The sequence below is a fragment of the Pinus tabuliformis genome, chromosome 2_2 (genome assembly GCF_031772625.1).
Source record: "Pinus tabuliformis cultivar Carrire ecotype Pingquan chromosome 2_2, CPIR1, whole genome shotgun sequence".
NCBI classification, from domain to species: Eukaryota; Viridiplantae; Streptophyta; class Pinopsida; order Pinales; family Pinaceae; genus Pinus; species Pinus tabuliformis.
Window position 1 is genome coordinate 855241717 of NC_142300.1, and position 72089 is coordinate 855313805.

The window sequence follows — 72089 nt, forward strand, 5'->3', positions numbered from 1 at the left end:
TTCATATAGACACTGCTTGCCTCATCTCAAAGGTTGAAGAAGCTCATTCATATAATTTTATAAAAATAATATTTCTTTTTCTTGATGAGTACAATGATCAAAATTACATTGACAAATAGAGAACCTAGTTACACTTTTCTTCAACATATAGTGCCTAGAAAACCCCTACACAGGCAATAGAGACGAATTAAGTCCTCCATATAGGAGTGTTCTTAACCCAGAAAATCTCCAAGCGAAACTCATCCTCCACTAGGAAAATTATCTCTAAATTCTTCATCTCGAAATCCACCAATTGCTTGCTCTCCTAATCTCACGAATTTCTCTTTTGAATCCTCTTGGAACTCACACCAATTGAATGAACACTATGAATTGGCCCTCCAAATGTCTAAATTCAACTCTCAAATCCTCTCCTAGGACACTTGAAATTCACTAAAGAAGAGAGTTGAAGGATCACTATGAATTGGCACTCCAAATGTCTACATTTAGCTCTCAAATCCTCTCTTAGGACACTCGAAATTCACTAAAGAAGAGTGTTGAATGATCACTATGAATTGGCCCTCCAAATGTCTAAATTCAGCTTTCAAATCCTCTCCTCAGACACTCGAAATTCACCGAAGAAGAGATGGAATTCCCACTTGGAAAATCCTTGTGCTAAACAACACTAGTTGACTTGGCTAAGCAGCTCAAGCAAACTCACTAGTTTTGAAATGAAATGCCAAAAGACGCAGAAAAAAAAGCTCTTCTCCCCCTTTTATAATTGTTGCTCCCCTCTTCCTTGTGGGCTCCACTAATTCGACCCTCATTCTCATCTCTTTCCTTGTGGTTCGATTTCTCCTAAGGGGGTTCGTTTTTCCCCTTTTGAGTGGTCCCCACAACCATTACCAATTTAATTTATCTTTTCTCCAAAGTTTAGCCTTCTTTTCTCTCCAAAAATTAAATTGTGCTTCCACAACCCACTTTTCCTAAGTTTACATACCAAAATATCTATTGATTCCCAAAACTGAGAATTCTCTTTAGCAAAATTATTTATTGCCACTGGGGACATGACTGGTAGAAATATGTGTACTGTATGTGATTGTTTTTCTCGTTTTCCATTGCATGCAAAAGTTAATATTACCAACAAAGTAACTAAATGTGATTTGTTTGCGTACATAGTTGGTTTTAGGATATTTTAACATGGTATCAGAGCTCCAACTCAAAGAGAAAAGTAGATCTACAATTTTGAGGTTACTTCAGCGATAAAGCTCAGGACAACCACATTAGTAACCAGTATGAAAGTTGAGGATCAACTTGATGGGGTTTTGAATTTCTTACGATGGAAGGCAAGAATCTTAATGATCTTGCGAGAGCAAGAATTGTGGAAAGTTTTGTCCAACCTTCTTTCAGCTCCAATGCAAGCCTGTAACGACCCATCTATAAAAATAAAGAACGCAAGAATAATAGCAGGCATACGGTACATACATATGATAGCTACATATGCATGTGTTGCATACATCGCACTAGTATTATATACTAAATTAACTGTAAGTGCTAAATACCATGACACTTCTTTGAATAGAGGTTCTACTCATTCATCAATATTGCTTAATGTATGGGTAAATCTTAAAAGAGTACGATATAAATTATATATTCCAGATTATTGATAAAAATTATATTAATAAATTAATAAAATAAATTTTTAAAAAATATATAAGAAATTAATTAAAAGGGGCTCTAAGTATAAAGTTATAATGTTATATTAAAAATATATATATATATAATAAAACAATGTGATATATTAAATCATAATGTTTATAATGTTTAATGTGATATATTAAATCATAATGTGATATATACGATATAGTGTTTATATTAAAAGAATATTTTAATAAAAATATAATATGATTTCAAAACATAAAACATATACATTCACGACCTTAAAAGAGATAAGGGAGGAATACGTAAGGGAGGAGCGTGTCACCAACAGGCTGAGCGGTGGGTTGCAGATGGAAGAGCGGCCACCGCCAAACAACAAGATAAAACCACGGGACAGTGATTTGGGAAGGGGGAGAAAATAGAGGGAAGAAATGGGAAGGAGGAGGAACATCATGTACGGAAATCATCCACAGGAAGAGCTTGAGTTGTTCTGAGGTTCTGGGCACAAGGGAACAGTCGGCTTCTGTTAAGAAGCTTACTGGATTGAGCAGCCAGGTTCTGCTCAGTTTGGCTGGGTGGATTCGGTCTTTTGGTAACTGTAGCAGCAGGGACACAGGTAGGTACCTCAGCAGTTTTGTTAATTGATTTTGTAAGATTTCAGGAAATTGTTTACAGGTTCATGATATAAATCCCTTACTGTTTTTGCATCTGTTTACGGTCTTTACAAGGCCTTAAGGAGCACATAGACACCGACAGTAATAAACCTTGTTGTGCAGGCAATGTGGGATAAGGACATAAAATCACAAAGTATGATCCTTGAAGCTATTAAGGATCATCTAATTCAGCATGTTGAAGAAAAGACTAGATCTTAGTAGATGTTTGATACCTTAGTATCGCTTTTTCAAAGTGATAACATGAGTTGGAAAATGATTCTTAAAACTAAGCTCAGAGAGTGTAGCATGAAACCCTCCGACAATGTAACCAGCTACATTATGAGGATTACACAAATTTGTGACCAATTTGCAACTATCGAAGAAGTTGTATTGGATGCAGAGCTAGCGGATGTTGCTTTGAATGGGTTCACCAAGGCATAGGAACCATTCATCATGGACATTTGCGCTTGAGAACATCTTCCCAATTGGGAGAGAATTTGGGATGAGTGCATCCAAGAGGAGACTCATAAATAGTCCAAGACTAGCAAGCAGGAAGGAGGAGTAGTAAATAAAAAGTTGGCCCAGGTCAGCAAAAGGAAGAAGATCAAAGGCAAAGTTTCCATCAAAAAGGGTGATAGTCAAGGACAGGGACAACAATCCAAGTAGAAGAGAGATATGACCAAAGATAAAATGCTATATCTTCCATAAGAATGGCCACTTTGCTTCTTAGTGTCCACAAAGGAATAAGCGCAAGCGGAAGTCACAAACAATTGCAGAGACATAGTTGAGCGAGCTTGCTTCCAAGTTCGAGAGTGACTTTTCACTCGTCTTGCCTTTCTCCCAACACCATTGCTAGAACCACCTAAATTTTGGACAATGGCGCCTCCCATCACATGATAGAGGCGAGGGAGCTATTATGTAGTTTTGCAGAGGATGACTCAAGGATCCATATTGAGCTTGGAGATGATGTCAATCATGTAGTGAAGGGACAGGGGACAATTCTATTCCAACTTGATTCAAGAGGGTTCTTTGATGTACAAGAGGTACTCTCTGTGCCTGGTACTCTGTGATTTTTTTCAAACTATAAAAATGTTAATGCCAAGAAATTGTTGGAAACTGTAACTAGTTTCGATCTTCATAATTGTCAATGTACTCAAATCATTATGTATATCTTATGTTACAAGAAAAAGAAGCAAGAAAAATATTATTTTAAGCATGGGTTTCATGCTCTATTTTGATGGTCATCTAGGTCAAGCATGTTCTCCATGCTTCTAGGGGTTGTCACGTCAAAAGTGTTGAAATGTTATCTTGATTGTCATTAACGGCCAAAGATAAAGGTGTCCTCTACCATTAGTTATACTCCAAGTAGGGTTTATTATTGAAGGTTTGTTGCTACACTACTTCTAAAAATATAGGAAAGTAAAATACCAATAAGGAAGAGTGTACAAAGTTGTTGAGAGCAGAAATTCTATAGAATGCTTTTCAAGGTTGTTCGTTGGTCAAAATAATTTTGCAAAAAGGATTTAATTTTGCCACCCATGTAAGGAAGAGAAGTTGGAAGAGGTCAAAGCACTCTTCAATAAACTAAAGAACTTGCACAATCTTACTGAAGTAAATCTTAAGTCTAAAAATTAAATTGAAATGTCTTATGGTCGGCTCCATATAAAATGTGTCATGTTGGCTCCCTATTGAAAGACACACCACTTCAAAGTGTCATGCCAGCTCCCTTATAAGACCGTTCAACCAGTATAAATCTCTAAAATTTCAGCCAAACAAGTGAAGAATATTTGCAGATCCAAGAGGAAAACAGAGCTCGGTGTAACAACAAAAAAGGGAACTCGGATTTGAGGTGATAAAGAAGTAGAACAAATAAATTTTTGGAGGCTATCTTCTGTGAAATGTCGAGCTTAGGTTCTAGCTATAGTTTTGTAATTTTTGTGGCATTTGAAACAGAACCTTTCCACAATCTTTGAGCAAACCTTTTACGACTTCACAACAAGAACATATTCAAGCTACTACATGCCTGTTCAAGTGCAAATTTCAGCCCTGTTCTAGGCATATTTGTGTGGAAATTTCAGTGAATTTGACTATGTAATTACTTGTAAAATATCAGACCAGTGACAGAAGTAAAACCTCAAACCTATGCTCACTTGAGGACATAACTTAGAGTTGTGGACATAAATCTTTAGGCTTGTGCTTAGACCTGTGGACAAACACCTTTAGACCTATGTGCTTGGATCTGTGGATAGAAAATTTTGAACCTGTTCTTGTGAAGCAAACCTCTAGTTGTTCTAACCTAGAGGATCATTGAAACATCATTGGATCCAAACTTCGTTTGAGCAAACTATTTGGGATTTGCTTTGAGTTAGTTTGTGACACTTTTGAAGCAAGAGCAGTCTTGGTGAAAGAACAGATATCGTTGCAAGAAATTTTGGCTGTCAATTTTGACATCTTTTGAAAACAAGTTTGATGACCTTTCAACTCTAACGATACCTTACCTTGGATCTGGCCAGAAAAGGAGACCTCAGACCTATATGTGACAAGACTTGTGTATTTGTGGCATATCTCATAGTGAGGCATAAGCACAGGAGCTCAGACCTGTGGGAGAGGATCTCTGAACTATGATAAATTTAGTCTTGAGTAAGAAGACAAACCAGTGGATGGACAACAATTCAAACCCGAGTATTTTTGGAGAAACACAAGGCTTGTTCTTAGGAAACCTTGTAATCTTGTAAAACTTGGAACAAAATTTTGAAAGAAGGGTGAAGGACAACAGAGTTTTGAAGAGCACCCTGAAGACTAGATGTGGATATCTTGTTGAGGACACTTGAGGACATTCTTGGTACAAGGTAAAACACTTGAAGAAATATCTGCAGCAGCCTGTTGTGAAGACCAGCAATTTTGAAGAGCACTTGAAGAAGCTTGAAGAGCAGTCTTGTGAAGAAGCCTTTTGAGCAGTTTGAAGAGCACCATTGTGAAGTAGTGTTGAAGAGGTCATTGAAGACCATCTAACAGATAGTTTGCTAGCAGATGATAAGGCAGGTTAGGAGACACTTTCATAGAACTAGAATAAAAGGGTCTTGAGGAGAACATATTGAAGGCATCTTGTAAAACCTTTGAAGCTAATTGTAGACATCCTGGAGACACTTTGAAGTTGATATTGTAGACCTTTTTGAAGATACCTTTGGAGCATTGCTGAAGAATATTTTTCAGGACTTGATGAAGAGGATATTGGAAGTCTTGAGGCACTAAACCATTTTGAAGAAACTAAACCAGAAGGTTGGAGCCATAGAGGATTGGAGTCCTCAAGAAGGCAAGTTGGAGCCTAAACCATTTAAGAGGGTTGGAGCCCTAGAAAATTGGAGTCCTCAAGAAGACCAAGTTGGTGCTTGTTGAAGTACAAGTTGGAACCTAGTGGAATTAAAGATTGGAGTCTTCATCTAGGGTTGGAGCCTGGAGGAATCATAGGTGTGATTGTACAAATTGGAAGTTGATTTGTTGTAATAGAGGATTAGAGTCCTCACCATTTGTTATTAATAAAATTATTTATTTCATTATTGTTCATTTTGTGTTCTAAGTGATCTTAACTAGCATAAAAGTAACAATTGTAAAAGAAATGTTGATTCACCCCCCTTCCCCCTAGTATTTCTAACAAAAGAATATTTTTCTTGAGTCAAGAGAATCCTTGCCAATTGTATAAGACCCTATTAGGCAAGTTGTAATATGTAAAAGATATTGACTTTGAGTCCACAAAGTTCTATGAACCTCCCAGCACAAGTTGGCCTTGGCAATGACAAGTCAGCCTAAACAAGGGTATTCGACCTCATGGAAAGCCTATAAATAGAAGTAGATTTGACCTTAGTTAGCACGATCTCTAAGAAAACAAGTTCAATCTAGAGTAAGGAAGATCAAGGAAGATGGAGTGAAGATCAAGGAAGTAAGAGGAAGTCTAGAAGAACAAGAAAAATATGTTTTTGGGCCATATTCTCTCACACGTGCAAGGGTTAGGGTTTCTGTGGGCTGAGAATTGCAGGTCCGAGTTGCAGGAGGCCGAGAATTTCAGAGTCAAGTTGCCGAAAGGCCAAATATTTCAAAGTTGAGTTGCAGGAAGGCCAAAATAGTGTCTTGGTTTCACTTTGACTCTCGTTGACTTTGGCGACATTATCTTGCGTGAGGAAGAAGTGTTGAAAATTGTGTAACTAGGTTTGGTCTTCATAAGTACGAAACGTATTCTTGTAAATATAAAATGAAAAAGAAATTATTATTATTATTGGAATATGGGTTTCATGCTCAAGTTCTTTATTTTATAGGTCAAGAACCCATTTAGTGCTTCTAGGATTTGTCCTAGGTATAAGAGTCATTATCATATATGGAACACCCTATGGGCACATTGTAAATTTTAAAGAAAAATTTATTTTGTCTTGAAAGTATCAAAATACCTCCAAGATCAAGTTGGCCTAAGGAGCTGTCAAGTCAGTCTACATGAAGAGCCACGTCCACTCTTGAGGAAGCCCATATATAAGAGGAACTCGTCCTCCATTTGGATCACTCACTCACTCATCTCTTATGCGAAGAAGCAGAACTCGAAGAAGGAAATGCGAAGAAGAATAAGTCGAAGAAGTCAAAGTATTTATGGGCCTTATCTATCTCTCTTGGAAAGATCGAAGTTAGGGTTTCTAGGCTGGAATCTCTTGTGGTTCGATTTTGGAAGCAGAAGAGAGGGGAAGGCAAGTGAAGGTCTCTTGGGGCATCTTAGTAACCCTAAGACCTAAGACAAGGCAAGCGAAGTCAAGAGGAAGGCTATTAGAGGGAGATCGAAGTCTCCTAGAGAAGCAGCAACAATTGCTGGGGAGCAGAATTTCGGATTTATTGGGAGGTCGAAGATATTGCAGCAAGAGGTCGTGGTAAACTTGACCTTGAAGGGTATTTATTTGAGTCTAGGTCATGGTATTCGTCAATTGAAAGATCTGAAAGATAAGAAGAGATTTACGAGTTTTCTCCTCAAGAGGAGGGGTTTTGGCCCTAGCTTGCAGCCTATATACTGTGTCACTGTTCTTATTGTTTTGGTAGTTGTTTGATGTATTGCACATTGGAATAATAACGAACAAAGCTAATAAGTAAAAGGTAACACAAACAGTTATCAAGTTAAGAGAATTAACATGTTCATTACCCTATTGAATTCTCAACAAGAAGCTCTTGGAAGATTGCCACGTGCCAAAAAGAAGTGTTGTAGTTAGACCGAAGTACCAGACTTGAAGCTAGGGGTCGAAGTTGAACCTGGTAGTTGATTAAAGAAGAAGTAACCCTTGTTGACTTGGTTGATCTCTGACCTAATTGGAAGGGTTTCTTGGAGGGTTGACTTGGTGCTTGGAGGACTTGGTCTAGGGTTTTGGGTCTTATTTTTCTCATTTGAAGCAGATTCTATAAGAAGAGAAGATATTCTTCACGGGTTTTCCTCTTGGAGGCGTTTTGTCGTGGCTTGGAGCCTAATTTCCATGTCCATTGTCTTTACTGTTTTTTCCCTTGATAATTGTTTGATGAAAAAATCTAATAAATAAACACAAGAAGATAACTAAAGTTCACAAGCAATTATTAAGGAAAAGGAGAATTTGAATTAATAGTTGCCTTACTGCATTCTCCAACAAGAGCAATGGTCATGGGTACAAGAGGACAAATAAATGTGGTCACTCAAACTCAAACCAACATAATCAAGAAAGGAAAATGACCTTGCACCCTCATGTATGATAGTTATGAATCCTTTTTTTTAAATGGTGTATTGGTGATCCAAAATGGATCTAACATGGACTTCTAAGTCTAAAAATATTCCTCACAGAGGAAAATGAAATTCAAAGGATGCTCTTGGAAATAGTCTCATTGCATAGATCTCTTCATTCTGAATCTAACACAACTTGACTGGGCTAAAATGGATTTCGGATGAAGAATTTATTGTAAAAAGAAATTTGCCCAATGTCCTTAGAAAAGGAGGCAATTTCTCATTAAATGGGACTTAAGGGAAATACATGTTCCTTAGAGGAATTCGCATCGGAGGAAAAGCAAAGGAGCGGACTTACCGCAAGCCGAAGGACACAGAGATATGCGATTGCGATTTGTCGCATCGCACATAACCCAAGGGGAAGGACCCGTAGCATTATGAAGGGCTGATATGTGATGCGCCGATATCGGCGATCGGGTAGAGCAATACAAAGGGTCGTTGACATGCGACAATGCGATGTGCGATCAGCGATAGCGATATGCCGATGCGATCGGCGATCGGAACAAAAGCCCTTATGCCAATGCGACTTGCGATATGCGTGGACCCGACAGGTTTATAGATGCGGCAGCATAAAATTTGAGTTCCGATATAAGGCGTTTTGTTAGGATTTCTATGTATTCCTTTGTATTTCCATTACGAACGAAATATGCTTTATTTCGCAAATTTTGTTTTGGAAAAAGGCCACCGGTTCATTTCCATTGGAAACAGTCTCTCGCACCTGTGCCACGCTGTAAGCGGGCATTTTGTAACAGGAATGTGTTATAGAAGACGCAGAGCCACAGAGCTAGTGAGCCAGAGGGCCAAGCGCAGAGCCATAGAGCCAGTGAGTCAGAAGGCCAGACGAAGAGACACAAAGCCGCAGAAAGGAATGATTCCTCATGATTGGGGACAGAGGAACGGATGGAAGCTGCAGAGTCAGAGGATTCTTCAAAGGCCAGAGAGCTAAGTGGAGAAGCTAGTCTCCCTTTAGAAGTCTCCCTTCAGGGAGCTCACAGCTAGGCAAAGAGCCACAAAGCCGAGAGCCACAGAGCCGTAGAGCTGCAGTTCTAGAGAAAGCCAGAGAAGCCACCAGAGGTTGGGGGCAATGGCAAAGGGGTGATTCCTCAGAGAGTTGAGCGCAGTAGAGTTGCAGAGCCAGAGAGCTTGAGCACAACAGAGTTGCAAAGCTAGAGAGTCGTAGAGCCGAGGATTCGCAGAGAGCCACCAGAGGTTGGAGGCTTGATAGAGGCAGAGCCACCAGAGGTTGGAGGCAGAGCCGCAGAGCCAGAGAGCTCAAAACAGACTTCTAAGAGCCATGATGTTGTAATGAAGTTTCAGAGCAACAAAGAGATCAAATGATCAAGCTGTTGCTGGTGTCTGATGTGTGCTGAAGACAGAAGAAGGAATTCCAGAGACAGTAAAAGAATTCTGAGGGAGTTGGTGCAAGCCAGGAGCTCAAGATAGCCCGGAGCGCTGATTGAAGGAATCTAGTCCAGAGAAGCCTAGATCTGTCTGTAGAGTATGGACAACCAGCGGGATAAGATGGTATTCTAAACCCATAGGTTCAGTTGTAAACCAATGGAGTTGAGTGTGGAACTTGTAAAAGAAGTTTACCATAATCCCAAAGAGCCTAGTTGAGTTGACTAGAGCTCATGGAGACGTAGCCCAAGATATCAAGGTGAACTCCTAATTAAACTTGTTGTCTTTATGGTTTGTTTATTTGCTGCATTTACTGTTATGTGTGTTTATATATCAGTTTAAGCAAATAAACTTAAGGCAATTAAGCAGTTAAAGGCAAACACAAGCATACACCTATTTCAAGTTCTTTTAATTCCGCAAATTATCAATCATAAGCATAGATCTTGGAAATTGTTTAAGCTTTGGAGTGGGAGAGGTTCTTGTAAGCTGACAAGAAGCCTTTAGTGCCCCATTTCAGATTAGGTGGTATCAAAGCATCAGGTTGATTAACCCCACCTTCAAAGAAGGTGGTATCGGAGCTGGTTATATCAGAGTAAGTTATACCAGAGCAGGTTGTATCATGAAGCAGGTTGTATCATGACGCAAGTGGTATCAGATCAGAATGCTTGATTGACAAAGCAATCTATTTGCTTGCTTAAGTTGTAAAGTGTTTAAACAGTCGAAGATTGATTGTTTGTAAATTGACTATTGTTTGAGTTTGCAGAGGTGAAAGCTATTGATAGCTAAGTCCAAGAGAGGACAGGAAGGAAGAAGGGCTGAAGGCATTCTTCTTATCCCAAAGGACCTCAAAGCAATTCTTGAAGCACAAGAGGTTTGTTGCAAAAGGTTGCTTGAATAAGCTCTTTGTTAATCTTGTTTGAAGTTCTTTTGTTCATTTTGATAATGACTACTTCTACAAGTGAGTCCTCAAATTCTTCCTTCATCAAAAGATTATGTGATAAAGACATGAAGCAAGACTTGTTCATCATGATGGATATGGTGAGAGAAATGTATGAGGATGGAAGGAAGAGCATCATACTTCGAGAGCAGTTGAATTTGATGAAGGAAGAGAATCAATTGCTTTCTGACAAATTGCAGGAAATGAAGAGACAACTTCATATTGCAAATATGAACCTAGAAAGGATGCATGAGCTAGAGATACAACTCCTTGTTGCGAAAGAAGCCTTAGTCAAGTATCAGCTTGAAGAAGAGGTAAATAATTCCAGTTTGTCTTCAATTTCCTCTAAGAATGTTCACATTGGTTCTTTTGAAAAACACACCAGAGGCATATGTTCCAAGTTAATGTCCAAGATGGGCTATGAAGGAAAAGGCTTGGGCAAACATGCGCAGGGTATTGTTGAGCCAATAATGGTTGAGGAAAGGCCTACATATTTGGGTCTTGACTATGGACAATCTTATGGAGAAAGTTCCAAAACTGCCATGAAGACAATTGAAACAGTTCCTAGGAGTTTCATGTCAGGTCTTCTATCTCAGAAGTGTAAAGATTGTATTCTTGGGGAATGCAATAGCTTGAAACATCATTTTCAGGAAGAACGTGTTCATAAGCATACACTTGAACCAGAGAGTTGTGGAAACTCTGAAACCATTGAAGAGGTTGATGGTGTTCCAAAGGGAGCTACTTCTTCATTCAATTCACCTCCTCGTGAAGGCAATAAAGGTGAAAGAGAAAGGTATAAATCTGGTTCTAATCATATTCCTCTTGATTATGTAAAGCATGATAAATTTCCATATAAGCATGGGAAAAGAATTGCATGTTCCTTTTGTGGTTTGGATAACCATAATGTTTCTAGATGTTGGAAGAGAATGGCCACATACAAAAATCTTTTGAAGGAAAGGAAGCAAAAAGCTAAAGGTCCATTGGACAAGGCAAATCATGTTGTCAAGAAGATGCACATGCATTGCACTTACTGCCATAAGCAAGGACATTGCTGAAAAGTGTTGGGCTTTGAATCCAACAATGCTTCCACGAAACTTGAAGAAGGCGGAAAGAAAGAATGGCAGGAATGGAAAGGAAGCTTCCATAAATGATGTGTTTCAAGATGATTCACATGTTGATGTTGATGTGTAGACAAAGGAAGGACCTTTGAAATGGATTGGTAAGAAATGGTTAGAGTTCTTATCCAATTAAGGTTGCATGTCCTTTGATTTGATGCATTTCTTTGTTAATGGAATGCAAGTTGCAGGGTTAGAATGGTAGGAATGGAAAGGAAGCTTCCATAAATGATGTGTTTCAAGATGATTCACATGTTGATGTTGATGTGTAGACAAAGGAAGGACCTTTGAAATGGATTGGTAAGAAATGGTTAGAGTTCTTATCCAATTAAGGTTGCATGTCATTTGATTTGATGCATTTCTTTGTTAATGGAATGCAAGTTGCAGGGTTTTACCAAGAAGGTGAATGGAAAAGTTGAGTAGGAGACTCACTTTATCGCTGCAACATTATATTCATTTCAGTTTCGAAAGTACAGTGTACTTAAGCGAAAGTTAAAAGGTGAAATGCATGCATAAGCATGATATGAATGAACACAGGGATGTTGATGATTTCTTTGTATACATGCATGTGTGATTAACTTGAAGGGTTGATTACTTTGTTGTAAGCATGCGTGTAATGTAATGTTGACTTGGAAAAAGTTGATTTGGTCTCCAAGATGGAGATAATGATGAAGTGTTTCATCTTTGAAAAAGAATCCTAAAATGATTTCATCATAGATCACATGCATTTTACACCAAAAGAAAACTCACCTTTGCCTCTACCTCTTCACTATAATACGATGCTCATAGATATTTCAATAGTTACATTAGTTATCCTCCATGTTACTTTTCTTGCATTTTGTTCCACTCAAAATTTAAATAAATGACAAATAATGTAGGATGCCACATATTTAAACAAACACAAATAGAATTATACATACCACTTTAAACTTTGCCTTTAACCACTAGCCTTGCAGAATTTGCACCATCCCCATATCCACAACATGGATTGTTAGGACCTACCTTAGTTTCCTTGTTGAAAAAGAAAAACCACACAAACCAAATCATAAATATTAAATAAAGAACATAAAACTTTATGAAAGTCTATAAAAGACACCAAAAACATTATGACAAATATTATATAAATATTGAAATATGCTAAGAGAAATCTAAAACGGTGACCAAAAATATTATGTAGAATTAATTATATCATATGCAAAGACAAAATATTGCAAACGTCAAATAGCTAAGAAGAGAGGAGCCTCATTATAATAGAAATGAGCATTTCATAATAAAGCATACATGTGCTTTAAACAAAAGAGAACTCACCATATGCCCATGCTTCTAAATCTTAAATAGCTAAGAAGAGAGGAGCCTCATTATAATAGAAATGAGCATTTCATAATAAAGCATACATGTGCTTTAAACAAAAGAGAACTCACCATATGCCCATGCTTCTATCGGACCGGTCTATGCCTCTCTCACACAAACATTTCGACAACTTCATCAACAATGCTCTACCATCATTACCTACACAACATTGTCTTGAAATTTAAACCCATGATATAATGATATACAACAATTGAGTTAAGTTTATATATCTCCTACTTCATAGCCTTCTCCTTGACCATCACACCATGGAACCACTATTATTCATAGAGGTAGAACTCACACTTTGCCTCTACCATTGCACATGATACGTTGCCCCATGTCTCCTTCAATGTATATTTCAACAACATAATTAGCACTCCACCATCCTTTTTCTACCTTTTCTTGTGCTCAATTTTAAAAACTGACAAATAATTTAATATGCCTCTAATTTAAATGAACACAAATGAAACCCTACATACACCTCAAACTCTTTAGCTTTTTCCCTCACCCATTACATTGTAGAATCCACATCATCCCTAAACGCACAATATGGATTGTTAGACCCCACCTTAATTTCTCCACCTACCAAGTGAAACACAAATTGGACCAAAAAAGATTCAATAAACATGAAAAAATATTTTCGTAAAAAGAACATCAAAAATATTAAACAAATAATGAAATATAATATGAGAAATATTTAACAAATAGTAAAAATATTATGACAAATATTTTACAAATAGAAAAAAAAAAATATGAAACAGATTTCACTATTTGAAGTCATAAACAAAGACAAATCTTATCAATAATATTATGTAGGAAGAAAACTCACCCTCTAACACCTTAAACAAACATACATGATATGATTATGAAGTAATAAATTACTTAAATCAAAACAAGTTGGAACCATATTGTGTGCAGCGAAAAAGTAAATTCCTCAATAAATACCTCCATTGCCTTTGCCCACTACACATTTGGAACTAAACACCCTCACACAAAGAAAATATTATGAGAAATATTTAACAAATAGAAGAAAAAAATATGAAACAGATTTCACAATATGAAGTCAGCCCACTACACATTTGGAACTAAACACCCTCACACAAAGAAAATATTATGAGAAATATTTAACAAATAGAAGAAAAAAATATGAAACAGATTTCACTATTTGAAGTCATAAACAAAGACAAATCTTATCAATAATCTTATGTAAGAAGAAAACTCACCCTCTAACACCTTAAACAAACATACATGATATGATTATGAAGTAATAAATGACTTAAATCAAAACAAGTTGGAACCATATAATTATGTTGCAGCGAAAAATTATATTCCTCAATAAATACCTCCATTGCCTTTGCCCGCTACATATTTGGAACCAAACCCCCTCACACAAAGACCTTCAGTGGTTTCATTAATGCTCCTCTATTTTGCTTATGCTCCTCTATTTTGCTTATCCTACATTGCATTTAAATTTAATCAAACACACATGATGTGATTATGATGCAACAAATGACTTGAATTAAAACAAGTTGGAACCATATAATTATGTTGGTTGCAATGAAAAAGTAAATTCCTCAATGCATACCATCAAACCATCATCCAAGAGGCCATCTACATCATAGCCAGTGCCAAGTATCATAGCAAGTTCCAAGTAACTAATGGGTTGAGAATGAAGAGAATGCCATGGCTTCCATCTTCTAATCTACCTGTTTCTCGCAATGCTTGTTTTCATCTTTGTTTCTATCTAGTTGGAGACCCTATTCGGTTTTAGCTAGTCTCAAGATGGAATGGAAAGAAGATGCATGTAGGAAGAGGTTTGAGGCTTGGCCTCAAGACATGTTAGTGTGCAAATGAAGGGCCAACCTCTTTCATCTTTGTTTCTATCTAGTTGGAGACCCTATTTAGTTTTAGCTAGTCTCAAGATGGAATGGCAAGAAGATGTATGTAGGAAGAGGTTTGAGGCTTGGCCTCAAGACATGCATTTAAATTTAATCACACACAGATGATGTGATTATGATGCAACAAATGACTTGAATCAAAACAAGATGGAACCATATAATTATGTTGCAATGAAAAAGTAAATTCCTCAATGCATTTAATCATACACAGATGATGTGATTATGATGCAACAAATGACTTGAATTAAAACATGTTGGAACCATATAATTATGTTGCAATGAAAAAAGTAAATTCCTCAATGCATACAATCAAACCATCATCCAAGAGGCCATCTACATCATAACCAGTGCCAAGTATCATAGCAAGTTCCAAGTAACTAACCGGTTGAGAATGAAGAGAACGCCATGGCTTCCATCTTCTAATGTACTTGTTTCTCGCAATGCTTGTTTTCATCTTTGTTTCTATCTAGTTGGAGACCCTATTTGGTTTTAGCTAGTCTCAAGATGGAATGGCAAGAAGATGCATGTAGGAAGAGGTTTGAGGCTTGGCCTCAAGACATGTTAGTGTGCAAATGAAGGGGCAACCTCTTTCATCTTTGTTTCTATCTAGTTGGAGACCCTATTTGGTTTTAGCTAGTCTCAAGATGGAATGGCAAGAAGATGCATGTAGGAAGAGGTTTGGGGCTTGACCTCAAGACATGTTAGTGTGCAAGTTAAGGGCCAACCTAGAGCTGATTGAAGAATGCAAGAAGATGTATGTAGGATGAGGTCTGAAGGGAGTTGCTAGAGTGAGGTTGAAATCCAACCGCCTCTCCAAACCCTACACACACCAAATTTGGATGCACTCTTTCCAAGCCTCTACATAAGCCAAGTTTTTCCTACTCATTATATTGTTGTACCATAGTAAGTTTGTGTCAAACATCCATTCTTCTATGATAGATTAATGGAAGGAGTCCATGATGCTTTTGGCTCATTCATCCAAGATGGAGAGGTGAAGTTTGAAACAAAGACATTATATTGTTGTACCATAGTAAGTTTGTGTCGAAAATCCATTCTTCTATGATAGACTAATGGAAGGAGTCCATGATGCTCTTGGCTCATTCATTCAAGATGGAGAGGTGAAGTTTAAAACAAAGAAGTGCATTTGACAGCTAGACAAGGATCTAGGTAACAAGAAGCAATCTTACAAAAATTTGTAGATATTGTGGCGCTGCAAGGAAAAATGTTTTCTTTTAATGAAATTATTGAGATTGAAATACAAAAGTGAGAATGGCACAAAAGTGCCCGATCGCCCTCCCAGTGCAAGGACAAATGTTTTCTTTTGATGAAATTATTGAGATTGAAATACAAAAGTGAGAACGGCACAAAAGTGCCCAATCCCCCTCCCAAATGCAAATGAAAATTAATATGGTCACAAGTAGGCTGGAAAATTTCGTTTTGTTTCATCCATATATATAAATTCTATTCAATTAGAAGAAAGTTCCATTAATTTTGTTTTGTCTCATCCATATCCACAAATTCTATTCAATTAGAGACAAGTTCAGTTATCCCCAACTTGGATGTTGGGGTATATGGTTGGCCCGGAATCGGGTTACTTTTCAGGACAAATATATTCCACCAGATATCACTGCTACGAGATCACTTGCTCTCTTGGCATCTCTTCCCAAACAATCTATCACCTGTTGATTTCTAGTAGCATCAGATGTGCTCTAAGTCTCAAATTTTGCAGGGAGGCTTAGGCACATGTATTCCAAAGAACCCAAAAAGCGTTTTGGGAAATTCCACCCAAAAACAGTTTTATTAAAATAATTAATTATTTTTATGGGACCCTAAGTCTAAACTTAGGAAAATAAAATAATTAAAGGGTATTAATATAAATTGTGGGTGTAACTTCTAGAAGAAGACAAGGATCAAGAAGAAATGATCTTAGTCGTTGATTAGTTTCTAATCTAGGTCATTGAATGTCAACAAGGAGATTATTTAAGGAGGCTTAAGGGTCACTTGGAAAGACACACAAAGTGAGTTCAGAAGTTCGATTTTCTGAAGCAAAGCAACTGCTGGGAGAATATCGATAGTGAACTTGTGAAGAGGGGCAGAGAAATTTTGGCTGGAGGATCTTTTCTAGAGCCAAGAATACTCAGCAGAGAGAAAAGGCAACGCAAAGGGCAGAGAGGGTGACGCAGAGCCAGGAAGGGCTCACACAGGCCCCACGCAAAGCAGCGCAGAGGTATGAATTTGCTGAAGGAGTTGGCGTTTCTAAGTCAGGAGGGCAAGAAAAGGCTTCTAAAGGCAGATCGATTCTCATTTGAGATGACGCAGTGATTTAGAGGTTGAGGCGAGGCCTACACAGGGGCAGCACAGAAGTAGCCGGGGAACTCGCAATTCAGCTACCGGAACAGCCGAGACTTGAAGTGTAGAGTGAGGTAATCACACTAGTTTCTTCTACTAAGTGATTTTCTTTGTAATTGGATTGTCGGGAGGGCATCTAGAGATTGTATTCAGAAGTACTTCAGCTTAATAATAAAACCCTCAAATTTGTTGCACCGGTTTTCCCACATTAGGTGTTTCCGAGGACATTTGTCCAAAATTTACTATCATGTTTGTGTATCTTTCTCTATTGTTTTGTTCTTGTTTTGGGCATATTATTTAATTGGTGTAGGCTACAGTGTATTAGCATCGATATTTGTTGTAGGAAGCAGCAAATAATTTGCTTCAAAAATTAACAAACAGGAGAAGTTTAATTAGTTGTTGCAGTAGGGATTCCGGTTTGCGGAATCTTCACAAGGTATCGGAGCGAGTGCAAGTGAAGCAAGAAGAATAGTGTCAAAGAACCCAGCGCTGAGCAGAAGAGGAAGATCGAAATAGCTGCAAGAGGCAGCAGTTCGAAACCCCAAAGGGTTTGCGCAGTCCTAGCCGGAGGGCTGATTTTCGAGGCAATCTCTCTCTGAGTGAGTCAACAGAGAGAAGTGCTTCCAGATCGAAATCTTGTCATGGCAGAGGGACCAGCACTAAAGCCTCAGCGTGAGAACAAGCTGGTGGGACGCAGTTTTTCTGCAGGTTGTTTTGCTGGGCAGAAAAATGTCATAAGAGAAGAGAAGCAACGTGAGGGAACTTTTCCTCAGAAAGACTTCCCGCTAAGAAGCTCGTTTTTTATTGGCTGAGCAGTAGCAGTAAGAACCAGAGAGGAGATTTTCGTCATCTTTTCAGTGGCAGAGATGGAAACTAGAGGCTTGAGGGATCCAAATAGATTGGACGTAGCATCTGACTATGTCATCTATAAGGCAAGGATGTCATTCCTTCTAGATGATCATGCCCTCAAGACATATGTCGACAGCGTGGTGGTTGTGACTGTAGATGCAAATCCGTTGAAGAAATACAAGGCAAAAATGGCAAAGACAAAGCATATGATCCTCGATGGAGTGAAGGATCATGTGGTCTATCACATCGCTGGCAATGGAACTACTAAGGAGATGTGGGATGTGTTGTCTATGTTGTATCAAGGATCTTTCAAGCAACGGAAGATGTACCTTGAGCAAAAACTGATATCTACTTAGATGCAGAAGGGGGAGTGTGTGGATCCATTCCTCACGAAGCTTCAGGAGACCCGAGATGAGTTATCAGTTGTGGGATCTACACCTCAAGATTTCGAGTTGGTTAGACTGGCCCTCAATTCTGTCTCAGATGAGTGGCAAGTCTTTATCCAGAGTATGCTGGGCAAGGCGACTTTGCTGAATTGGGATGAGATATGGGCATCTTCAAGCAAGAGGAGTTGAGGAGATAATTGGTCAGGGGAGTGTGTGGATCCATTCCTCACGAAGCTTCAGGAGACCCGAGATGAGTTATCAGTTGTGGGATCTACACCTCAAGATTTCGAGTTGGTTAGACTGGCCCTCAATTCTGTCTCAGATGAGTGGCAAGTCTTTATCCAGAGTATGCTGGGCAAGGCGACTTTGCTGAATTGGGATGAGATATGGGCATCTTCAAGCAAGAGGAGTTGAGGAGATAATTGGTCACAGAAGCAGCAGCAGTAGATCGAAGCCCAAGGAGGAGGATGAGAATGCAGCCCTTGCATCGAAGGGGCAGCAGGAGCAAAAGAGGCTGAAGAAGGACGTCTTAAAGATCAAATGCTTTAGGTGTGGTGAAATGCCTCACTACACAACACAATGTCCTCTCAAGAAGAGGGACAAAGATGAGAAGCACAATCTAAAGGCTACACCCACAAAGATCGAGGAGAAGGAGTTTGCCATGACAGCTGAGATACCTTTACGAGGGAGGTGGGATGATTTGGAGTTGTAGTTTGAAGGAGCTACAAATGGACAGGATCCTTGAGGAGCCCACCTCTCAAATTAATTCCTTGCTACGGGAGCCCAGATCAAAAGTAGCAAGATGGACTAGTGTCGGATGGTGTCGAGGAGTGTTAGAAAGACAGTTGCAGTGGCTAGGAGCACCAGAGACTGAACAGTGCAGAGCAAAGTTGGCAACAGTGCAGAGGGCACAGAGCAGAGGCCAAGAACAGTGCAGTAGATTAAGAGGGTTAGCCCAGAGACTAGCAACAGTCAGGCTCCGGCATTCACGTGGTATCATACTGAACACAGCTAGTTCAGTAATTTGGGATGTCTTTCCGTTGTTGATGTAGTAGCAGCAGTAGTTTGCAGTGTAGAGGCAAATGACAGTGGCAGTTCCAATAGTAACACAGATGCAGAAATTCAAAGGGAGTTGTAGTATAGATGCAGTGTTGACAGTGGCAGGGTCAACACAGTACAAAAGCAGCATTTGCACAGTGGTTGGTGGACAGCATGTCAAACATCAGCAACGCAGAGGGAGATGTTACAAAACAGAGTGATGCTTCAACAGGTTGATTGCTAGAGCACATTCTTCGCTAAGAGGCAGTGTTGATTTTTGGTAGCATCGGATGCCCTCTAAGTCTCAAATTTTGCTGGGAGGCTTAGGTACATGTATTGTAAAGAAACCAAAAAGCATTTTGGGAAATTCCACCCAGAAACAATTTTATTAAAATAATTAATTATTTTTAATCAGACCCTAAGTCTAAACTTAGGAAAATAAAATAATTAAAAGGTATTAATATAAACTGTGGGTGTAACTTCTAGAAGAAGACGAGGATCAAGCAGAAATGATCTTAGTTGTTGATTAGTTTCTAATATGGGTCGTTGAATGTCAACAAGGAGATTATTTGAGGAGGCGTGAGGGTCACTTGGAAAGATACACAAAGTGAGTTCAGAAGTTTGATTTTCTCAAGTAGAGCAGTTGTCGGGAGAATATCGATAGTGAGCTTGTGTAGAGAGGGGCAGAGAAAGTTTGGCTGGAGGATCTTCTCCAAAGCCAAGAATACTTAGCAGAGAGGCAGAAAGACACACAGAGGAGGCAACGCAGAGGGCATAGAGGGTGACACAGAGCCAAGAAGGGCTCACGCATAGCAATGCAATAGCTTCCAGCACAGAGGTTTGAATTTGTTGAAAGAGTTGGTGTTTCTGAGCCAAGAGGGCAAGAAAAGGTTTCTGAAGGCAAATCAATTCTCAGTGAAGCTGACGTAGTAATTTAGAGGTTGACGAAGGGCCTATGCAGGGGCAGCGGAGAAGTAGCCAGAAAAATCGCAGTTCAGCTACTGGATCAACCGAGACTTACAGTGTAGAGCGAGGTAATCTCACCAATTTCTTCTGCTAAGTGATTTTCTCTGTAAATGGATTGTCGGGAGGGCATCCAAAGATTGTATTCATAAATACTTCAGCTTAATAACAAAACCCTCAAATCTGCTGCACCAGTTTTCCCACATTGGGTTTTTTCGGGGACATTTGTCCAAAAATAACTGTGTCAAGTGTGTCTATCTTTCTCTATTGTTTTGTTCTTGTTTTGGGCATATTATTTAATTATAGGCTGCAATGTATTAGCTTCAATATTTGATGTAGGAAGCAGTAAATAATTTGTTTCAAAAATTAACAAATAGGATAAGTTTAATCAGTTGTTGCAATAGGGATTCCGGTTTGCGGAATCTTCACCACCCACAGGCACAGGATTATAAGAGAGTTAAATATAGATAAAAGTTTACCCTGAGCTTTCTTCGATGGTGCATCATAAGGTGAAGCATGGAACTGTGGTGGAGGGGTGGCTCTATATCTAAATGATCTCCACTACTACAAGATTACGATGAATCTGGGTCAAGGATCAAATAATTTTTCAGAATTGTTGGCCCTTAAAATACTTACCATTCTCATTATCAACCTTGGACTGGCCTCCATCAACATTTTTGGGGATTCACTCCTTACCATATATTGGATGAATGGGACACAGCGATGCCACAGCCCCTAGTTACGGCACCTTATCAATGAGATACACAGGTTGACATCGACTATTGCTCATACATCTTTTACACATGTTATTGCTCATATATCTTTTACACATGTTCATATGGAAAACAATCTTATGGCGGACTTACTCTCCAAGGAGGGGCTCCGACTGGATAGGGGCAGATTAGTGATTTAGGAGTAACAAAACTGGAACTTTTTTGGCTTTTATCACTGGCCTTTTATGGAGGCACAGATGATAATATAGAGAGAGTTTGACCTCTACTCTATTTACTATTTTTTTGCATACTTTATTTTTGATACAACAGCAAATTTTAACTACGCTATGCACAGATTATCTTAGAATATATTTTATATGCTTATGAAAGAATATCAAATCAACATTGAATATGCATGTGATGATGATGTAAGGCTACATTGCATTTAAATTACATGAACCTACATGATACAAGAAGCAACAAAAGAGTTCCATTACCTACATGATACAAGAAGCAACAAAAGAGTTCCATTACCTACATGATACAAGAAGCAACAAAAGAGTTCCATTAAAGAGTTCCATTAAAGTAACAAAACTGGAACTTTTTTGGCTTTTATCACTGGCCTTTTATGGAGGCACAGATGATAATATAGAGAGAGTTTGACCTCTACTCTATTTACTATTTTTTTGCATACTTTATTTTTGATACAACAGCAAATTTTAACTACGCTATGCACAGATTATCTTAGAATATATTTTATATGCTTATGAAAGAATATCAAATCAACATTGAATATGCATGTGATGATGATGTAAGGCTACATTGCATTTAAATTACATGAACCTACATGATACAAGAAGCAACAAAAGAGTTCCATTAAAATAACATGGAACAATAAAATTATGTAGCAGCAAATGAGTAAATTCCCTCATACGTACCTCCATCTATGATAATTGCATCCATGGAATCATCATCAACACTAAACCCACAATGTGATGTGAAGGATTGCCTTAATTTCCCAACAATTGAACCCAAAACAAAAACCATGAACAAAGGTAAGAAAAACACAAAAAGAACGATGAACAAAGGTAAGAAAAGGAAAAAGAAAAAAAAACAAACATATATATAAAATAAAAGAAAAAAATAAAACACCAAATCTCAAAATAGCATGGCCATGCTGTTGAATATAGTAAAAAAAATCCATAAAGATGAAAAAGCAAAAGCACAAGCAGAAATAGCAAAACATAAAAAACAACAATAGGCAAAAAAATTGTTTAAAGAAAAAACATTAATAACCATAGACTCTCCTCTACAAGCCTAGAGAGGATCCATGACCAATCAAGGACATACTGCACACCAAAAATTAGAGAAGTATTAAATAGAGAATAAACTCTTATGAGAAATATGAAATAGAGACCAACATCAAAATGATTTCATCATAGATCACATGCATTTTACACCAAAACTAAACTCACCTCTGCCTCTACCTCTTCACTATAATATGATGCTCATAGATATTTCTACCTCTTCACTATAATATGATGCTCATAGATATTTCAATAGTTACATTAGTTATTGTCCATGTTACTTTTCTTGCATTATGCTTCACTCAAAATTTAAATAAATGACAAATAATGTAAGATGCCACATATTTAAACAAATACAAATAGAATTATACATACCACTTTAACCTTTACCTTTACCCACTAGCCTTGCAGAATGTGCACCATCCCCATATCCACAACATGGATTGTTAGGACCTGCCTTAGTTTCCTTGTTGAAAAACAAGAACCCCACAAACCAAATCATAAATATTAAATAAAGAACATAAAACTTTAAGAAAGTCTATAGAAGACACAAAAAACATTATGAGAATTATTATAAAAATATTGAAATATGCTATGAGAAATCTTAAACGGTGACCAAAATCTTATGTAGAACTAATTATATCATATGCACAAACAAAATATTTCCCATATCCACAACAAAGATTGTTAGGACCTGCCTTAGTTTCCTTGTTGAAAAATAAAAACCCCACAAACCAAATCATAAATGTTAAATAAAGAACATAAAACTTTAAGAAAGTCTATAAAAGACACCAAAAACATTATGAGAAATATTATATAAATATTGAAATATGCTATGAGAAATCTTAAACGGTGACCAAAATCTTATGTAGAGCTAATTATATCATATTCAAAAACAAAAGATTGCAAACCTTAACTAGCTAAAAAGACAAGAGCCTCATTATAATAGAAATGCGCATTTCATAATAAAGCCTACATGTTCTTTAAACAAAAGAGAACTCACCATATGCTCGAGCCTCATTATAATATAAATGAGCATTTCATAATAAAGCCTACATGTGCTTTAAACAAAAGAGAACTCACCATATGCCCGTGCTTCTATCGGACTGGTCTATGCCTCTCTCACACAAACATTTCAACAACTTCATCAACCATGCTCCACCATCATTTACCTACACAACATTACCTTGAAATTTAAACCCATGATATAATGATATACAACAATTGAGTTAAGTTTATATATATCCTACTTCATAGCCTTCTCCTTGACCACACAAACATTTCAACAACTTCATCAACCATGCTCCACCATCATTTACCTACACAACATTACCTTGAAATTTAAACCCATGATATAATGATATACAACAATTGAGTTAAGTTTATATATATCCTACTTCATAGCCTTCTCCTTGACCATCACACTATGGAATCACTATTATTCATAGAGGTAGAACTCACACTTTGCTCCACCATGCACGTGATACGTTGGCCCACGTCTCCATAACACCTATATTTCAACAATGTAATTAGCAATCCACCATCATCTTTCTATATTTTCTTGTACTCAATTTTTAAAAATGGCAAATAATTTAATATGCCTCTAATTTAAATGAACACAAATGAAACCATACATACCTCTAACTTTTTAGCATTTTCCCTCACCCATTACATTGTAGAATCCACATCATCCCTAAAAGCACAATATGGATTTGTTAGGACCTTGCCTTAATTTCTCCACCTACCAAGTGAAACACCAATTGGACCAAAAAAATTCAATAAACACGAAAAAAATATTTTCGTAAAAAGAACATCAAAAATATTAAACAAATAATGAAATATAATATGAGAAATATTTAACATATAGAAAAAAGTATGAAACAGATTTCACTATCTGAAGTGATAAACAAAGACAAAACCCTCTACACCTTAAACAAACATACATCATATGATTACGAAGCAACAAATGACTTAAATAAAAACAAGTTGGAACCATATAATTATGTTGCAATGAAAAAGTAAATTCCTCAATACATACCTCCATTGTCTTTGCCCACTACACATTTGGAACTAAACCCCCTCACACAAATACCTTCAGTGGTTTCATTAATGCTCCTCTATTTTGCTTATCCTGCATTGCATTTAAATTTAATCAAACACACATGATGTGGTTATGAAGCAACAAATGAATTGGAACCATATAATTATGTTGCAATGAAAAAGTAAATTCTTTAATACATACCTCCATTGTTTTTCCCACTACACATTTGGTAGTGGACCAAATGAACTAGTGGACCAAATGAACCAAAAAAAATGGGTTGTAAGGACCTTTTCAATTTCCCCACTCACTGAACCAAAAAAATGAAAGTTAAAAAAAAATAAGAGGAACATAAAAAACAATATAATAAAAAAGAAATATGCAATTAGAAACAACACATCTAATGAACCAAAGATATGAAAGTTAAAAAATAAATAAAAGTAAGGACATAAAAAACAATATAATAAAAATGAAATATGCAAATAGAAACAATAGATGGAGACTCTCAACAACAACCCCGAAATGCGTGCATCGATGCCCAACCAATGAAAGTTAAAAAAAAATAAGAGGAACATAAAAAACACTATAATAAAAAAGAAATATGCAAATAGAAACAACACATCTAATGAACCAATAAAATGAAAGTTAAAAAAAAAAAAAAAATAAGGACATAAAAAACAATATAATAAAAATGAAATATGCAAATAGAAACAATAGATGGAGACTCTCAACAACAACCCCGAAATGCATGCATCGATGCCCAACCAATGGGACACCCTACAGACCAAACAAATATTATGAAAAATGTTAAATACAAACAAAATGTTGGGAAAAATATGAAACAAAGATCGAAATATTTTATGGAAACACTTAAACATAGACCAACAACATTATGAGTAATTTTATGCACTAGAAAGTGTACTTTCTAGAAAGAAAATGTATCATTGACCCTAAATAAGTAAGGAGGGCGAAGAATTTGTATTTGAATGAGAAGTACTTCTTAGCAAATTATACATGAATTTTGCACAAAAAAAACCAACCTTGCCTTTGCCTTTGCACTCTACTACAATCTCTCTCTCATAAAGATATTTTAGTAGTTTCGTTAGCGATCCTCGACATTCCATTATCTACATTGCACTGCACCCAATAAAATATTATGAAAAATATTAAATACATGAAAAATGTTGTGAGATACATGAGTAATATATATATATATATATATATATATATATATATATATATATATATATATAATTATAATGAGTAATCTTATGCACTAGAAAGTGCATCTTATGCAAACACCAAAATCATAAGCCCTAAATAAATAAGTAGGAGGATCATATATAAAGAAATAAGTAGTAGATCATATATGAATATTTGCACCAAAAGTGAACTAACATCTACCTTTGCCTCTTGCACCAAAAGTGAACTAACCTTTGCCTTTGCACTCTATTGCAGTCTCTCCCCCATAAAGATATTTCAGTAGTTTGATTAGTGATCTTCTACATTACATTGAGATGTTGCAGTCTCTCCCCCATAAAGATATTTCAATAGTTTAGTTAGTGATCCTCTGGGTTACATTATCTGCATTACATTGAGACCAATAATTAGATAACTCACAAACAATGTAAAAATGCCTCCAATTTAACTAAACACTCATGGAAACTTACATGTCGCCTTAGCCCTAGTTTAACTAAGCACTCATGGAAACATACATGTCGCCTTAGCCTTCGTCTTTCCCTGCTACACCTCTAAAATCATGGACTATTAGGACCTGCCCTAATTTCTGACCCAATGTATCAAAGGGAAACCAAAATAGACACTTAAATATATTATGAGAAATTATAGATCAAAACAACAAGTCGAATGAACAATATTATGCAAAAGCACATCTTATGAAATGACTAAAAACCATAATTTCATTTCTCAATAAGGAAGGAGGAGAACTATTGTATTGAAACGATAAAATATCCATGCCAGAGTACTCACCTTCTACCTTTGCACTCTCCTACACTTCTCCAAGTCTCTCTCACACAAAAATAAATTAGTCTCATTAATCTCATTAATAATCCTCCACCTTCCTTTACTGACATTTACATTGTACTCATTATATAAATAAATCCCAAATAATATAAGGTACAACTAATTTAAATAAATCCAAATTAATATAAGGTGCAACTAATTCAAATTTACACACACGACATTATACCTACCTCATTCTCCTCAACCTCCCCTTCAAGAAATGCACCTTTGGAATCACAAGCCAAAACAAAAATCTCATCAATAATACTATGCAAAAGTACATCTTATGTAAGGACCAAAAATCATAAACCTTAATTAAGAAGGGAGGAAGGAGAACCATTGTATTGAAAATGAGAAAATATCCATAGATTGGAATCGAAAGAGAACTTAACCTCTACACCTTTGCACTCTCCTACTACTTCCAAGTCTCTCTTACACAAATATTTCAAAAGCTTCATTAATGCTCCTCCACTTCCTTTACCTACATTCCCATTATACTCAACAAATAAATAAATTACATATAAAAATAAAATGTATCTAATTTAAATAAGCACACATGGAACCATACATACCTACTCCTCCTCCTTAACCATCCCCTTCACCAAATGCACCTACATAATATGCACCAGGCCAAGAGATGCCCTTTATTTCCCCACCTCTTGAACCCAAACAAAATTAAACAAAAAATACTAAATAAAAGCAAAAAAAATTAAATCTCAATATAACGATTAAGCAACGCATGAAAAAATAATATTATGTAGTAGCAAATGAGTAAATTCCACCATACATACCTCTTTCCATACACACCTACTACTCCTCCTTAACCATCCCCTTCACCAAATGCACCTACATAATATGCACCATGCCATGCCCTTTATTTCCCCACCTCTTGAACTCAAACAAAATTAAACAAAAAATATTAAATAGAAAGAAAAAAAATTTAAATCTCAATATAAAGATTAAGAAATGCATGAAACAATAACATTATGTAGTAGCAAATGAGTAAATTCCACCATACATACCTCTTGCCCTTTGTCCATAACAAGTAAATTTTAATTATGTAGTAGCAAATGAGTAAATGCCACCATACATACCTCTTTGGCCTTTGTCCATAAAAAGTAATGAGTAAATTTCAACATACCTACCTCTTTGGCAATACATACTTCCTTCACCTTTGCCCACTACAATTGTGCACTCCACCTCCGCTATAAACCCTTAATTTCAAACCCATTGAATAAAAAAAAAAAAATCAAGACACACAATAAAAACAAAATACCAAACTAGAAATTAGCATGGCCATGCTCACAAATACAAAAATATAAGAGCCAAAGCAATAGAAAAATAAAAATTAAATAAAAAAACAACAAAAAAATATGCCCAACAATAGAAATAACAATAGAAAATATAAATGGACACACAAGAGACAAGGTCTTCTCTAAAAGCCCAAAAAGCCTCCATGTCCAATGAGGCCACCTTGCAAACTTGCATAAAATAGAGAAGTATCAAAAAAAGACTAGAAAATATTATGAGAAATAATAAATATGCAAACTATCATGAGAAATATGGAATAGAAATCGAATTATCCTATGAGAAATCTTAAAGAAAGACCAAAAATCTTATGAGTAATCTTATGCACTAGAAAGTATATCTCGGTAAGAAGGGAGGAGAGCTATAACACCAAAAAAAAACTCACCTCCACCTTTGCCTTTGCACTCCACTACAATGTCTCTCTCACAAAGATATTTTATTTTTAGTGATTTCGTTAGCCTCCATCTTCCTTTACGTATAGATATTTTAGTGATTTTGTCAGCGATCCTCCTTCTTCCTTTACCTATATTGTATTGCACTCAATAATTAAGCCAACGTCCAACAACGTAAGAAGACTACAATTTAAACAAACACACATATGGGACAATGTTCACAATTTTGCTTGCCACACCTATGGAATCATAGACCATTAGCATATGTGATAATCAGACAAAACAAACAAAAACCAAACAATAATCTTTCACCCACTAAACCAAACAAAAACCAAACCATAAAATATTAAAATAAAGACCAAAATATATTATGACAAATCCTAAAAAGATACCAAAAATCTCATGAAAATGTTAAATATTACAAGAAATCTTACACCAAAACAAAATATATTATGCAAAATTAAATACATTTCTTCAAAGAACAAAATAGCATATCCTCAATAACCAAAGGAGAAGAACCTTCTATTTGAAATCAGGAATTGCACCAAATGGGAACTCATCATATGCCTCCGCCTCTACAACACTAACCACTTTTATCACACAATAATTTAGAAAAAATAACCCCGAAAAGCATCTATGGACCAATAAAGGGCACCCTACATCACAAAAAATTATATATTAAAAACAAACCACCATCTGCCTCAACCTCTACGACACTGACCCAATTTTATCACACAACTATTTAGAAAAAATAACCCAAAAAACATCTATGGACCAACAAAGGGCACCCTACATAGCAAAAAATTATATATTAAAAACAAACCACCATCTGCCTCAACCATCACACAACTATTTAGAAAAAATAACCCAAAAAAACATCTATGGACCAACAAAGGGCACCCTGCATAGCAAAAAATTATATATTAAAAACAAACGACCATCTACCTCAACCTCTACGACACTGACCCAATTTTATCACACAACTATTTAGAAAAAATAACCCAAAAAAACATCTATGGACCAAACAATGTTGCACGAAGCGGGGGCGAAGCGGAAGCATTTTTTCGAAGCGGGGACGAAGCGGAAGCATTTTTTCGAAGCGGGGACGCGGAAGCATCATTTTCCAAAAATCTAGGAAGCGAAGCGTCCATAGAAGCGTCTGCTATATATATATATATATATATATATATATTAATAATTTTTTGCATTTATACTCAAAACAAACATCCCAAATAGCAAATTAATTGTAGAAGACATGAAAACATGCATATTTTTGCATAAATCAAGATAGATATAACATCCATTGTACATTAATGATTAATTATTCGAGCATCAACCATCTAGAATCTAGATTCTTCTCCTCTTGTCTAGCCTTTGCCTCTACCTCGATTGTCTAGGGATATTAGTCAACATTGCCCAATTTTGATCAAACTACCTAATTCAAGACTTAAAATATGGTAGAAAAAGCTTAACATGCTTGATCGATGATTTTGACTTGATTGAAAGGTAATTTTTTGCTAAGGGTGTGCCGCGTGACAAAGGAGTTCAACAATTAACACCACCAACACTAGGGTACATATAGGGCTTGGTGCTCTTGATTAAATGCTAATCGCATACCTTCATACTTGATATAATCTAATGAAATGCCACAATCCCATTGATCCTGAATTCCTGAAAATTGTTAAGTCTACTGAATTTTGAATAGGATATGAAATTCTATTTTCTCCATATGAAGTTCAATGAGGTTGGAACCACTCCCAAACATCCTGAGTCATTTCATGGTAATGTTAAAAATTTAAGTAAAAGGATGAAAATGAAAAATAAAGGAGAATGTCACTTTTACTTTAAGAATTTAACATTACCATGAGGGAGCATCTGCTATATTTATATTTTTTTTTGCCTTCATTCGTCACCCTAACCCAAGGTGGACCCACTCCCAACAAGCAAATTCACCTAAAATTAAAAAAAAAAAAAAAATTTAAAAAAAAAAATGATTTTCTAAACACTTTTTCGGAAGCTTTTCCGGAAGCCTACGCTTCCTCCTCCGAAGTGCCACGCTTCGGACGCTCGAAGTGCCATACAAAGCGTGCTTCGGAAGCGGCGCTTCGGTACCACGCTTCCGAATTTCCAGGAAGCGGCAAAAAATTCGGAAGCGGTGCTTCCGAATTTCGGAAGCGCGCTTCCGGCCAAGCTTCCTAGGCGCTTCCGTACGAGACGCGCTTCGGGGCTTGGAACCGTGGGGGGGGGGTGCTTCGTGCAACATTGGGACCAACAAAGGGCACCCTGCACAACAAAAAATTATATATTAAAAACAAACCATGAAATCTTACAGCGAATATTAAATAAATATTTAATAGGAAGATCGAATATTAAATAAATATTTAATAGGAAGACCAAATTATCTCATAATAAATATTAAACAAAAACCAAAAATATTTAAGTGATTTATGTGAATGTAAATAAATATAAACATCATAAATTGTAAAGCTAAACTAGATTAAGAAAGGGAAGGACCTTTGTATGAATTATTTAGAAAAAATAACCCAAAAAACATCTACGGACCAACAAAGGAGGGCAGCCTGCATGGCAAAAAAATATATATTAAAAAACAAACCATGAAATCTTAGGACGAACATTAAATACATATTTAATAGGAAGACTGAATTATCTCATAATAAATCTTAAACAAAGACCAAAAATCATTAAGTGATTTTATGCAGAAATAAATAAATATAAACATCATAAATTTTAAGGCTAAACTAGATTAAGAAAGGAAAGGACCTTTGTATTTGAAATAAGGAGCTTTTCACATATAGTGATATAGATTTTGCATCAAGAGAAATCACCTCTTCCTGTGAATTTGCACTTTGCTATGTGAATTTGCACTTTGCTATGGTATATATCTATGTCACATAGAGATATTTCAGTAGCTCCATCACTAATCCTCCACATTCCCTTACCCATGTTACAATGCACTCATTAAGTAAATAAATGACAAATCATGGAAAATGCCTCCAATTTTATTAAAACACAAAATGAGTCATACGTACCTTAGCATTCTACATCAATATTTGCACTTTGCTATGGTATATCTCACATAGAGATATTTCAGTAGCTCCATATCTTTTAATAAACGTCTCAACTCACGACAATCATGTCGATTATGAAAACCCAGAGTAAGAATCCCAATTATATTTACAGAAGGTGCATCTGTTACAAATTGATCCAATGTATGGGATTTCTCCAAATAATATCGAACTACCTGTTCCAAAGTTCTATCCGCTGCCTGAATTTCATTCACTTGATAATGATCCACATCTGCAAAAATGACGTTGCAATCGGAGATTATGGATGCTCTATCCACAAAGTTTTTTAAATCCTCTTGCAAGATACTAGAGGTACATGTAGGTGTTAATATTATCAGATCGGGACCTTCCTCCTTATCTTTTCGAATAATATGATCCACAACTCTTTTTCGAGATCCACGTGCTAGTACGTGACGATCTACTATACTAGCAGTTGCAGGAGTAAAATTTCTTTCCCGTTCTAACATAGAACGCATTACATTAAAATAATCATCTCCTAGAGGAGCATGCATAATGGCATGGACATTTTTGAATGAACTAGCTACTCGTAGAGTTCCAATATGAGCAGGACTAGCATACATCCAATGGGCTAATTTCATAAATTGAACCTTATCTCAAATTGATCTGTATTCCCATCTTGCACCACAGATATATCCCTTTATCTCTTCCCTATTGTAATCACATTCCCTTCTGATAAGTATGGTTAAATTATGATAAAAAGGAAAACAAAGTTGGATCTTTTACGAAAGAAAAAAGGGAAGAGCGAAGGAAGGGAAAACAGGAACCAATGAAATAAGTCTGGGACGGAAGGATTCAAACCTCCAAATAACAGGATCAAAACCTGCTGCCTTACCGCTTGGCCACGCCCCATTCCCATCCTATTTCCCTATTCATATGCTAATGAATACTTATATCAAATATTTTGTCAACCCATTAGTATCCAAGATTCATTAGATCAGATCTCAATTGGGGAAAAAATTTTGTGGATATTTCAACAAAATAGGTTATTGATGGAATTGGACATAATAGGAGAAACAGAAAAAGTGACAAGAATATCCATTCATTGATCATTTTCTATTAGATTGGGTAAAATGTTGTATGTATGAAAGAATCATCCCTTCCAACCCCAAGTCCGGTCAAACTTGCCGAAGAGCTTCGATCGATTCGATCAATCAAAGACTTTTCTGGCTTTACCCCCCCCCTAATTTTTATTGGAGAATAAAAATGCCAGTTATGTTCAATATTTTTCTAGATGATGCCTTTATTCATTCAAATAATCCCTTTTTTGGAAAATTACCTGAGGCTTATGCAATTTCTGATCCAATTGTCGATGTAATGCCAATTATTCCTGTTCTCTCTTTTCTCTTAGCCTTTGTTTGGCAAGCTGCTGTAAGTTTTCGATAAAAAGTATCCCCTTTTTTCTTTTTCAAGTTTTTGGGTCGCTGTCATTGATCCAATTTTTGTATAACTCTTTCCATTTTTTTGTGACAGAAGTTCTATCCTTGCTCCACCCGACGATACCAGATTCAGATACCTTATCTGCTCCCGGATAAAAACTTTTCCACTCACCTTCATCAATTCCTTCCGATCCCACCGCTCACTTCGGATCGGGCTATTGGGTCACGTATTGATACGATCACCAATGACTTATTTTCATAAATATTCAATAAATCTCTAGTTGATCCAAAAAAATAAGAGGGAAAAAAGACCATTTTGAAAACAAAGAGAAAAATTATATCCTTCTTTCAAATTGATTTTCACACGTGATTCGGAGAAATAATTTCGTAGCTCCATCACTAATCCTCCACATTCCCTTAAACAAAGACCAAAAATCCTTAAGTGATTTTATGCAGAAATAAATAAATATAAACATCATAAATTGTAAGACTAAACTAGATTAAGAAAGGGAAGGACCTTTGTATTTGAGATAAGGAGCTTTTCACAGATCATGACAAAGATTTTGCATCAACAGAAATCACCTCTTCCTGTGATTTTGTATTTACTTTATGAGTAGCTCCACATGTTCCCTTACCTATGTTACAATGAACTCATTAAGTAAATAAATGACAAATCATGGAAAATGCCTCCAATTTTATTAAAACACAAAATGAGTCATACATACCTTAGCATTCTACATCAATATTATACCTCTACACTTTGCTAGACTCAATAAGTAAATAAATGATAAATAATATAACAATGACTCTAAATTTTAAAAATTAGAACCATAAATATCTAATCCTCCTTAGCCTTTGCCTTCACTCCACCTATGGAATCTGCGTCAACCCTGAATCAACAATATAGTGTGTTAAAATCTACCTTGATTCCTCCTAATTTTAAAAAACATACATAATTGCATAGCATAAAATGAGATAAATTAACCATACAAACACATAATTGCATAACATAAAATAAGATAAATTAACCATACATACCATATACTTAGCCTTTGCTTATGCCTACTACACTTGTTGAATTTGGAATTTGCATCGATTGGGATGTCTGAATCTACTTTAATTTCCCCACCCACTAAACTCAACAAAAACAAAACAAGAAAATCTTACGAGAAATCTCTAAAAGACAACAAAAATCTCAAGATTAATATGTTATCAAAAAGGGACGATGAAATGGGGAATGATGTGTTATTAAAAAGGGAGGATGCAATGGGGAAAAGCTAGTGCACTATTTAAAATTGCTAGTGCACTATTTAAAATAGGGGAAACATGTCATTCTCAAATACATCTTCAAGGGTAGGATCAAACTTCTAGAAAGTTAGAAGTCCTTGAACAAGGGGTAGAATAGAAAATGTGAAGGAAAGATTCATGAATCTAAGGCCTTAAAAAGATGTGCATCTCATATCTTAGGAAAGGAGAAAGCTAGTTTTATCACAAACATAATAAGAACATCCTTAACCTACAAAACTAGTCACACAAGTGCATATTTGCTAGGTGGACATGGTTGCAAAGTTATTAGACATACTAGCATTAAAAACCAGCCCGCAAGCATTTAATTTTAAACCTCCCAAGCTAGTTTTATCACAAACATAATAAGAACATCCTTAACCTACAAAACTAGTCACACAAGTGCATTTTTACTAGGTGGACATGGTTGCAAAGTTGGTAGACATACTAGCATTAAAAACCCAACGCGTAAGCATTTAATTTTAAACCACCATTTGTTCTAGACAACAATCAAACAAAAAGGTAATGGGTAATGAGCATTGCACAAAAGAAATAAGTAAAGCAATTGCATTGGTTGTTTGATTTTACTTGGCATTTTCTTCTTGCACGATGAGATTGAGGAGTTTCTATGAGGTCTGATGGCGTTTGCTTGGTATATTCCGTCATCCGCACAGTTTGCCTTTCGTTCCGGTGCATTCTGACAACTTTCAAAAAACAGAGTTATTATTGGGCTTGACTCATTTATGATGTACTAAATTGCCATATAAAAAGTCATTTCAAGGAATGTAATGTTCCTTTTTCTTGTGTTCCTTATGACATGGTTAGGATGGACTTTCAGAGTTGGGGGCACACAGGTCACGGGTGCAGATTCATGTCATCAGCGGGCCCAGGGGTTTCGAAGAGTTTCTATGAGGCCTGATGGCATTCGCTTGGTATATTATGTCATCTGCAGAGTTTTCCCTTCTTTCCGGAGGCTTTCAAAGGGTTTTGAGGACTTTCTATAAGGTCTGATGGCATTCGCTTGGTATATTTCATCATCTGCACAGTTTGCCTTTTGTTCTGGTGCATTCTGACAACTTTCAAAAAACAGAGTTATTATTGGCCTGACTCAATTAATTACGCTTAAGGTGGCATTCTGGGAGGAATACTTGACAAAACAACTTAGTGTAATAGCTTGTTCGAACCGAAACGAGAAGGTCTACAAGATGGGATGGTTAGATGTGAATTTCAGTGACTTGAGGAGACATGGTGGACAATTCACCCTTTTTCCGCATTAAAAAGAATATTTTAATTAAAATAAAAGGGGGAAAAGTGCTCCATGATTAAAATAATAATGAAATAGGAGGTTCTAGAGGGGTCTATCAGGTCTATAAAAGAAGAGGAAGAGGCCATTGGAGGACATCTTGGATTTGATATTTCTTCTAGTATAAGAGGTTGGGAACCCGATTCTCTACTTCCTTGGTAGCCGCAGGACGGAAACCCTTGGGTGATTTAGTGAGATTGGGCAAGTACCCATCTCCCCTTCGTAAATTCACCCAGAATTCACAAGAGATCTTAGCAATGGCAACTCAATTCATTTTTGGTGAAGGGCCCATGTAGCATTGGCGCGGATCCTTGAGGCTAGTTCTATCTCCGCTATATCAGTTATTCTGTTATTTCAGCATGTAAAACACCAATTTATATGTTATAATAAAAGTTGAGATTATTTTTGCTCATTGTATGATTGAATTGCATGCATTCTCGTGTTCTATTTTACATGGCAATCTTCTGTAAAATGAATGGTAATTTTATGGAAAATTTTTGGTTGAATTAATTTTCTGCAAAATATCCCAAAAGGGATATTACAATGGTATCAGAGTCTGCTCTTCCTATCAGCCTGGGGGTTTCAATTTTGATTGCAGATTGTTGAAGAAGAAACCAACGCCAATAATGTTACAGGAAAATTTCTCTTGCGCACTAACTATTTTACAAATTTTTTGCTACAAAATGCTAGCCAAATTTCATTGATTTTGTCGACTGCTGAATAATCCTTCGACGACAAACTTGGGAGAATATTGTTCTAGACTTGAAGGGTGGTGTTAAAATCTATCATATTTCTGAGTGATCTGTCCCTCAAGAGGCCGAGGCAATTATCTGAAGTCAATCGAGGCATCAAATTTCTTTACAGGCCAAATTTGTGGGCTCACTTTGTTGAAATTTGTAAGTCTGATACGTTAGAAATCCATACTGCATTATCTGGTTTAATTTCTCCTACTTGTTCATTTCATTAACAAGTTATTTATAAATATAAATACTAAAATAAACACAAATGCAGCCTTAACTCATATACAGATCAGCAACTGAAATAACTGAGACAAACACACAAGGGACACCGTTATTTTTGGACAATCGTCCCCGGAAAAACCCAATGCAGGAAAACTGGTGCAGCAGATATGAGGGTTTTATTATTATGCAATTTTTTAATACATCTAGGGTGCCAGAAATGGTTCACCCAACAGAGAATGCCCTCGACAGTAGTACCTCTCCTCAGAGGCAGATATTTCAGCTAATCAATCATCGGATGAACAATCCCACAGCTATAATTGCAGCTCCTTAGCTAGATGGCGAAAGTTGCTCCAAGCTTCTCTGTTGCTTTGCGTCACCTTTCCCAGCTCACTAGCACCCAGTCTGCCCCACGAAAATTCTCCTAGCGCTGCCTCTTGGCCCTGCGTCAACTCTGCTAGCCTCTGCGCAGCTACTAAAGCCTTTGCGTCAGCTCTCAGACCCTCTGCGTCACCCACGTTGGCCTCTTCAGCCTCTATGTAGCTCCCAGCTGCCTCTGCGTCAACCTCTCCAAGCTCTGCGTTGTCTCTCTGGCACTATCTCTGCCTCTCTGCTATGTATTCTCGGCCTCGTGCCGAACTGCCCCTTGCTGCAACAGATCACTAGTTCAATTCTCTCAACAAAACCCCGCTCCAGAAAATTGAACTGACTAATCAACTTGGTGTATCTCTAACTAACCCTCAAGCCTCCTCTTATACTTTTCCTATTGAGTCTTCAACGGCTGAGATTAAGTCCCTAATCAATGGTTGATTTGGCTTGATCCATGTCATTCAGAACATTCTCACCCAATTTTATATTAATACCCATTAATATTTTAATTTTCCTAAGTTTAGGCTTAGGAATCCCATTAAAAATATTAATTATTTTAATATCTCTCCAACCGGGTGGAATTTCCCCAAACCATTTCTGGGTCTTGGAGATCTCATGTTCCTTAGCCTCTCCCCCAATTTTCATGACTAGAGCACATTTGATCCTACCACAAATCAACACACTTTAGGCTGTCTCTCACATTCACGCAGGGGAGGTTTTCCACATGCTCGCTAGGGTCGAATCGAGAGATTACTGACCAAGGGTTCAAGTCTCAGGTGCGGCATCTTGTGGGGTGGAGCCTGAGTATGGGGACTGTGTCAAATTAACATTATACAAAGTGGAGGTGTGGTGTCGGGTCAAGGAACCGAGGCCCTGTCAACATACACGCATGGTCCACAGGTTATGGCAGATAGTTGGGACCAGGACGGACCAAACCAAGCCTAATTTCAAGAATTTGCGATTGTTGTGAGGGTAGTGTGGGAGCCGCATATATATGGTCGAGGCCCTAGACATAGTCCCAAAGCGAACTATGGAAGCCATATGCATGGGATTTATGGAACATATCACAAGGAAATTGAGGCCGAGTTTGTTGAAACCTCAACGACCTAATCAACTTCTTGATAGTCGTAGGACGAATTTCCAAGCAACTGAGCAGTTGGGTCAATTCAGATTGTCCATTGAAATCATATAGTCATCTTCGTCCAAAGCTCAACAGACTCCTATTTGCGCGAAGGAAGAGAACGACTGCACTCACATGTTTTTGTTGGTGGCCAAAAGTAAGTATAGAAAAGAACGACGAGTTTTCACATTTGTGTTAAAATTGTTACCGGAGGGCATATTGGGACTGCGTGTTATCCATGAGACAAGTAGTGTGTGGGTCGTTTCAAGTATAAATCATGTTCATATATATCCTCGGCAACATACTTCTTAAACAAGCGTTGGAGTGTCATTCTGGTGGACTAATCATCTACACATGTACCTAATATCATTTGTTGTCATCCATCTACCAAGTTCTTTTTTCTAATCTGCTCACTATATATTCAAACTTTGAATGAGGATGGGCTATCCTGTAGGTGTTGTTATTTAATGTCTGTTGCATTAAATTTTTGAAGCTCTTAATTTTGAGCAATTGTTGATGCATGAGGAAATATCAAAAGCAATGAAATTTATGAAAATCACCTACAATGGAGAATAAAGGATCTACTACAACATTGATGTAAAATTCGACCCTTTCTACGATTGGTGCCAATAGACAAAACTATAATGAATTGTATTATCAGTGTACTATAATTGTTTACATTAAAGTCAGGGTCTCTGGTTGCAACGACATGGTAGGGCCATGTGTTATTAGGATTCCACACATATAACAGATGTATTGAGGGCAGAATGACGCATTATGCTTAGCAGGGAATATGTTGATAGTCGTTGAGTCTGTTTGAAAAAGGGGAATTTTGGGCTAAGTAGAGTCAGGTGGTTATATCACTGTCAGTCATAAACATATGTGCTTTTCATTATTCAGTGAAACATGGATGAAGCCTTCCTAAACTCCGTTCATAAACTAGCAGCCACAATCAACAAATCAATCCCTTTACAAGGGAATACTTACTTTGCTACAACAAGAGCAGCCACAAAAAGAGCATGAGTTGGGACACAAAATCTTTAAACTTGGAACAAACCTGAAACACATGAGTGTCATGATGAAAGCTCTTCTCAAACTAGAAGAAATAAGATGCACTTCTTTCCAAAGTACACCACTTAGAGGGGAAGAAACTAATTTGGGCCCTAAAACCAACGATGCTAGCCCTAATAAAAAAACAAGTTCTTGGAGTACCCTTGTGAAGGGGTCACACTTCCAGTTGCCTCTTGTCTCAGTAGTATCATAATGTTGACCACACCTATACCTCCTTACAGTAATGACATAACGAGAAGAGTCTTCAGACTAATTGTAAAGACCTTTTCAGGGTTTGGATAACAGTGAGGGTCCTACTTTTGGGAAGAAGCTTGAGATTCTAGAAGCCATGGCCCTAGTTAGATCTTATGGCATCGTGCTTGATTTGCAGTGCAATGACCTGATCCTGCAGATGTTCCAATGCTTCTTCAGCATTAGGAAACATCATCTTGACATAGTTATAGCACACATGCAGTCCATTTTGTCCTCATGTATGGGAGGCCATGATGCCATTTGCAAAAGATTGCGGACTAGATTGTTGGCCATTTGGAGGAGAGAACAACTAGTCTCACCTGCTACTTATGAACTAGCTAAAAGGTTGGTTGAGCAGAACATTGGGTTGTTCAAAAGACAATTGACCAGGGAGTTGCTCAGGTTTGGTGGATCATGCAGCAAGAATGAGTTGAGGAGGAAGGGACTTTGCTTCATCTGCAAGGGACCTTGGGGACCTAACCACTCATGCTTGAGTAACACTGAGGAGATGACAGAGGTAGAGCAGGAGGAGATTCCTTCTGACTTTCAGGGTGAGGATTCTTCTTTGGACGAGTCCATGGGTTCATACGAGGATGCCTCTGAGGAGCATGAGTCATGTGGAGTTGTTGACAGCAGACCCGATTTATATTCTGAGGTGTATGATGAGCAATCAGTGGACCCTATGGGAGACATTCAAGATGATGAGTCACCAGTGATGATTCAACATGAGCAGCATATGGTGGAGCATGAGTCAGTTGAGGAGGATGATGTGCACAATATGCATGATGAGCCTTTTGGGGAGAGCTAGTTGGAGGTTCATATTGAGCTCGTGATGGAGGAGGATGAGCAACCACCCTTGGGGTCAACCATTGATGAGGAGCAAATAGATATACACACAGCATGCATGGTAGCAGTATTTGTAGACACTGGTCCTCAGGAGGTGTTGGAGGTTGACAAGGTAGTTTTGCAGGAGGTTAGTAGATGGCAGGAGCACGGAGTTCCAAATTAGAGAAGGGAGGAGTTGTTGGAGATGGTTGTGCATCCATCTGTGGGCCGACCCACTGATGAGGTGTGGGTAGATGCACAGGCAGTTGGCATAGCTACAATACTTTCAAGGAGCAACCCTCTCCAGGAGTACATAGATAGGGCTTGCAACACAGTTTGGCCACTTGTACCCATTACAGGGAGAGAGGCAGGGTTTTCTCGATGGATATTGTTGACTGACCAGGCAGGGTTGCGTGAGTGGGGCACGATGCAGCATAGGGGACTTATCACATATACAGGTGCCTATGCATCTGATCCTTCCCACAAGATGGATTGGCAAGAGATCATGAGTTGGTATCCTATTGATGGTCGGGGGCGTAGTAGAGCGGAGACCCCCAGACATGTGAAAGACTACATGCTCCAATTGGCAGTGGGATACAGGTCGATAGCTCTTCAGTATTCCATCCTATCATCAAGAGAGCAATATTAGCATTGGATTGAGTCAAGGGTAGAACTGGAGGGAGGTAATGAGTTGGTACGCAGTTGGTGGGGCAACATTCACAACCAGAGCTATAGCACCGCAAGAGTCGTGGAGCATTGATGCTTGTTCTTGGTGGCATTGGGATCCAGGAGGATTTGTTGATGACAGGTTTAGTCAAAGATTGGTCTAGGATCTAAGCATTGAGGGGTCCGTTCATGGTGGGTTGACATAGAGGCAGAGCATTACCCAGTGGTTTGTATGGGATCCGAGCATTAGGTATTAGTTGTGCGGGGCCACCAAATTGGTCCATAGGTTTGGATTGCTTGAGGGCAAGCAATTTTGGGGTTGGAGGATTTGTAATGTTCCTTTTTCTTGTGTTCCTTATGACATGGTTAGGATGGACTTTTAGAGTTGGAGGCAGACAAGTTACAAGTGCAAATTGATGTCATTAGCGAGCCTGGGGGCTTTCAAAGGGGTTTTGTGGAGTTTCTATGAGGTCCAATGGCATTTGCTTGGTATATTCCATCATCTACAAAGTTTACCTTTCGTTCCGGTGCATTCCGATAACTTTCAAAAAACAAAGTTATTATTGGGCCTGACTCAATTAATTATGCTTAAGGTGGCATTCCGGGAGGAATACTTGACAGAACACCTTAGTGTAATAGCTCGTTGGAACTGGAATGAGAAAATCTACAAGATGGGATGGTTAGATGTCTGTTTCAGTGACCTGAGGAGACATGATGGCCAATTTACCCTTTTCCGACATTAAAAAGAATATTTTAATTAAAATAAAAGAGGGAAAAGTGCTCCATGATTAAAATAATAATAAAATAGGAGGTTCTAGAGGGGTCCATTAGATCTATAAAAAAGGAGGAAGAGGCCAATGGAGGACATCTTGGATTTGATATTTCTTCTCATATGAGAGGTTGGGAACTCGGTTCTCTACCTCCTTAGTAGCCCCAGGACGGAAACCCTCAGGTGATTTAGTGAGATTGGGCAAGTACCCATCTCCCCTTGGTGAATTCACCCAGAATCCATAGGAGAACTTAGCAGTAGCAGTTCAGTTCAGTTTTGGTGGAGGGCCTGTGTAGCTTTGGAGCAGATCCTTGAGGCCAGTTCTATCTCAACTATATCAGCTATTCTGTTATTTCAGCATGTAAAACCACAATTTACATATTATAATAAAAGTTCAGATTATTTTTGCTCATTGTATGATTGAATTACATGCATTCTCTTGTCCCATTTTACATGGCAATCTTCTATAAATTGAATGGTAATTTTATGGAAAAATTTTGGTTGAATTAGTTTTCTGCAAAATATCCTGAAAGAGATATTACAAGAAGTCATCAATTTACGTCAACATACTGCATTTTACATACTGCATTTTCATATCAAGGGAATGCTTTTGATGCTAGATGGAGCAAACTACACAAAATTGGGAGTGTTGATGATTGAATTGATACATTTGGCTTCTTGGGTTACAATGGAATTTGGGCAATGGTTCATCCTATTCATACTTCCTTGTGAAATATTGGAGGTGTTTTCTTTTACAAATTACATTTAGTTACATAGTATCCCAATTGTTAAATTTTCTATGAGCTTAGCACCTGACATTTTATTAGCCTAGCAGATTACAAATCCACTAAAAGTATGCACAATTATGTTCTTAACACAATTACAAGTTTTGTCCAATAATTAGTTCTTCATTAATAACTCAATCAGAACTTACTTGGGCTCCCATCCTGGGATAATGGCCCTGTTACCCACCACCAGTGAGTGACCCCATGGGAGATAATTGCTCTTAGATTTGTCTTCAGCTAGCAACCAGTAGCCCCTGACAACCACCAATGTAGTCAATGTTGTGTCAAATGTCTCTGCTCCCCAAGCTAGTAAAATGTCCCCTCGCCCATCTGTCGAGATCATATGTTTGAAGGTGGACCATCCAATCCTAAAGGTATTATTTTTCATTATGCAATTTGGGTGCTTATGCTTATTATTCTTGGGCACACTTGGGTATGGATTATTTGATGACTTGGAATGAGGAAGGGCTTTGACTGTAGTCTTGTTCCCTTACCTTAACTGAGGGGTTAATCATCAACCCTAGTCCCATGGCATCTCCCCTATTGGCTTATAGCTTTAGGATGAGCACTACTTAGGAAACCGCGAATTTGGTAGTGGTCCTGTTTTCCCGTTCCATATTTTTCAATCCCCTCTGCACATTACAAGCCCTTTTCCATTATCTTCCCTCTCTGGGTCCAAAAGGCTCTAGTACTCCCCCTCCCCTTGTCCATATGTCTAGGTCGGGCTTGGAACGATGCCCCGGAAGTTGATGCAACTAAAAAAAAAAGATAAAAGCACAATATGGCCACATACAACAAGAAACGTACCACAAAATGCAAAAGATGGTTGGGACAATAAGATTTAGCAGATGGGCAAAAGCCAAATATGAGCCCTACCCCTTATCATTATGGACATCACTTTGGTTCCTAGGGCCCGTATTGTTGATTTGGGGTAGCATCGGATGAGCTCTAGCCACGAAATTTGGTGGAGAGTCTAAGGCACATGAGATCCCCAATACCCAGAAAGGGTTTGGGCAGATTCTAAACAGTTTGGGAGATATTAAAATAATTATTATTTTTAATGGAGTCCCTAAGTCTAAACTTAGGGAAATTAAAATATTAATGTGAATTAATATAAAACTGTGTTAGAATGATCCAAAAGTCATGGATCAAGCCAGATCTAATCTTAGTTGCTGATCAGGGACTTAATCTCGGCCGTTGATTTGTCAACGAAAAAAGTATAAGAGGAGGCCTAAGGGTCACTTGGAGAACACACCAAGAGATCAAGATTTCGACTTTCTAGGGCTGGGTTTGCTGAGAAAGTTGAGAGAGTGATCTAGAGTTGCAGCTAAGGGGCAATGAATACAGAAGCAGAGAGGCAGAGATAGTGTCGGGAGGATCAGCGTAGCAACCCGAAAAGCTGACAGAAAGGGCAAAAGTCGGAACTGTCGTAACAGCCGGAACTGCCGAGAACTATCGGAACAGCAAGGAAAGATGACGCAGAAGGCAGAAGTCGGAACTGCCGAGAACAGGCGGAACTGTCGAGAACTGTCGAAACAGCTGGGAAAGTTGACGCAGAGGACAAAAGCTAGAACGCCCGAGAACAGCCAAAGCTGTCAGGAACTACCTGGAACTGTCGGAATTGTCGAGAAAGCTGACGCAAAGGGCAGAAGTCGGAACTAGCAGAAGTCGGAACTACCAGGAACAGTCGGAACTGTTGGGAATTGTCGAGAAATTTGACCCAGAGGACAGAAGCTAGAACAGTCGGGAACAGCCAAAACTGTCGAGAACTGCTAGAACTGCCGAGAATTATTGAAATTGTCGAGAAAGCTGACGAAGATGGCAGAAGTCGGAACTACTGGGAACGGTCGAAACTGCTGGGAACTGCCAGAACTGTCGAGAAAGCTGACGCATAGGGCAGAAGCTGGAACTGCCAGGAACTGTCGGAACTGCCGGAAAGCTGACGCAGAGGGCAGAAGAGGCTGACATAGTGTTGGAAATATTGAGAGGGGGGGTGAATCAGTATTCCTTTTCAATTGTTACTTTTACTAGTTAGATCACTTATAATTAGGACACAAAATGAACAATAAGAATAAATACTTTTATTAATCTTAATAAATCAAGTACAATATTTGTGTAGGGCTCCAACCCTAGATGAAGACACCAATCTTCAATCTCCCAGGCTCCAACCTGTATTTTTCCAAGCACCGACTTGGACTTCCCAAGGCTCCAACCTTGTCACTTTGAGGCACCAACCTCTAGGGCTCCAACCCTATCTCTGGTACAAGCACCAACCTAGTCTCTTGAGGACTCCTATCCTCTAGGGCTCCAACCCTATCTTCCAAGGCACCAACCTTGTCTCTTTGAGGCTCCAACCTCTAGGGCTCCAACCCTATCTTCCAAGGCACCAACCTTGTCTCTTTGAGGCTCCAACCTTGTATCTTTGAGGCTTCAACCTCTTGGGCTCCAACCCTTAGCTTTACTTCATCAAGATATGTTTAGTTATACTTCGCGACTCTTAATGTTTTCTTCAACAAGCCCTATTAATCTTCAACTACGCCTTCACTTAGTCTCCACATCACATCATCAATGACAACCTTGTTCTTCGCATGAAGGTGTCACCTCTGCTCTTCATGTTACCCAAACAAAACATCTTCAAGGTCACCTCATGATGGCTTCAATGCATCATGGTATTCAAGATCTCCACAAATCTTCAATATGCTGCTTCACAAAGCTCTCCAACTCTTCCCTATTATGTTCAAAAGAGAAGGCTTCAACAAGCTCTATTTGTCCAATCCCAATATATCAACACTTTGACCATGACAACTATGACAACTTCGACCACGGCAGTTTCAACCACAACAACTACAGCAGCTTCGACCACGGCAACTACGGCAGCTTCAACCACGGCAACTTCGACTACGGCAACTACAGCAGCTTCAACTACGGCAACTACGACAGCTTCGACCACGGCAACTACGGCAGCTTCGACCACGAAAACTAATGCAATTACGGCAGCTTCGACCAAGATTTTATGCCCAAACAAGATGATCCTTTTTTTTTCATCCTAAACAATAGCCTCCACGTTCTCCTCGGCCTTTTGTCTTCTTCTATACTTCGTATCTCTGAATTCTTGCCTGAATTGCTTATCAAAATGAAGTGTTTAGATGTCTATTTATAGAGATTTCGTTTATAACTGAAGGGACACGTCTATTTGAAGTGAGGCTGACTTGTATGACTGAGTGTAAGTCGGCTCACTGCTAGGAATAATTTCCTTAACTTAAAAATTCAATATCTCACAAACTATTTGGAGTTTCAGGGCAAATAAAGGCTCGTTAGAAAGAGGAAAAAATCCTCTTTAAGATGGTCTAGGATCCATTTTGAAAGGATGCCTCAAAGGTGTCCAAAATAACTTTTCTTTGTGACTGTCCTTAAATTTTATGCATATAAAGTTTGGGACAGCATGAGGAATGTTTGGGACAACGTGGCTTCTTCATTGTTATCAATGTGATCATAGGATCATAGAGTCATTATGTAGGAGCGCAACATCCATGTAGAATGACGCATCAACAATGTCATCATATACTAGTGCAGTCATAGTGCAACATCATTAGGAGAACTCCAAAATAATCTTCCAACCATGTTATCAAGACCTCATCAAATGCCATCATCTGTTGTGGTCATTCATCAATATTATGACATCATCAAATGTAGTCCTCCATATGTCATCAAGGGCTTATAAATACATGGCACTTGGCACTTCTTAAGATTTCTTCATTAGTGGCTTGACATATTAATTGATGACATTCTTATAAAACAAGAGTTATGACATCATCATCTGGAACTACCCATCTATCGTCTTCAACCTTATCATCTCATTCTAGGGTTTCATGATATTCATTAGGCATCTCGAGAATATTTGCCACCTCGGCTAATGCCATATTGACATCAATGACAACCTTGACTAGCAATCTCCCCCTTTGTCATTGATGGAAATATTCTTTCCCTTCCAACATTCTCTCCCCCTTTGACATCAATGGAAAATGGGGTGCCCAAGTACTCCCCCTATCAAGATGCTTCTTTTATTCATCATATTTTCTTTATCAAAAGTAGATCTTCATAGGTATGTTACTACCCCTGTCATGGTGCTCTTCCTTTGGTCAATGTAGTCCATGATAAATGTGTTTACATTTCTTCATGTGATGAACCAACTCACCCCTGCCTGCATAAAATCCTCTAGCTTCTTTAGACAAGAAACATTTCTGGCTTGTGATCAAGTTTAAGGAACCTTCAACAATAGCCCATAAAATGAGTAAGAAATAATGTTCTTCAATGGATTTTCTCCCAAGAGATGATCTATCAAAAGATGATTGTTCATGTGTGACTCATCAAGAATTTCATAGAGCCCATTCACGGATAGCTTCTACAAGAATGATTAAGAATCATAAACTCCCTTTAATAGTATACATGGTCTCCTTCAACAAAGTCTCATTATCAAACACTTGGAATATCAAGGATGACTTTATCACATCAACAACATGTGTTGTTGGTTGGAGTGTTCAAGAGACTTTCATATTCTGTTTGCTTCCTTCTCCACACTTGTGTAACTTTCTTCTCTGGCTTGGTTGTCATGGTTATAGCTTGTTCAGAGACACAAGTCAAGTTACAATAATGTGCCATATGTTGAATGTTATGGCAATTGAAGCACTCCATCTTGTTCATGAATGAGAAATCATGACTTCTTCTTGCAAAATTGCTTCTAGGAGATTGACGGGGACCATTATATTTGTCTTTGTGATATGCCCTACAATCTTTTGCAATGTGCCCAAAGTTTGTACAAGAATAGCAATAACCAAGAAATATACTTTGGTACCTGGAAGATGAAGATTTCCTTGATGTACTTCTGAAGTCTTTTTGCCTTGGGATTCTTTGATGATATTCATTTCCTTTTGTATTCTTGACACCATCTGCAAGTCTCCTTGGAGAAGGATTTCCTCCATTGTTGTCATGACTCTTCTCCTTGCCTTTGCTGGAAGTTGGAACTAGGAGCATCTACATTTCTTCCAGGGTTCCTCACATCCTTGTTGTTTGAAGCATTAGGGTTTGCATCATTCTTGCTTGAGGATTCACCTACATAGCCAAGACCTGATTTATCAAGGGGAGACCTTTGATGACTTAGGATGTCATCTAGGGCTTGAGAACTTTTCAAGTTCTTATTCAGAAAGTCAACTTCCTTTTTAAGAAAGACAAATTCTTCCTTCATTTTCTTGCATTCTTCATCCTTCTTTGATAGAATGATCTCCATTTCTTCCTTCATCTTGGTAGCTTCACATAATTGGGCCTTAAGAGAAGTGATTTATGATTTTAACTTGGTGATGTCAGCATCCTTTTCTTCTAGTTGGCATATCATGGTGTTTCTCTCCTTTTCTTCTACATCAACTTGTCCTTCTATGAATGTCAAAGATTCCATCACCTTCTCAGCTCCTTGTCTTTGTTTCCTTGCTTCTTCTAGTTGAGATCTAAGGGAGGAGACCTCTCCCTTGTATTGACCAATCTCTGCTTCAAGTTTGTTCAAGATCTTCTGCCTTTGTTCAAGGTGGCATGACAAGGTATCTTCCAGTTTCTTTGCCTTATCCAATTGATTTTTCATGGATATGACTTCTTCATGATGCTTTCTCTTATTTTGATGAAATTCTCCCTTAATCTTGGCGAGCTCCTCGTCTCTTTCTTGTACTTAAAGCTTGACAAGGTCAACTTCCTTCCTTGTCTTGTCCTAGTCACCAACTTGCGCTTTCATCTTAAGTTCCTCATTTTCGTTTTTCAAATTGTTATCCCTTCCATGGTAGCCATAAGTATAGTGAGGAGATCTTCATCAAAATCTTTTCCATCCTCTTCATCTTCTAGGTCTTCTTTAGCCTTGATGTTATCACTCTTATCTTCACCTTCCTTGATGGGCTCTGGATTTCCTTCCTGTTTTCCATCATTTTCTTGACTAGAGATTATTGTCAACGCTCCTTTTGAGTAAAGATCATGAAGTTTATCCCATATGCCTTTTGCTGACGAACATTTTTCAAAATTGACCTTCATAGAATCAAGTAGCCCATCAAGATTGCTTTCATTGCTCTTGTATTATGTTCCTTGGATTCTCCATCCATCATGCTATCAACAATCGTCGATTTCCAGACTTCAACGCCTTGAGTCTTTAAGAAATTCCTCATTCTTGCCTCGCATATATCAAAGTTTCCATTGAATAATGGAGCCTTCACAAATGGATCGACTTCAATTTCGGTGGTTGAGGGAGACACATGTTTAGGAGGATTAGAGACTCTCTTCCTTGGCTTCGCCATTTGTGTTCTAATGATCACCCTTCAAGCTGTTAGGCTTTGAGTAAAGGTATTGGCTCTGATTCCAATTGTTGGAAATACTGAGAGGGGGGGTGAATCAGTATTCCTTTTCAATTGTTACTTTTACCAGTTAGATCACTTATAATTAGAACACAAAATGAACAATAAGAATAAATACTTTTATTAATCTCAATAAATCAAGTACAATATTTGTGTAGGGCTCCAACCCTAGATGAAGACACCAATCTTCAATCTCCCAGGCTCCAACCTGTATTTTGCCAAGCACCGACTTGGACTTCCCAAGGCTCCAACCTTGTCACTTTGAGGCACCAACCTCTAGGGCTCCAACCCTATCTCTAATACAGGCACCAACCTAGTCCCTTGAGGACTCCTATCCTATAAGGCTCCAACCCTATCTTCCAAGGCACTAACCTTATTTCTTTGAGGCTCCAACAAAAGCACCTGCTGGCAGAGGAAGAACTAGCAGGGAACTTCGTCAGATTCTTCGAGATGCAAAGGACTTCATCGGTTCGCCAAGAAACAATAAGAGGGAGAGAAAACAACCAGATAGATATCAGGCATTAGTAGCTCAGGATGGAGAGCCTGCCAATTTCAAGGAGGCAGCTCAACATCAGGTTTGGCTAGATGCGATGGTAGAGGAATACAACTCCATAATGGTAAACGATGTCTAGGAGGTGGTGCCAAGACCTCAAGACAGATCAGTGGTACGTTCAAGATGGATCTACAAGATCAAATATGTTGCAGACGGCAATGTTGTGAAATACAAGGCCAGGTTTGTAGCTAAAGGGTATGCTCAAAAAGAAGGGATTGACTATGAGGAGACCTTCCCGATAGCCAAGTATACATCTATTAGGACCGTGATATCTCTTGCAGCCCAGATGGGATGGGAGATCCATCAGATGGATGTCAAAATGGCATTTCTGAACGAGGTAATAGAAGAGGAGGTATACATTGAACAACCAGAGGGCTTTGAAACTCATGAGAAGAAGTCTCATGTATGCAAATTGAAGAAAGCCTTGTATGGGCTGAAACAGGCACCAAGAGCATGGTATGGTCGAATAGATGGCTACTTGCAGAAGATGGGGTTTGTCAAGAGTGACGCGAATCCAAATCTCTACTATCTGGTTGTAGAGAACGAGCCGCTAATCTTAGTATTGTATGTGGATGATCTCTTTCTGACAAGATCATCCAGACTCATTGGGGACTGCAAGAAGAATCTAGCCACGGAATTCGATATGAAGGATTTGGGACGAATGCACTACTTCCTAGGTTTGGAAGTTTGGCAGCCGAAGGGAGAAATCTTCGTTGGGCAAGGGAGGTATGCTACAGAAATCCTGAAAAGATTTGGGATGGAGGACTATAGACCTATGGCTACGCCAATGATCACCAAATGGAAGAAGACTGATGCATCAGAAGACAAGGATGTCGATCCCACCCTATACAGGCAACTCATAGGGTCCCTGATGTATTTGATCAATGACAGGCCAGACATTTGCTATGCTATCAACACCCTTAGTCAATTCATGGTGGAACCAATGAGGGCGCACTAGGCAACAACCAAACATGTTCTCAGGTATTTACAGGGAACAGTCGATTATGGACTCTTGTACACCAGGAGTAAGGATATCAAATTGAGTGGATTTACTGATGCAAATTGGGCAGGAAGTTCAGTGGATAGAAAAAGTACCTTCGGGTATTGTTTCAACATTGGATCAGGAATGACCTCCTGGTGCAGTAGGAAACAAAAGTTCGTGGCTCTGAGCTCATCTGAGGCTGAGTATATGGCGGCAAGCACAGCTTCGTGTAAGGCCATATGGCTTAGAAAATTGCTTGTGAACCTATTCAAAAGGAATATGGAGGCGACTTGGATCATGTGCGATAATCAGAGTTGCATCAAGCTCTCTGAGAATCCAGTGTTTCATGATAGGTCGAAGCATATTGATATCCGGTGTCACTTTGTCAGGGACTGTGTCCAATGAGGAGCTGTACAGTTGAGCTACACTCCTACAGGAGAACAAGTGCGGACATCCTCACCAAGGCCCTTGGAAGGACAAAGTTTGACTATTTCAGGGAAAAGATGGGGATGGTAAAGAACTCGTTACAGTAGCAGAAATGGGAGTTGTAATAGCAAGGATGCAGAGGGAGTTGCAGTGCGGATGTAGTGTTGGAGAAAGGACCAACAGCAGCACAGATGTAGAGGGAGTTGTTGTATAGATGCAGCAGTGGCAGTAGCAGAGCCATGGGCAACAGTACATGATGTAGCAATGCAGAGGATGTTGGGTAGGGAGGGGCTTAGCATCAGCACAAGAACCGATGCCGGATGCTCAGGTTGATACTCAATGAGGAGAATTACTAGAGCACAGTCCTCACTAAGAGGGAGTGTTGATTTGGGGTAGCACCAAATGTGCTCTAGCCACGAAAATTGGTAGAGAGGCTAAGACACATGAGATCTCCAATACCCATAAAGGGTTTGGGCATATTCTAAACAGTTTAGGAGATATTAAAATAATTAATATTTTTAATGAAGTCCCTAATTCTAAACTCAGGGAAAATAAAATATTAATGTGAATTGATATAAAACTATGTTAGAATGGTCCAAAAGTCATGGATCAAGCCAGATCTTATCTTAGCTTTTGATTAGGGACTTAATCTTAGCCGTTGATTTGTCAACGAGAAAAGTATAAGAGGAGGCTTAAGGGTCACTTGGAGAACACACTAAGGGAGACCAGTCAGTTCAATTTCTTGGAGCAGGGTTAGCTGAGAAATTGAACCAGTGATCTGGTGAGCAGTTAGGAGGCAGCCAGTACAAAGTAGAGAGGCAGGATCAACCACTGGAGATCAGCGCTGAGGCAGGAGAGGCAAATGCGGGGGCAGCAGAAGACTGCGCAGTCACTAGCTGGGCCTACGTGGGTGACGCAGAGAGGCCCAGGGCTAACGCAGTCAAGCAAGGCTGATACAGAGGGTTTGAGAGCCACACAGAGGTCAGTCGAGCTGACGCTGGGATTGGGAGAAGTGCTGGAGAATTATTTCTCTCTGTGCGTAAGCCAGTTTGGCACCCTGTTGTACTGAAGAAATACTGAATAATAAAATTCTCCCTTGTTGCACCGGTTTTCCCACATTGGGTTTTTCTGGGGACTGTTGTCCAAAATATTTGTGTCAATGTGTTAATGCTTGTGCATATGTTTGTTTCTGTATTATGGTGTGATATCTGCAACAGTATTTATTTTAATGTTTATTGAAGTAATTTCATAAATAACTTGTTGTGGAATAAGTAAGAAAATTAAATCAGTTGCTACAGTGAAAGAATTTTCACAAGGCTAGCACCACCTTGAAAGCCCTCAACATTGGAACAGATATTGGCAGTTTGGCCACCTAGAGACCCATGAGACCACATTTTGACCCCCAAAATGCAATTTGGAGCCCATAGAGGGAGATTGACAAAAAACAAAGGGCCAACCCTTAGGAGATGATTTTTCGAGGCCTATATACAAATCTTGGCACCGAGAGACCTCAACGCTTTAATAGAACAACCTACGCATGTGTTGGATGGTGTTGTCATTGATGTCAACCTTGGAGTTTGATTGAGTTTAACTTTGACTAAAACACTAGTCATTGATATCAATTTGTTAATGAACGCTTCCTAGTAATTGTCGGATTACATCAAGTTGGCAGCTACACTATTGGATGGTTGAAAACCCAAGTCCTAGGGTTTGGGTTCCCTGACTAAGGATGTACCCTGACTTTGTCGAGGGTTTTTGAAGGGTCAAAATATTGAGTTTGACTTGGAGATCCACGTCATTGGATTCTCCTCGTCGAGATCTTTCCAGTGGTATGTGGTACGCCACATGGTTCCTCCTAGTTTGAGAGATAACTGAAGTTGAAGTCAAAGACCCCACTTTCTGGGCTAAAACCCCAAGGGATGTGACATGGCATATTTTCATTGGTGGTGGGCGTCCAAAAGTTAGTATGATGGCACCTTGTCATCTTTTGTGGAAGACTTACCTTAAGAAATCTATCACACAAACTTTTGTGGAAGACTTACCTTAAGAAAATCTATCACACAACCACATATAAAGAACTATTTCTTCACTACAAAGGGTATGAGGCCTTTACTTAGTATAAAGGAAATTAATTAAGTATTTTATTAAATATGATAATATTTTATTAACAAACAAAACCCCTAAAACTATTACAACGTCTAAGCTTAAAAGCCCCTAAGTAAGCCTAACCAAAAAGTTATAAAAAGAGACCTAATGTCTTCCAAAATATAACAAACATAACTCATATCCACTACTGAAATCTTCGGCCTATCTGTGCACTTCAGAAGTGAATAAAGGGTACAAACTTTCTGAGGTACAGGGACAGCGAGAGGGTTAGGGTCTGTTCGTCATGTTTTTGATGGTCTCTTGGAGGTTCGGTCTTTATTGCAGGTAATTTTGCTAAGGAAGAGCGCTACAAAGGGTATGAGGCCTTTACTTAATATAAAGGAAATTAATTAAGTATTTTATTAAATATGATAATATTTTATTAACAAACAAAACCCCTAAAACTATTACAACGTCTAAGCTTAAAAGCCCCTAAGTAAGCCTAACCAAAAAGTCATAAAAAGAGACCTAATGTCTTCCAAAATATAACAAACATAACTCATATCCACTACTGAAATCTTCGGCCTATCTGTGCACTTCATAAGCAAATAAAGGGTACGAAATTTCTGAGGTACAAGGACAGTGGGATGGTTAGGGTCTGTTTGTCATGTTTTTGATGGTCTCTTGGAGGTTCGGTCTTTATTGCAAGTCAGTTTGCTAAGGAAGAGCGCTACAGAGGATATGAGGCCTTTAGTCAGTATAAAGGAAATTAATTAAGTATTTTATTAAATATGATAATATTTTATTAACAAACAAAACTCCTAAAACTATTACAACATCTAAGCTTAAAAGCCCCTAAGTAAGCCTAACCAAAAAGTTATAAAAAGAGACCTAATGTCTTCCAAAATATAACAAACATAACTCATATCCACTACTGAAATCTTTGACCTATCTGTGCACTTCAGAAGCAAAAAAAGGGTACAAACTTTCTGAGGTACAAGGAAAGCAAGAGGGTTAGGGTCTGTTTGTCATGTTTTTGATGGTCTCTTGGGGGTTCGGTCTTTATTGCAGATCACTTTGCTAAGGAAGAGCGAAGGTTTGAAGAGTGTGTGCACTTCAGAAGCAAAAAAAGGGTACAAACTTTCTGAGGTACAAGGAAAGCAAGAGGGTTAGGGTCTGTTTGTCATGTTTTTGATGGTCTCTTGGGGGTTCGGTCTTTATTGCAGATCACTTTGCTAAGGAAGAGCGAAGGTTTGAAGAGTGATATATCCCTAAAACAGATAAATTTTTTATAATCAACTCCGGTCTGTAGAAGAATTTCAAGTCAGGATTTCATTGCATTTTATTGTATATTCTTTTGTTTTTGGATTTGTTTGGGTAAGGTTTTATTGCTGGTGGAGGATGTCTCTCAACGGCACAACTATGATATAACCATCCACTCGAATTCTTAAGTCCAACTCCTAGGAATTGCAGACCAGCGAAGGGTGATCTAGATCAACATTCTTGCATTAAAATTGTTTTTGTATTTTGTGAGTTCATTAGGGATTCGCTTAAGTATTTTGTTGAGTATAGGAGTAGGTCTCATTGCAACCTGCTGCCCTGATCTAGGGCACAAAATTTAGTGATCTGTTTGGTCGTGTCTTGTATGGTTCAAGGCTCATTTGTTTTATTTGCAGGTCTTTCTTTTAGCAACTTTCTTAGTATCACGGAACAGCAAAACACCTTTATGGTACAGACCTAAACAGAGATATACTTCAAGGTGTTTGTGGCATTGCTCTTGGGCATCACGGTTTGCAAAACAGTGGCACAAACTGATCTGGAGTGACCTTTGGTGTGAATTGACTTGGCAACATTAATGATAAATTGACTTTTGTTGACTTAACTTGACAAGTGACAGTAACCTAAAAGACAGTGATCCTACACACAGTTGTAAACTCATATATGATATGACAACTATATGTGACAGCGAGACAGCGAGACTGTATAAAAATTGTGACAGTTTTTAATGCCAGTGATCTCAACAGTGTTCTTATGAAGATGAATCTTGACATACAGTATTGACTGATTAAGAGTAACAGTGTGAAGGAAGGGCACTTATTTTACTTTTGACTGCAGTGGTACCAAGAACACTGACAATGTTTAGTAAGTCTATCTTGACTTTGATAAGAAGCAGTGTATAAGAAGTTTTATGATCCTATAGTTGTCAATATATGACATTGTTTCTCACCATAATACAATGGTTGAATCTTGATATACAGTATTGACTGATTAAGAGTAACAGTGTGTAGGTAAGGCACTTATTTTACTTTTGACTGCAGTGGTACCAAGAACAGTGGCAATGTTTAGTAAGTCCATCTAGACTTTGATAAGAAGCAGTGTATAGGAAGTTTTAACTTTTATCATCCCACAGTTGTCAATATATGACATTGTTTCTCACCCTAAGACAATGGTTGAATCTTGACATACAGTATTGACTGATTAAGAGTAACAGTGTGAACGTAGGGCACTTATTTTACTTTTGACTGCAGTGGTACCAAGAACTGTGACAATGTTTAGTAAGTCTATCTTGACTTTGATAAGAAGCAATGTATAGGAAGTTTTATCATCCTACAGTTGTCAATATATCTCATTGTTTCTCACCATAAGACAATGGTTGTAAGGGGTTTGTTGTCGCACAGATTGTCACAACAACGCTCAGACCGGGGGCTGTCACCCTGTTCCCTGATCTCTCCGTTTAAGCCGTTTCCCGAAGCTAAGGGGGTAAACCCTATGAGATGAATGAAGACCAACTGTGGACCAGTTGGGTTGGGAGACACAACGAGGCGATTTAGCACCTGATTGATTCTTTTGGAAATTAAAATACCAATGCCTTATGGAATTAATGATTAAATGATTGTTTATCAAAAGCTGCAGAAATATGAACTTTATAATTCCATCATTAACAATCATTTATAAGCAAAATACAAGATATTCAGAAAAAGCACAACGCTTTAAACAATAATCCAGCAATTAAATTTATAAAGGTTGAATACATTAAACCATGAAATTCAAATGCTAACCAGCTATCACTTTTATATAGCTAATATTCAAATGAGCATTTGAGCACGTTTAACCACATAAAAAATGATAAATATTAATCCCACATCAAAAAATCTATTAGCTTTAGCGAAATATAGCAAAATTTGGAAACATGACAAAATATGCTAAGACTAAATGCGACACAAAAATAATTCAAAATTTTTATATTTTTTATTTTTTTATATAAATAAAACAAAATTAAATTAAAGTAAACTAAATGAAACTCAAAATTATTAAAATTTAATCCTAAAATCAAATAAATCTAAACAAAATATGAACCCATTAAAATCTAAAATTTAAAATCTTTTATGATTTTTTTATTTTTATAATTTTTTGATTTTTAAATAAAATTCTAAAATTAAGATAAAACAAAACTAATATTTAAAAATCTAAGCAAAACTCTAAAAAAGGCCTAAAGATCAACGTTTTATGATTTTTGGGAATTTTTTATTATATATATATATAATAAAATTTTAAGCTAAAAATCAAAATAAAACAAAATTAAAGTCCTAAATAAATAAAATTTAAATCTAAATAAAACCTAAAGACTAACCCTTAATTAATTTTATTTTATTTTTTAATGAAATTTTAAACTAAGATCCAAAAAATGAAAAGGAACTTTTTTAATATATATATATATATATATATATATATATATATATTTTAATTATTGGTTTACTTTAAAATAAAAACAAAACCTAAACATTTTTCAAAGAAAAAATCTGTTTATCAAAACTAAGACTTAACCAAAAAAAAAAATCAGAACTAAATCTAGGGTAAAGAAATATATACATGGACATACATTATAAGCTAAATAAAGAAAAAAAAAGAGAAATCAAATTCTAACCCTAAGTCTAACAATATACAAACCTGATTTAAATCATATACCTAATACAAAATAAATTGAAACGTTGCCTTAAAAAAAAATCTATGCACAAAATGAAATTTCGAAGGTTTTTATTTTTTATTTTTTTTGGTGTGTGCAGGTGACTGCGGGCAAGGAGGCTGCGAGAGGCGCTGCATGGAACGTTACTTGCGGACAGGTTGCAGGTTGAGGGAGCTAAAGGATGGCAGACGGAGGAGGGAGAAACTGAGCGGCATGGGCAGCAACAAGTGAAAATTGAAAATTGCAAGTATGGCAGCGTGAGAGTTCAAGGAGGAAACGACGAGCAGTGAAGACGTGAAGAGCTGAAGCTTCAATTTTTGTTTGCAGGCAATGGATAGCAGCATTGAGGCAACTGCGTGAAGTGTGCAGATGCACTGGCAGCAATGGATGCAAAGATTTGAGGGTGGTTACAGCAAAGTGTAAAATTTCAACTTTCAAGCCCTTAAGAAAAAACTCGATTTAGGATAAAGAGTCAGCCCTCAAAAATGCTTTCGGCTAGCTAAGAAAAGGCTTAGAATTTTTTGAAATGAACCAGACGTTACAAATGACGAATTCTTCCTCGAGAATTTATGGAGAAAAATGGCCCATACCACCTGCAGAATGAGGGTTGGATAAAAAGAAAAATAAAAATATGCGCTCAAAGGTCTTACGGTTGCCTTCAAAACCCTTAAGAAAATTTTATATGCCACAAATAGCTTGCAAACAGTAATAAATCCTTCCGTATGAGGCTAGATCAGCCTTGAAAAAAAAAAAAACTTTGCGGCCCTCAGAAAATACGATCAGTGTGGACTCAAACCCTAGCTGTGAAGGCTAGAAACCCTTGCTTCGTCAAATCTACAATGAAAGCCCCGTAGTCCAAAAACTTGATCAAAATTAAAATCTTTCCTACTCCAGATTGCCTGATGGAAACCCTGAAAAAAATTTCAAAAAAAAATTGTACCTGCAACCTACAATGGCAAAAACAGAAAACCCAAAAGTAAAATGTGCCAAAAACAAAACTGAAAACCCTAAAACCAGCTAAAAATTTACAAAATTTACAAATTTTCAGCTCTTAAGCAGCCAGATCCGTCAATAATCAATAGTAATATTTTTCAGAATTTTAATTTAATGTGAGATGCTTCATAAAGACCCTTCATGCATTCATAATATAAAAAAAAAAAAACAAAAAACAAAAAAAAAATTCAAATGATAAGCCCGAGATCAAAACTGGCTGGGCTCTTTCAAAAAACGCAATCTGGCAGTTGGTTGATTCAGCCGAGAACTTCCCCTAATGCCCGGTAATCTAAAAAAAAGGATTTTCTGCACAACGTAAAATCAGCCATTAACATAGAGGGAGAAAACAATAGTGAAATCCAGATCAAATGGAGATACCTACCATTATATTTCAGAATCTAAACTATCATTCAAACCCCAGAGATCAAACAAGATACCTGTGCCTAAATCAATCTTCATCAAGCTATAATCGATGGCTGAAAATAAAATTATGCAGAAAAATAAATCATCTTACAGTATTTCCAGAAGAGTAACACCAACAAGATTTCAACCTCAAAGTCTTTCTTTATTGCACAAAAAATGACTACAAGAGAGCTTTCTTTAGCACCAGACTCTCAGATCAAATCTCTGATCTCAAATGACCCCTAGCACCCTATGTAAAGGAAAATTTCCCAACAGCTAGTTCGGGTGATTCATGTCAAACCAATCTCGACTGTCGATGAGGATCAAAATCCCTTTTAATCTCATTCGTCGAATTTTTTAAATGCATTTTAATATTTTAATATATTAAAAAATTGAAATCTTGCATTTATTTTCTCAAAATTTTGACTTATTATTTTATTATTCAAAAAAAAAAATATTTTTTTAATTTATTTTTTAAATTTTATTTTATTTTATTTTATTATTTATTATTTTTTTTTAATTTTATTATTTTTTAAATTTTATTTTTTTATTATTTATATCTTTTTTTTTTTTTTTTTTTTTTTTGGATCCTCGAACTTAGCCTTTGGAAAAAATCACCTAGGACTTAGGACTTATAAGGGGATTAAAACATTTTCTAACCCTCAAAACACTTTACATCATGACTTTTACAATTTTACATCTCAAGGAGGAAAACCCATTTGACATAGACCCTCATAGACCACCCAGTTCTGCGACCAAACATAATCTAGCAGACCAACACACTAGGATTCCCCTATGATTCTAATGACAAAATTCATTCCAGCTTCGAGGTTAGGCTGAAGGAAAAGTCTGCCAATGATGGATCGGTGAGACAAAAAACCTTCCGGAACGTAGATTATCACTAGAAAATTAGGTCCACCTAGGCAATTTACATACATGACTCAGATCTGCTAAGATTATTTACAATTTACACATGCAGACTGGGTTTACAAAACAATATGATCGGGTTGATGATGACAATCATAGACACGTGGCTCAAGCGCTATCCCTTTTGCGAAGAAAAGGGGATGTACTGCTATGGGTAGTTGACATGTAATGGTCAACATCTAGCTCTACGTGAGGACACATTGCTGCACTGTAGGAATGTGAGAATCCAGAATCTGCATCCATGCAACACACAACAAAATATAAATAGCGTCCGTCCAAAAATCATCATATAACATTAAGCATAGAAAAGATATAAGCTCTTCATTTATTAATTAAAAAGTAAATATAATCCTAAAACAGAAATGAAAATGCTGAAAAAAACAAGGAGTAGGGTTAGAAATACAGAGGATGCCCCATGGCATCAGATGTGTTCAATATAATGTATACTGAGCATTTGCCTGCTTTCAGGCAAATCTGTCGACTGCTTATCGGATGTGCCATATCCAATTCTGCATACGGTAGGACTTTTCCCTATCCGAAAATCAAGCTGCTCACGGCCATCTGATGCATATAATCTTTTTCTTGTTTTCTTTCTTTTGCGTTTTTTCTTTGTGGCAGGCTGTATCACTGATGAGGTGGAACTTTCTGCTTCAAAGCTCTCAGATGAAGTATGTAAAATATGTGTGACATTTCTTTCTTCATTCTGTATCTGCCCTATCAAGGATGATGGATCAATCTCACAAGTGCCAGGAGTTATAACTTGATCTTCAATGACTAGTGGATTAACCGTGTGAGCATCAATCTGATTATTAATTTCCCTTTTATCCAGGTCACCTTCAATTATCCACTTTCCAGTGGAACAAAGGACCTCATAATAAGATGGAGCTTGCTATAACAGATAAGGATGCTCTTGATCTATTGATGTTCCCTGGTTTCTTTCATCCTCTGATAGCTGTTGAAATTTCTGAGCCTGTATTGTAATGGCATCCATCTGACTAGAGTGTTCAACCTTCATAGCACTGATTTCCCTGGCATGGTCTTCTTCCATGGTCAATAATTTATTTTGCATAGAATTAATTTCCTTATCATGATTAGCTTTCATGGTCGTCATATTTTCCTCTAAGCCTGATAACTTGCTTTGCATAAAACTAATTTCTGTGTCATGATTAGTTTTCATGGCCTCAATTTCCTTAGCATGTTGATTTTGCATGTCGGTTATGTAATCAGAGTGTTTAATTTTCATGATCTCCATCTCCTTATTACGTTTTTCCAGGTGGGTGCATAAAGTTCTCACATCATTGGCATAATTAGTTTGATTGATCTCCATATTTTTTACCAGCTGCATTAGTTTTGATCTTCCTTTTCATTGTCAACACTGTTTTTACAATTTGTCCATGCTTTTCCACTACCATGGATTTGATCTGCAATGGTATAGGTGGATGGCACATTCTGATATGAAGAATTGTCTTGAAATCTTTCATCGACAGCTAGACCTTTTACAAGATTACTTTCATTCTGTTGCACAATTTTAGGGGCACAAGGCAAGCTATCTGGATCACCATATCTATCTTTAAAAGCATCGACAATGTCTTGTAAAGAAGTGAAAGAATCTTCAAGACAATTATTAAACCAGTTCAAAGCATCACCCTTTAAAGAACGGACAAATAGACGCATTTTGACATCTTCATGATTATATTGAGGAAGTCTACAATATATGATCATTACACAAGTAAACTTGCTTAAATGCTTTCTAACAACGACTCTACAATATATGATCATTACACAAGTAAACTTGCTTAAATGCTTTCTAACAGCAACTGAATCACCATCTGAGAACAAAAATAATTTAGAAATGGCCTCTTCTGGAAAATCATGGAGATTATCAGTAAAATGACATGGTTTAAACGAATAATCCATGATGAATAACGAGGGACCAAATGGATGATAGAACGAGATCTCTGCTCAAAAAAATCAATAGATGAAAGAAGTGGAGTCGCCACTTGAACAATGAATCTAATTCTAGGATCCAAAAAGCAACAAACAAGCTGACATGAGAGAGGCTTCTTTGTCTGGGAAAAATAAATGAAAAGGAATGGAGTCGCCACCCAAACAAGAAACAAACTGAAAAGTAGTTGCTGATATGACGAAAGATAAGGTGACAAAAAGATCCAAACGATGCCAAAAAATGTTGAATCTGCCAGCTCAAATGAGAGATGAGAAAGATGAAAGATGAATGATGAATGTCGAATAAACTAAGGACAGAAAAAACTATGTCCCTGGCAACGGCACCAAAAAACATTGTCGCACAGATTCTCACGACAACGCTCAGACCGGGGGCTATCACCCTGATCCCCGATCTCTCCGTTTAAGCCGTCTCTCGAGGCTAAGGGGGGTAGACCCTATGGGATGAATGAAGACCAACTGTGGACCAGTTGGGTTGGGAGACACAACAAGGCGATTTAGCACCTGATTGATTTTTGGAAATTAAAGTACCAGTGCCTTATGGAGTTAATGATTAAATGATTGTTTATCAAAAGCTGCAGAAATATGAACTTTATAATTCCATGATTAACAATCATTTATAAGCAAAATACAAGATATTCAACAAATGCACAACGCCTTAAACAATAATCCAGCGATTAAATTTATAAAGGTTGAATACATTAAACCACGAAATTTAAATGCTAACCAGCTATCACTTTTATATAGCTAATATTCAAATGAGCATTTGAGCACGTTTAACCACATAAAAAATGATAAATATTAATCCCACATCAAAAATCTATTAGCCTTAGCGAAATATACCAAAATTTGGAAACATGACAAAATATGCTAAGACTAAATGCGACACAAAAATAATTCAAAATTTTTATATTTTTATATTTTTTTATATAAATAAAAACAAAATTAAACTAAATGAAACTCAAAATTATTAAAATTTAATCCTAAAATCAAATAAATCTAAACAAAATATGAACCCATTAAAATCTAAAATTTAAATTTTTTATGATTTTTTTATTTTTATAATTTTTTGATTTTTAAATAAAATTCTAAGATTAAGATAAAATAAAACTAATATTTAAAAATCTAAACAAAACTCTAAAAAAAGGCCTAAGGAACAACTTTTTATGATTTTTGGGAATTTTTTATTTTTTATTTTTTATATATTTTTATTTTTTTTAATAAAATTTTAAGCTAAAAATCAAAATAAAACAAAATTAAAGTCCTAAATAAATAAAATTTAAATCTAAATAAAACCTAAAGACTTACCCTTAATTAATTTATTTTTTTAATATATGAAATTTTAAACTAAGATCCAAAAAATGAAAAGGAACTTTTACTTTAAAATAAAACAAAAACTAAACTTTTTTTTTTAAATCTGTTTATCAAAACTAAAAGACTTAACCAAAAAAACAAATATATCGGAACTAAATCTAGGGTAAAGAAATATATATACATGGACATACATTATAAGCTAAATAACGAAAAAAAAGAGAAATCGAATTCTAACCCTAAGTCTAACAATATACAAACCTGATTTAAATCATATACCTAATACAAAATAAATTGAAATGTTGCCTTAAAAAAAAATCTACGCACAAAAGGAAACTTCGAAGGGTTTTTTTTTTGTTGGTGTGTGTGTGCAGGTGACTGCAGGCAAGGAGGCTGTTGCAGGAGCTGCGTGGAAAAAAAATCTACGGACAAAAGGAAACTTCGAAGGGTTTCTTTTTTTTTTTGGTGTGTGTGTGCAGGTGACTGCAGGCAAGGAGGCTGCGGGAGGAGCTGCGTGGAACGTTACTTGCGGACAGGTTGCAAGTTGAGGGAGCTAAAGGATGGCAGACGAAGGAGGGAGAAACTGAGCGGCATGGGCAGCGACAAGTGAAAATTGCAGGTATGGCAACATGAGAGTTCAAAGAGGAAACGACGAGCAATGCAGACGTGAGGAGCTGAAGCTTCAATTTTTGTTTGCAGGCAATGGATAGCAGCGTTGAGGCAACTGCGTGAAGTGTGCAGATGCACTGGCAGTAATGGATGCAAAGATTTGAGGGTGGTTACAGCAAAGTGTAAAATTTCAACTTTCAAGCCCTTAAGAAAAAACTCGATTTAGGATAAAGAGTCAGCCCTCAAAAATGCTTTCGGCTAGCTGAGAAAAGGCTTAGAATTCTTTGAAATGAACCAGAGGTAACAAATGACGAATTCTTCCTCGAGAATTTATGGAGAAAAATGGCCCATACCACCTGCAGAATGAGGGTTGGATAAAAAGAAAAATAAAAATATGCGCTCAAAGGTCTTATGGCTGCCTTCAAAACCCTTGAGAAAATTTTATATGCCACAAATAGCTTGCAAACAGTAATAAATCCTTCCGTATAAGGCTAGATCAGCCTTAGAAAAAAAAAAAAAAAAAAACTTTGCGGCCCTCAGAAAATACGATCAATGTGGACTCAAACCCTAGCTGTGGAGGCTAGAAACCCTTGCTTCATTAAATCTACAATGAAAGCCCCGTAGTCCAGAAACTTGATCAAAATCTAAAATCTTTCCTACTCCAGATTGCCTGATGGAAACCCTGAAAAAATTTTCAAAAAAAAATTGTACTTGCAACCTGCAATGGCAAAAACAGAAAACCTAGAAGTAAAATGTGCCAAAAACAAAACTGAAAACCCTAAAACCAACTAAAAATTTACAATATTTACAGATTTTCAGCTCTTAAGCAACCAGATCTGTCAATAATCCACAGTAATATTTTTTAGAATTTTAATTTAATGTGAGATGCTTCAGAAAGACCCTTCATGCATTCATAAAAAAAAAAAAAAATCAAATGATAAGCCCGGGATCAAAACTGGTTGGGCTCTTTCAGAAAACGCAATCCAAGAGTTGGCTGGTTCAGCCGAGAACTTCCTCTAACGCCTGGTAATCTAAAAAAAAAAGATTTTCTACACAGCTTAAATTCAACCATCAACATAGAGAGAGAAAACAATAGTGAAATCCAGATCAAATGGAGATACTTGCCATTATATTTCAAAATCTAAACTATCATTCAAACCCCAAAGATCAGACAAGATACCTGTGCCTAAATCAATATTCATCAAGCTATAATCAATGGCTGAAAATAAAATTATGCAGAAAAATAAATCATCTTACAGTATTTCTAGAAAAGTAATACCAGCAAGATTTCAACCCCAAAAGTCTTTCTTTATTGCACAAAAAATGACTACAAGAGAGCTTTCTTTAGCACCAGACTCTCAAATCAAATCTCTGATCTCAAATGACCCCTAGCACCCTATTTAAAGGAAAAATTCCCAACGGCTAGTTCGAGTGATCCATGTCAAACCAATCTCGACCGTCGATGAGGATCAAAATCCCTTTTAATCTCATCCGTCGAATTTTTTAAATGCATTTTAATATTTTAATATATTAAAAAATTGAAATCTTGCATTTATTTTCTCAAAATTTTGACTTATTATTTTATTATTTTATTTTATTTTTCAAAAAAAATATTATTTTTTAAATTTTATTTTATTTTTTTATTTTTTTATTTTATCATTTTTTAAATTTTATTTTTTTATTATTTATATCTTTCATTTTTTTATTGTTTTTTAATTTTTTATTTTTGGATCCTCTAACTTAGCCTTTAGAAAAAATCACCTAGGACTTAGGACTTATGAGGGGATTAAAACATTTTCTAACCCTCAAGACACTTTACATCATGACTTTTACAATTTTACATCTCAAGGGGGAAAACCCATTTGACATAGACCCTCATAGACCACCCAGTTTTGCGACCAAACATAATCTAGCAGACCAACACACTAGGATTCCCTTATGATTCTAAGGACAAAATTCATTCCGGCTTTGCGGTTAGGCTAAAGGAAAACTCTGCCGATCATGGATCGGTGAGACAAAAAACCTTCCGGAACGTAGATTATCACTAGAAAATTAGGTCCACCTAGGCAATTTACATACATAACTCAGATCTGCTAAGATTATTTACAATTTACACATGCAGACTGGGTTTACAAAACAATATGATCGGGCTGATGATGACAGGCACGGACATGTCACTCAAGCGCTATCCCTTTGCGAAGAAAATGGGGTGCACTGCTATGGGTAGTTGACACGTAGTGGTCAATAGGGTTCATCATTTGAGTATCAGTATCATGAACTAAGCCAATCATTGACTTTGAAATTTGTTGAAGTAACCTCATATTGTTGATAAACCTCTCATTGCAATTCTAGTACAGTGACAAAAAGTTACCTTATGTGACCTTGCAAAACAAGTGATATAAATATTAAATATATATAGCTGAGAATATAAAGCATTTTACATGACCTTCAAAATGTCATATACCTAGACATGTGAATGTTAGTTGGTCTTTATGTGATGTGATAGTGACATATGATGATAGACTTGACTATGACCTTATAAGTGATCTTAAGGACTCCTAGTAAGAGTGATAAAACTGTGATAAACCTTATCATGACTTAACTTCTCACATAAAGATATGATGACATGACAATGACCTTGTGAATTAATTGTGACCTTAGATAACTTTGTTTGCCATATGATTGACTATGACAATAAAACTATTATGATTATAAGACCTGACCTTAGACTTGACTATGACTTAATGTGAATGTTAGTCTTTATGTGATGTGACAGTGGCATATAATGATAGATTGACTATGACTTAATAAGTGATCTTAAGGACTCTTAGTAAGAGTGATAAAACTGTGATAAACCTTATCATGACTTAACTTCTCACATAAAGATTTGATGACATGACAATGATCTTGTGAATTAATTGTGACCTTAGATAACTTTGTTTGCCATATGATTGACTATGACAAGAAAACTATTATGATTACAAGATCTGGCCTATAGAGTTCAGTGACCCTAGTTTGACATATATACTGGACACAGATATGACATGTTGATTTGACACACTAACTTGACCTATTAGATCTGACCCTTAGTGATCTTACACTTCACATAGACTTGTAATTATGACTCTAGGGATTAGTAAGAGTGATAAAATTGGGATAAACCTTATCATGACTTAACTTCTCACATAAACATTTGATGACATGACAATGATCTTGTGAATTAATTGTGACCTTAGATAATTTTGTTTGCCATATGATTGACTATGACAATAAAACTATTATGATAACAAGACCTGACCTATAGAGTTCAGTGACCCTAGTTTGACATATATATTGGACACAGATATGACATGTTGATTTGACACACTACCTTGATGTATTAGATCTGACCGTTAGTGATCTTACACTTCACATAGACTTGTAATTGTGACCCTAGGGATTTGTTCTAGATGTCTTATAGTGATGACTTACAGGTTGTACTGTCATAGAACAATAAATGACTTACTGTGACCTTACAGGGAAGCAGGTCTTTGAGGACAATATCATCTTGTTGTACAACCTATTGACGCGAAAAATGGATAATAGTGTATGACAGTATGACTAGTGATCAGCAGCAGTGATAAGACATATGTTGGTAGCTCTCTGTGGGCAGAATTTGAGAGCATTGGAAGCAGGTCATAGGGATGACTTGAGGCATCTTGGAGTATGCCATTATCAGATATTTGGGTTCAGCATTTGCAGCAGTACAGGAAGTTCGGTACAGTGTTGGTAGCCAATGTTGTGAGCTCATGAACGCTCATCTATTCATGTGTAGTGCAATGATTTAGTAGTGATGTGCAGTGGCCTATGTGAGCAGTGACATGCAGTGATGTGCAATGTGCAGTGATTAGTTTGAGCAGCATAGTACAGTGATCAGCTTGAGCAGTATCGTACAGTGTTTTATTGCTACCAAGATTTGATAAGGTATACAGAACAACATCTTCTTTATAGCATACTTATATTAATCCAGAGCATAAGGGGATCCAGTGTGAAAATTGTGAAATGTAGTCTGTCGGCTTTTTAGGGTGATTGAAGTCACCTTCGGGTTGTGGCATGAGAACACATCAAGGCGGCAGGGTGGTGCTAGGGCAGGTTGTAACCTACATAGGGCATTGTGACATTCTTTCAGTTGGGGCTGATAAATTACATGGCGACAAAGCATCCTTCTGACAAAAGCAGGTAAACAGAGTGTTGGGGAACTCGTCAGGTTGTGGCCTGACTCACAAGCCGTACGGGTGCCCTTTCTGTTGCAGCAAGATATTAGGGTGTAGTAGTGTCTTATAGGTTGTAGCCTATAAATCAGGGGGTTGTGTCCTCCTTCAGTTGTGGCTAAGAACTTGATGTAATTAATTTTTCTTTTAAAGAGAAGAAGAAGACAATTACTAAGAAGCGTTCAGTGGTTTTTGACCTGGAGGGGGTTTTCCACCTAAAAACTTTTATCTACTGCTTTATATGTCTGCATTGTTGTATGGTGTTGTCTAATGCATTTTATATATGGTAAAGAATAATAATAATAATAATAATAATGTTGAAGAATAACTAATGCTCTAAAAAAAATCAATAAAGTGTTAATTGCTAAGAAATATTGATTCCACCCCCCCTTCTCTGTATTTCCAACAGCTTGGATGATGTTATCAAAAACAGCGCTACGGCTCACACATGTGGGACATATTTCATATTTTTTCTTGGCTACTGGGTTGGCTTGTGACCTAGCTTGTGGTTGTAGCATTATTTTATTATTTACGAGGGTTTAGATTAAAATTAGAAGTCAAAATCCCCATATAAGTAGAAGATCATATACACACTTGGAAATTCAACCTTCTTAAACAATTTGGCCTTCTTGTTGATTTCTGGTAGCATCGGATGTGCTCTAATCCTCAAAATTTGCAGGCAGAGACTATGACACATGTATTACAAAATACCCAAAAATCATTTTGGGAAATTCCACCTGGAGACAGTTTTATTAAAATAATTAATTATTTTTAATGGATGCCTAAGTCTAAACTTAGGATATTAAAATAATTAAAGGGTATTAATTAAAATGGGGGTGAAAGTTCTAGAAGAAGATGAGGATCAAGTCAAAATGATCTGAGCCATTGATTAGAATATAATCTAGGTCATTGATTGACCAACGAGAGGATTATAAGAAGAGGCTTGATGGGCATTTGGAAGACACATCGAGTGAGAGATCAGAGATTGATTTTCTCAAGAGAGCAGCGAAGCAGTTGCCGGACAGGCCATTAAGGAGATTTCTTGTAGTGAGGGGCAGAGATAGTTTTCCAGATGGAGAGTTTCTTGATCTGAGGATACATTGCAGAGGAGGGAGAGAGAGATCCAGAAGGGGCAACGCAGAGCCATGCTAGGCAACGTAGAGCCACGTTGAGGCAGCGCAGAGCCACGTTGAGGCAACGCAGACTTTAAAGGAGATTCAAAATTTGCTAGAGAGTCAAGTTCTAGAGCCAAAAGTTGAGGTGTGAGACTGGAAGGGCAAAGAGTCGAAGTTCCAGAGGCAAATCAACTAGCAAGAAGGGCAACGCAGAGCCTAGTAGTTGTGACATTGGACTGCAAAGGCTGACGCAAAGGCAGTGTGGAGCTTGCCCTTCAGTGGCTGGATCAGTGTCGGATCTCCAGTGATAGCGTGAGGTATTTCTTACTAATTTCTTTGCCAATCAGGTTCTCTGTATCGGATAGCCAGTAAGGCATCCAAAGATTGTTTTCAAAAACTGTATAATAATACAAACCCTCAGCTGTTGCACCGATTTTCCCGCATTGGGTTTTTTCGGGGACATTTGTCCAAAAACAACGGTGTCACTTGTGTGTGTGTGTTATTTCTTCTTGCTCAGTTCTTGTTTTCACATATTATTTATGTTGTGAAGGTTGCAGTTGTATTTATTTCGATGTTTACTATGTAATATTGTAAATAACTTGTAAGAGAATTAGCAAGTAGGAGAAATAACATCAGATTGTTGCAGTAGGGATTTGGGTCACCAGATTTTCACATGGTATCAAAGCGCAGGTGAAGCAAGAGAGCAGACCAGAAGAGCCCAGCGTTGAAGAGTAGGAGGGAGATCGAAGTGTTGCGTAGGCAACAGATCGAATCCCCAAAGTTATTGCGCAATCCAAGCCAGGAGGGCAAGGTTCTCGAGGAAAATCTCTCTCTGAGTGAGATGACAGAGAGGTAAGATTTCCAGTTCGTGATTCGTCAGTGGCAAAGGGAACAATACAGCAACAAGTCCAGCGCTGAGCAGTCTTCAGGTGAGACGTAGTTTTGAGCAATCTTCAGGTGAGACGCAGTTTTCTGCAACAGTTGTTAGGGCAGAAAAACGTCAAAAGAAGGAAGAAGACACCTTTTGATGGAATTTCTTCCTCTGTGAATTTTGAGCCAAGAATTCTATTTCTCAGCTGCTGAGCAGCAGTAACAAGGAACAGATCTACTAACTCCAGCAGGGAGTGCATAGGCCAACCTAGCAGCGGCACAGAGGAGAGAGGGAGCAGTTCGACTTTTTGTTGGTAAAGATGGTAGCTAATGGGCTGAGAGATTAAGATCGATTGGACAGAGCATCCAACTATGTGATCTGGAAGGTCAAGATCTCCTGCCTTCTAGATGAGCATGATCTCAAAACCTATGTAGATAGTGTGGTAGTTGTACCCGTCGATGCAGATCCGCTCAAGAAGTACAAAGCTGAGATGGTGAAGGCTAAGCAATTGATCCCCGACAGAGTGAGGGATCACGTTGTATGTCACATTGCTAGCAAAGGGACGGCCAAAGAGATGTGGGATGCCTTGGCTACATTGCATCAAGGATCTTCCGAGCAGTAGAAGATGTACTTGGAGGAGAGAATGTTGCAAGGATGCAAAAGGGGGAACACATTGATCCGTTCCTATCGAAGCTTCAAGAAGTCCGAGATCAGTTGGCAGTTGTAGGATCATCACCTCAGCCTACAGAAATGGTGAGGTTGGCCCTGAATTCAGTCTCAGAAGAATGGCAAGTATTTGTCCAGAGTATCCTGGGCAGAGAGAAATTGTCAGATTGGGAAGGGATGTGGGCCGCTCTTCAACAAGAAGAGATGAGGCGAGACTTAGTCAAGTGCAAACTTGATGGTAGCAGCAACAGTGGGACGAAGCCCAAGGAGGAGGAGGAGAATGTAGCCCTTGCATCAAAGGGGCAGCAAGAGCAACGAAAGCAAAAAAAGGACTTGATCAAATGTTTCCGGTGTGGTGAATTTGGTCACTACGCTACACAGTGTCCTCTCAAGAAGAAGGAGAAGGATGAGAAACATGATTCGCAAGTTGCAACCACAAAGATCGAGGAGGAGTTTGCCATGATTGCCCAGATACCTCCAGGGGAGAGATGGGGTGAGTATTGTAGCTCGAAAGAACCACAGATGGGCAATTTCCATGAGTCGACCTCTTGGATGAAGACCTTGCTACGAGAGCCCATGGTCAGCACTACCAGAATGGACCAGTGTCAGGTGGTGCAATCAGGTGCCAAAGTGACAGATGCAGTGGCTAGTAGCAATGAAATACTAAGCAGTGCGGAGCTAGTGTTGGCAACAATGCAATTGGCACAGAGCAAAGTTAGCAGTAGCGTAGAAACTTCAGTGACAACGTAGAGGTTAGCAGCAATCAAAACTCGGACGACGGATGCATCATACTAAACACGGTTTAGTATTTTGGATGTTTTTCCATTACAGTTGTTGTAGAAGGTAGCAGCAATAGTTGGAGCAGAGTTGCAGATGCAGTTGGTTGTAGCAGCACGGATGGAACATTTGCGCAATAGTTGGTGGGCAGTGATGTCACACATCAGCAGCGTGTTGATTTCTGGTAGCATCGGAAGTGCTATAAGTCTCAAATTTTGCAGGGAAGCTTAGACACATGCATTCTCCAATACCCAGAAATCGTTTTGGGAAATTCCAACCAAAGACAGTTTTATTAAAATAACTAATTATTTTTAATGGAACCCTAAGTCTAAACTTAGGAAATTAAAATAATTAATGGGTATTAATCTAAATTCTGGGTGAAACTTCTAGAAGAAGGTAGAGATCAAGTCAATATGATCATAGCCAATGATTAAGATCTAATATGGGTCGTTGATTGATCAACAAGAGGATTATAAGAGAAGGCTTGATGGGCACTTGGAGAACACATCGAGTGAAGATCAGAAGATCGATTTTCTGAAGCAGAGCAGCTACCGGAAAGAATTTCGAAGTGATCTTTTGCAGTGAGGGGCAAAGATAGTATCCAGAAGAGGGAATTTTCCTGGGCCGAAGAGTACAAGACAAAGAGGGCAGAACGACGTCTAGAGGGAGACTAACGTTGGCCCAAGCAGAGCTGACATAGTGGCAGCGTAGAGCCTAGAGGGAGATCGAATTCCTGTTGAAGAAATCGAGTTTCAGAAGTCGAGAGTCGAGGTGTGAGACCGAGAGGTAGAAAATCAAAGTTTCTGGGCAACAGAGGATTCGGAAGAGGAGGAGCGCAATCCCCAGCAAAGGTGACACACTATGTTTTTTTCTTTTTTGGACGTCATACAGAACACTCATTGTCGAGAGATACTGTTGTGTTCGCCTGTAGTTTTGATTGATTGCTCAACCCGACACTACTTTCCATTGGCTTGCCCTTAACTCAATTTGTGCTATCGACAATTATTCTCCTCTATAGGGGCTTGTTCTCACTATCACCCATGGCAACTCTAGTGATGGCTCCAATGCAACTCTTGGCTACTTGTTTTCCACCAGTCTGTGCAACCCTAGTAATCTCCTCTATCACCGCCTTACATCGTCCACTAGACACATTGCCTCACATCCCGCAACGCCTCACCCATCTCTATTGTGTTCCATCTCAACCACTAGTTCTCATGGCTCCACACCCTTGGCACTTCCTCGAAACCCTAGTAACCTCCTCTATCCACACTTTACGTCGTCGATTGGCCACGTTGCCTCACATCCCGCAACACCTCACCCATCTCTACCGTGTTCCATCTCGACCACTGGTGCTCATGGCTCCACACCCTTGGCACTTCCTCGAATTGGCAACTGCACATTCTCGTAGCATGAGCTTTTTCTATCCCCGTGTACAAAGCGACCTCACCTTGTTTGTTGTCGGCTTGTGGTTCTACTACAGCAGCTAGGCCACTAATGTCATAAATCACTCTTGCTGAACTAGAATGATTGCCTGTTGATGCCCATTAAACATAAGTATGTGCTTCCTCTGCGAATTGGCACGACAACGCTCAGACCGGGGGCTGTCACTCTGATCCCCGATCCCTCCGTTTAAGCCTGTCTCTTGCGGCTAAGGGGGTAGACCCTGTGAGGTGATGAGACCAACTGTCGACCAGTTGGTTGGGAGACACGAGATACGATAATAAAAAACACTCGAAAGATTTGATTAATTTAACAGACCAGTGCCTTAAGAGATTATTATTAGATCGATTACTTATTAGATGATATAGAAACATGAACTGTGAA